Raw genomic sequence first — 72,089 nt, 5'->3', positions numbered from 1 at the left:
GTCTGGAGCCTGCTTCAGATTCTGTGTCTCCCTCTCTTTCTGACCCTCCCCTGTCCCCTCTGTCTCTCTGTCTCTCTGTCTCTCTGTCTCTCTCTCTCTCTCTCTCAAAAGTAATAAAACATTAAAAAATAAAAGACAGAGACCTATTACATGAAATGCCATAAACGAAATAAAGCTGCTTTTACCCTGATTGTTCACACGGATATCTTGGTCTGTACAATGACTTGTCTAAATGTGTCCTTCATAGCTTTCTTGTCACATATGTGATGATAAGAAAGCTTACTCTTAAAATTAGTTGCTGATATATGAAGAAGAGGCAGGCACACAGATACATACAGAACAAGAAAGCTGAAAACTATAAATAGATTGTCAACAACTCTGAAGCTAATTATGAAAATGGAAAGTTAATAGAAATGCTTTGAACACATGCTAAATTTCTATGGTAAGTCATTCAATCTCTTTAAATATTTGCTAATGCTATAGTGCTTCTGTACAAGTTATTTTTATAGATCAAGAAATCTGTGATTCTCTTTTATTCAGAAATGATTTTCTATTCTGTAGCATGTGTAAGGTATGATTATACATTTTGAGAGCAATTGAAGCTCTACCTCGTCATTACGGTGAATCCTTCCAGACAGAACCATAAACAAACAGCCTAGTCCTCTGTGGGAGACAAGGATGTACACGTTTGATTAATGGTTGGCACGGATGACACCTGGAATCCAAACAGTTGGAGTCATACCTCAGGAAATGCTTCAAGGACATAAGGAAGCACCATCTGAAGCAACACAGATGCTGATAACAGAGAAATAGTTATATCCAGGATGAAAACTGTGAATAAAGGAAGCAACTGAACTTAAATAGAAACCAGAGGGCAGAATGCAGAGCAGGAAAGGGACGATGAAAGAACAAAAGCAGTGGGCCTGACAAGTGGCACCTGCTCTCATGAATCATACACCTTTTCCCCTCCTTTCGAGTCGCTCTTGAGCTAGCTCCTCTTCAGTCTTCCCTCCTCCAGATAGGGTCGCCGAGCCATTCTCTCCTTTAACATTTGTTCTTCCCTTATTTTAACTCTATCTCCGTGTCTTGCTCATTTAAACTTGCTCATTATTCCTGCTTGCTTGCTTTCCCCCTCCACCCCGTTCTTTTTTCCTGAAGGATAAGGTCCATCTTTCTAAGATTGAAAAATTACGGCTTCATTAAAAAACTCTATATTTATTTCTGGACAATGGTATTTATACGGATAACATTTTAGTGAGTCAAGACTCACTTACGGAGAGGATCTATTACTGCAAGTCCCACGTGGCCACACTGGTCACAGTGGGATTTCCGAGGAAATAGAAGTCACAGTTGATCATCAAGTCTTATGTTCAGGTGTTTTTTTCTGAAGCTCAGTTGATTTATATCTAAAGTGGAGCTGATATTGCATTTTTGAGGGTGGAAATTTATCTCGCTGAGAGCTGAGATTCTGAAATGACTACTTATGAAGAAATTGCCTTATATCTATGTTCCTTAAAAAGTTTCTGTTCTTTTGATATGTTCTCAAAATTATGCTCTGATGTAGCCTGGACATGTATTTCCCAGTCCTGAAAGAAGATTTATATCAAAAGAAATAAAGGCACATGACCCTACTAATGATGGGTACTGAGAAAACAGACAATATAGTTATTTTATGTCTCTCAGCTAAGCTAGTGATTTAAAGGTAAAAGAAAAGCTTAAAGCAATTTTCTTTAGAACATAAAGACAGAGAAAAGTCCAGATGGACATAAACTATGCTCTTGGTGAAAGACACACAACTACAAATATTCATATTGCTGGTGAGTGGATGTACAGTATAGGTATTATCTCTTGTCGATCTCATGAGTAAAAAATGTAGCTTCTCTTTACAATAAAGTTAGGGAGAGACAGGACAATTCGTGTTAGTAAGGTGAAAAATCCTTTGCCAGTCAAAGGCTTTTTGGTAAGAGTTAAAGCTCATAGTAAATAAAGAATTCTGGAATCAACAGTGTGGACAGGCTTCAGGAAGACCCTACACTTAGCTTACTTTAGACTAGGGTCACTCTATTATTGCATTGATAATAGTGAAGCGTTTATGATTCTAACAACTACTTTTTCAAAAGTTATGTCATCTATACTTTAACATACAAATCATTGAGTTTAAGTCATGGTTCATTTTCTTAGTTAACCATCAGAGGTCATGCTCACTCATTGGATTATTATCCCTGGTGACAACATACTTTATAGTTACTGTACCAAGGGGAAACCAATTCACCTCCTAACTCCCCAAGCATTGGCTGTGCAAAACATAATTTATTTGTTCATCCTGATATTAACCTAACAAAAATTTTAGTTTATGCCCTCGGCGTTGGAGATGCAATAATAAACAAGAAAGACACAGTTTCTTCCCTTATAGAAAGGGAGACAGAAAATTAAATTATAATGGATTCAAAGAAAGATAATTCATAAAGAATACATAATTCTTCTTAGGATGGCCAGAGAAAGGGCTGGTGTTTTGGCAAAGGGTTGTGAAAAGATGCAATTAAAACTTTTTAAACAAGGGAGAAGAGTGGCCAGATTTGTGATTTAGAAAGACCTTATTGGCTACAATGTAAATAATTGAATAGAGGATGACAAGATGAAAGCCAAGAATATCTTTTGAAGTTTTTCAGGTCTTTGATGACAATAACCTGGCTGAGAGAGGTGACATTAGGTAAGGAGAGAAAAGAAGAGATTCAAGACCATTTGAGAATAAACTAAGAAGCTTTGATAATTTATTAGATGTGAGGAGTCAGGGAAAGGACAGGACTCAAGAATGACATTCAGATTTTGAGCATCTGAGTAGATGGCCAATCAAGGATATTCAGTAAGTATTTGGATCTATATAATCTGAATGCACAAATATAGACAGTGGAGTAGCCAGCATAGACACGGTGCTATGTAGTTCCGTCTGTGATGGGGATTAATAGTTTAGAAAGCAACACAAGTGCTTTTTTAATGGTTGCTAATGGGAAGAATGTGGCAAATTAATAAGAATTTCCCAGGCTTTAAAATTAGCTTTTCACTTTTGTTGGTTTCCAAGAAAATCCTTCATAGAAGAATTAATTAATTTCATGAATTTATTTAAAAAGTAATTACTTAAGAATAATTGTGGAATTATAAAAACTGTTAACCTGTTTGTATGTATATCCTAAACGGGAATATCAATCATACTTAAAAAGCACATTTTTCTTATATTTTTTCATTTTTAATTTATTTAAACACCACATTTTAAAACAATGCATATTTTCAATCTTAGATAATTTGACTGTAACATGAAGTCTAAATAGGAAATCACCAAGTATTCATACAAAAACCACTTATAGCCTCTACTAATTGAGGCTCAGGGTTGGGGGAAGTTCCGTAATAACAAACTATAAGCAGTTCACTTGATTCACTGAAGGCAACCATGAATAGTTATCGTAACTTGCCTGATTAAAAAGTTTCCTGGGCTATGGATGAACAAACTATAGTCAATGAACTTTCAGATAAGATGACTTAATTAATTTTAGCTTATGTTATTTATAATAAACCTTTTCTTAACATTTACTCTAACTCATCATTAGTTTGCTCATGATTTTCCAATGTTTACCTTCAACTCACATTTATCTTTTGAACTCTAAACAAATTGGGTAAAACAATATTTTGAAATATGATTTAAGGTTTCCTCCTCAACATTTTCTTATAATTTTTGCTCTGCCACCAATTCAGTCATAGTAATTCATTACCTCAGGGGAGGGATGATGCAATAGAAGGCAGAAGTAAATTTGGGGGCTTTTCAATTTAAACAGCCTATCCCTCAAGAGAATATGGGGAAGAATTCAGAACATAAAAACGGATTTGGAAGGATATATGATAGTCAAAGGGCACAGGTTTTCCATTCTGGAGACGATTCAGTATCTCTTGGCTGGGAAAGAAAATGAATCAGAGAAGCAAAGAAAGCTGAGATATTGATGCATCCCTGAGAAGGTTTTTTGTGTCTGCCTCTCTCTCATTCACCTCACCACATCCAAGCCAGGACCAGGTCCCAAGGCAGTGGCTGGAATCCTAGTGTAGACAGAAGTTGTTTTTCCCCAGACCCCCTCCAGACTTACAGTACTGCACATCAAGACTTACTAAAAAGCAACATTAATTAAAACAATGAAATATTAGGGTGCCTGGGTAGCTCAGTGTATTGAACATCTGACTCTTGGTGTCAGCTCAGGTCATGATCTCGTGGATCATGGGTTCAAGCCCAAGGTTGGCTCCACACCGACAGCATGGAGGATGCTTGGGATTCTCTCTCTCCCTCCTCTCTGCCCTTCACCTGCTCAAGCTTGCTCTCTCTCTCTCTCTCTCTCTCTCTCTCTCTCTGTCTCTGTCTCTGCAATTAAACTACTGGCTCAATTAAAATATCAATATTGGGAAACTTGGGATTTTGCCCCTACCTCAAACCAAAATATCAAGTCCAGGTGGATTATTTATCTAGATGTGAAAGTTAAAACAATAAAGTTTTAAAATGTTTATTTATTTTTGAGAGAGATAGAGACAGAGAGACAGAGACAGAAGGAGGGAGAGAGAGAGGGAGACAGAGAATCCCGAGCAGGCCCCGCACCATCAGCGCAAAGCCGGACATGGGGCTTTAACTCATGAATGGTGAGAACATCCCCTGAGCTGAAATCAAGAGGTGCTTAATCGACTGAGCCACCCAGGTGCCCCAAAACAATAAAGCTTTTAGAAGATAATATAGGAGAATATCTACACAACCTTAAACTTAGAACAAAGAAAGACTTCTTAAACAACGTATAAAAAGCACAAAACCTAAAGTAAAATGGTACGGTCCTGATCCTCAAATGGCTTTGGCACAGTCTCCAAAGATGCTTTAGCTTCCTTTCAGGTTTTTCCAATTCACGTGGCACACAAATAGCAATCACGGTGGCTAACACATCTTCCAGAAACAACACTACAGCAGTTATTGATATAGATTCTTCAAAGATCTCCTTATCTCATCATTTGCTGTAGCGAAGGCTGATTTTGTAGGTTCAAGGACAAAGGTAATTATTTCAAATCTTTAAGGGAAAAATTTTAAAGCTGTATCAAAGGAGAATTGGGGAAAGGGAAGGCTAATTTTCTGAGATCCAGGAATCCTGTGTTCCATGCTGCCTCTGCTGCTAGCTTGGAAAATATCAGTGTTTCTGGGCTTCATATTCATCCCCAAATGGAGAATGATAATGTCAATTTGTGATCGACTATTCAAAGGATGTGATAAACATAAATGCAGTATTAAAGCTTTGTGAATTCTTCACAGAAAATAAACGCAATGTAAACCCAGCAATGCCATGATTAAAACATGCTTTATCTTCTCTATATTTCTAGACATAACGGTTATTTACATAATCCTTCCAGTACCTAGAAGAGCTTATGCCCACATCATTTCACTTACATCGATTGCTCTATAGAACCCACAGATACCTGTACTTGGATTTCTTGAGTAATAACCACTGCAGCTAATTATAACTTTTTAAGAAAGAAATTTTAAAAACAGTGTCTTCCTCAAATGGGCTATATTTAAAATTCAGTGAATGAAATTTGACAAAAATCCATTAAATTAAGTCAGGGTTATCCAATATTGTATTAGAAAACCTCATCAGTATAATAAAGTAAGAAAAAGAAATAAAGATGTTTGGAATTTCAGATGGTAGGGTTGTATCTATAGAAAATCCAAACAAATGTATAACTAAATTATTAAAGCTGATAAGTGAGTTTTACAAGGTTAGTGGATATAAAGTCAATATTGGCAAAAATTAATTGTAATGTTAATACCAGCAGGAAAACATTTAGTTAAATTTGAAATGCAATGCTTTCACAAGAGCATAAAAGCATGAATATGTAGGAATAAATCTCACAAATGATGTTTAAGACCTCTATCCGAAAACCATAATTATCACTGAAATGAATTAACAAAGGCCAAAGTAAATAAGGTAATATATATCTGAGGAAAATAAATCACTGTCTCAAGAAGATATCTGCACTCCCATGTTCACTGCAGCATTATTAACAATAACCAAGACATGGATACAACCTGAGTCCACTGAGAAATAAGAGGATAAAGAAGTTCTGACACACACTCAAACTCTAAGATGAATCAGTTCTGGGCATACAGCATGGTGACTATAGTTGAAAATACTGTGTTGTATATTTGAAAGTTGCTAACAAAGCAGGTCTTAAAAGTTCTTACCACACGCACACGCGTACACACACATATGTAACTGTAGGGTGATGGGTGTGTTAGCTAACCTTAGTTTGGTAACGATTTTGCAATGTATATGTGTATCAAAATGTCACCATGTACACTTTAAATGTAATGTTATAAGTTAAATTATATCTGAATAAACCCGGGTGGGCGGAATTCTGTCCCTTAAAGATTTGAAATAGTTACTTCTGTCCCTGAAACTTCAAAGTCAACTTTCACTACAGGGACTAATTAGATCCAGAGGTTTTCAAAGAATCTGTGTCACAGCAGCTACAGTGTTGCTTACTATAAGATGTCTTTACCCACAGTGATTGCTACATGCGTGCCCAGTGCAATGGAAAAGTCTGAGCTAAAAGCCAAGGCCATTTGAGGATTTGTGGTTGTATCATTAGTTGCTAGACATGTTTGAATCTCTATCACACTCACAGTTAGCTTTAAGCATTTCCTTCAGAAAGTTCTTCTCCATCGCTCACCGATTCCAAGCACATTTGGCTGCTGCCTGTGTAATGAATGCTATTGTTTCTTAATTTTTTCTGCTTGTTTGGTGAAACTGCTTCAAGGTTGCTGTAAAACGTTTTCTGACACTCCATTTCTGCTCTTGGTACATGACACACAGAGCCCTGTTGTAAAATTGTAAAATATTTGGTATCTGTAAGTTTTGAGGAAGCTCATGGCAGGAATTATATTGACAGCTTCAAATGTGAATTTCGAGCCCAATTCTAATTATAAATTTGACATTTTGCTGTTTTTTAAAAACTTCCTTTCTTTTGGTTTTATATTTTCATTTGACCTCTTTTTTTTTTTTAACTCAAAGCAAATTAGTGCTGTGGTGATGTCTTCCCAGGAAGGAGACTCCCCACAGAATGCATACTGCAGCTACATCAAGCACGGCATATGAAACCACAGAAACTAGGGATACCGTTAATCTGGGTGGGAGGTCTGGTTCTAAAAGCCAAAGAAGTCTTCTACTCTCACTTATGGTTTTATGTATCAGCATGAACCAAGAGCCAAGGTGATTTGGGTTTCTATTTTCAGTGTATAATTTGGTTCCTTGAGATGATATTGAACTACTTATATAACAAACATACAGACATTGAATCAACACAACTTTGCTATAGCTGTTGTTGCTGTGTTATTATGTTGGAAAAAAAAAGTTGTGTGTTGGAATCTTCTTTTTTTAAAGTTTATTTATTTATTTTGAGAGAGACAGAGAGAGACAGAGAGAGAATGGGCAGCAGAGGGACAAAGAGAGGGAGAGAGAGAAATCCAAGCAGGCTCCGTGCTGTCAGTGCAGAGCCCGAGGTGGGGCTCAATCACAGGAACCAAAACATGAGAACATGACCTGAGCCAAAATCAAGAGTTAGACACTTAACTGACTGAGCCACCCAGGCGCCCCAGATTGGAATTTTCAAAAATGTAATTCTAAGGCAACAACCAGGTGACAACATCAGGCAATATTTATCAACCCCTTATTTTTATCATTGTGTTATATTGTGATACAGCATGTTATCAGTACAAAATGCTTTCCCTCCGGGGTTCACACCTGACAGTGATTTCTAGGGAACCCAACAGGATTAGGTTCCACTGGCCAACTCGCAGGAGAGACCAGAAGACATCTGAAGGAAAGAATTTGAAGTATTAATTTCTAGACTAGGGAGTCTGGCAATTTGGAATACAGTGGAGTGTCTGTCTTGCTAGGGAGGAGCAGGACAGAGGGGGGAAAGGGCAGCCAGTGAAAAGGACTGCCAACCATATAAGAAAAGGTAACTTTTAAGAAATTTACCTCCTTTCCCCACTGAAATCAATTATCTGGGTGTTGATGTGAGAGACACAAAGAAGGGTCCTTTACTCACTTATGGTCCCTGAGAAGAGAGGACAGCATGGAGCAAAGCGGAACAGCAGAACATGGACGAGCCTTAGAGGTCAGGGGTGGGGGGTGCAAGACCAACTGAGTCTTGGGCAGAGCATTGCAGCTCCCGGGCACTACCTCAGCAGTTAGGGCAGAAAAGGGAAGAGATCGGCTCCCTTATGCATGTGAAGTGTCTGGTGCATGGTAAAGAAAGTCGACCCAGAAAATTACTGTTTGTTGCTGTTCTTCTGTTCCTATTTTCAGTCCCAGGCCAATACGACCTGCGAAATGCAGATTACATAAAAATTGAAATACTCTCTTGAGAAAAAGAAAGGCACACCCTTCAACTTTCCCTTGGCCCATATTCCTTCCTAATTTTCCATCTTCTTAGATAATGTTTCTTATACCTGAAACATCTCTCTACTTCTCTGCTGCCCCCCACCCCATTTAATCGTATCAGTCATGGTGTAGAAGCCATGTTAAACTGAATTCTAACTCACATCCTATATCATAGTGTGGATGGTTTGAATTTATTCTTTCATCTGCTTCCCTTATTTGTGATTCTTTTCCTGGTCAATTTTATCCGCCTGTCAAGTCACCTAATGTAAGGCCTTTGGAGCCACCCCAACTCCTCTTTCAGCCTCACTCTCATTCTGCACATTGCACATTTCCTCTGCTCTCTCACTGGGCTGTACTCCACTCTCAGGCCCTCACAGCCAGCCACACACAGCTCTGCCCTAAACTGCTAACACAGCTTCCTACCTGCAGCCACTATCCCCTCTTCTGTCCTCTGGGAGCTACCAGAATTATGTCTGCAGAATGCAAATCAGATTATGTCATTTCTTTATTTTTTTTAAAGTTTATTTATTTACTTTGAGAGAGAGAGAGAGAGAGAGAGAAAGAGAGAGAGAGAGAGAGAGAAAACATGAGCAGGGGAGGGGCAGAAAGAGAGGAAGAGACAGAGACTCCCAAGCATGCTCCGTGCTGTCAGTGCAAAGCCCCACACAGGGCTTGAATCCACAAACCATGAAATAATGACCTGATCCAAAATCAAGAGTCAGACGCTTAACTGACCAAGCCACCCAGGCGCCCCAAATTATGTCATTTCTTTAACTTAAAATTGCCCATGCTTCTACAAAGAACACACTAGATGTTTTTTAAACTGGGAGTGGGGGGATAAAGAGATGCATGATGGCTTTCAAGGAGGTCTAAGAACCCTCTGACACTGCACTCAAGGACTTGTTTTATGAGCATGACATATGCTTGTCACTAAGTGTCAGCAGATTTCAACAGACCCTCAAAAGTGTCTGTGCTGTGACACAGCCTGTGCTCGCCACCAGGTCAACCAAAGCAGGTGCAGTGCAATGCAAGGGGAAGGAGCACACAGTGCTGAAGGTACCATTGAGTTCCAGAGTCAGACAGTCCTGGGTTCAGTCACCTTGCTGGCTGATCTGGCACATGGGGTAATATCCCTCTTCTCATAGGACTGTTTTAGATATTAACTTTAATAACAATGTAAGGTAACTGGGAAATAATAGACACTCGGCAAATTGTTGCTTCTTCACCGTAGATCTTCGGATGTCCAAAGACAAAATATTTGTAAGAACACTACACTCAACCTCCCTAGCAATAAATCCCTCCTTTATCAGTTGGTGATTTTTGCTTCAAGTCATAAAAGTCCATATCAAATTGGCTACATCATTTAAGGGAATATATTACCTCACGTGGCTCAAAAAGGCTCAGAGAGAGAGTATGCTTCAGGTGCACTTTGTACGAGACTCCACCTCCAGTGTTCTCTTCTACTTGGCTCTGCTCTTCCCTGTGCATCAGATTCTTCTTCGGGCCAGTTTTCCTCGTGGTGACAAAGTGACTACAGCAACTCCAGCCCTCACAACTGCACTTCACACCATCTAGAACAATTAACAGTATTTGCATCCGGGAATCCCCAGCCAAAGTCGAGATTCCTTCTACTAGGACTGAGATGCCCTCACTGGCCCACCCCTGAGTGCACCTCTACCCCTGAGGTTACATCTTTTGCCATAAGCATCTCTCGAGCCAGCTGAATCCACAAAGGGAATTCAGGGCCATTGTGAAGAACAATATTTACAAAATTTAACAATCCATATGACGCAAACAACTAATCTGAACACATACCAGCCCATTCAGAACAGATGTCAGTTGGAAAACAACCGGTATTTCTGGACTGGTGCTGAGAACTGAGTCTCAACTCTGCCTTGGGGGAGGAAAAAGATGTTGGCACCTCTCAGGGATCCACTGTGCATACCTACTCAAGAATGAGCTAATCTTCATCATTCTTCACACCGTGCTTTGCAGCTAGAAAATCAGGATTCAGCTTGTGCTACCTGCTAATGGGCTTTGCCTAGAAAACAAGGTAGGAGGAGAGAAAAAAGGCAGTTATGACATCTCCTATTCTCTATAAAGAAATAAATCCACTGGAGAGGAAAAAAAACCCTCTTAACTCTAAAAATGTTTCTAAAAAGTTCTACTTTAACACTTCGGGTTGGTAATTTATACCACTCTCATACACAGAAACACTTAGAAATGCATTACTTCCTTTTAATCATTTCAAGTCATTTTCAAAAGTTTAGCAATCCCGAAGCAATTTTTAGTCTACGACAGGAAGACCAATTAACACTGTTTGCTATTGTTTAGTTTCATTTCATATGAAATTATTCACAAATCATTTCTCGAATCCAACCCAGGAATTCAAACTGTGAGCACAAAACAGAGCCTCACATTATGGAGAAACATAACTGGGCAACTTTGCTTCTCCTTTGCCTCTAAGTTCTGCTTTTCTCAGTTATGGGTCTGGAAACTTTCCAGATGCCAACAGGGCGGGGGAGTTGTAACACCGGCTTGGCATGTGAACCACACCACAGATTCTTCAGCAAAACGTCAGAGTAATAACGTGAATGTGCTGGAATGTGGGGGGGAGAGTGGCAGCTGGTCTTTAATCTTAGGTAGTATTTTCTTTTGAAAAATCAAATTAAAAAGAGAATGTGTGCCCAGATTAGCTGGTTTGAAAACCCTTGGTTTATCTGAAAGTAGGAAGTAGCTTTAACATGTCTCAGAGGCAAGGATAAATCTGTTACTATTCTGTTTGTTGTAGTCAAAGGATGCAGTTACCGTGGAGGACTTCCACAAGAATAACTTATTTTAGAACTTCACATGAAATATATGAGGAACACATGTCATGGTCCCGTTTCACTCATTCATTTATTTGCTCATTCATTCCATTCAAGAAATGGCTGCTGAACCAAGAACACTTGGTTGTCAGGCAATGTTCTAACTCCTTCAAGGACAGAATACAACCAAATAGGCTAAGTCCTTGCTCTCTTGGAGCCTGTATCCCAGCGCAAGGCGGACGAAAGAACAAATAAATTTTAAAATAGCAAACAAATAAGCACAAAATATATAGAATGGTGATAAATGATATGAAAAAGATCAATAGAGTTACTGAATGGAGAGAGGGGTCGGTGGTGAGGTGATACGTGTAGGAGGTCAGGGAAGACCTTGCCTTTGGGTAGAGAATCCTGAATGAGTAAGAGAACAAGCCTGCAATATCTGGGCTAGAGTGTTCCAGGCCACAAGAACAGACAGCATGCACAAACCACACAGAGAAGCCTCCCAACACCCCTGTGACATGGGTAGGGCAGGTAATTGAGCCTTGGAGACCCAAGGAAACTGGGATTCAGAGCACTACATAGCAGACCCAGGAATGGAGCTCATCAGTTCAAACTCCCAATCTTTTGTTCTAGAAAGATCAAGCGCTACTTAAGTGCTTTCCGAGCTTTTCAGAGTCGCTTTTTAATTGAGACAGTTTCCTCGAATAAAAATTTAAGTGGAATCTCAATTTGTGAAATGGATAAAAATGTAACCCCTAGGGAAGAAGTGAACAGGAAGTGTTTGCTCATGCCTCATGCCCAGCCCTGGCCCCAGCCCGGGAGGCCTTTCCTCTGAGGATCCTGGGCATCTCCTGCAGGCTCCTTGCACCTCCCTCGGTGCTCCTGACACAACCCTCCATGCCTGGGGGAAAGAATGCGTGAGAGTGGCTAGTGAAGGATACAGAAGGAAAAACAAATAAACAAGGCATATTACGCCAAGACCAATCGTCTCCATCTGCTTGCAGACCTGCAGAAAATGGCCTTTTATTTTTTTCAAGATCCAATACAAAGTTTCCTCAGTTTTGCAGGGAGGCAGCATTTGATATCTATTTCTCCACCACAAATTACTCCCAAACTTAGTGATTTAATACATCAAATAGTTATTATGTCTCAGTTTCTGTGGGTCAGGAATCTGGGCACAGTTTATCTGGATCCTCTGACTAACGCCTTCCATGAAGCTAGGATTAATGTGTTGTCATGTCATTTGGGCAGCAGGGATCTCAGGGCTCTGCTGGAGAAGGATTCGCTTCCAGACTCATTCGTGTGCTTGTGCTAAGGTTGAATTTTGTGCAGGTTGTTGGATTGAGGGCCTTAGTGTCTTGCTAGCTGTTGGCTGGGAGCCCTTAGTATCTCTTCACCTGGGTCACTGCACAGGATAGCTCACTCCATACGGCAAGCAGCTGGTTTCGCTCAGAGCGAGAGAGCAGACAGAGAGAGAGTAGATAAAAGAAGTCAGAGTGTTTGTGTAGCCTCACTTCCAAGGGGACATCCCACCACTTCTGCTTATTTCACTCATTAAAAGGGGATCACTGGGCCCAGGCCTCACTCAAGAAGAAAGATTACACAAAGGCGTGAATTCCAGGAGGCAGGGATCTTTGGGGGACATGTTTGAGGCTCCCTACTACAAGAAGGAAAACATAAATTCACATAATCATTAAATGGTTAATATAGGCAATAAACTTTTATTCTTTTTATACATTATTTTACCTAGCTTTACAACAACCTAAAATATGTATGTTGGTGTTTCTTTCCTCAGTCGTTTTTAGTATGGTGTCCTTGTTCTGTATGCTTTTTTTTTTTTTACTCTATGCTAGGAAATAAAACTTCTTTTTGAAAAGACCCTATTCAGAAATTTCTTGCTTACATGATTAGTTATAATTCCACTTCAGTACAGATAGAAACCTTCATTATAGATATTATTAAAATTCTTGACATCTTTTCTAGAAGTACAAGGAAAACCTCAGTAAGTGCCCTCAAAAGTACTCACAAGCAAGTTTTGTGGACGAGCTAAAAAATATCCTGGACTATTTCTGTGTTTAATTATCTATGTCATCAATTAGTCTTTCTAAAGTTACCTATAGAATGATGAAGTTGAGTGTATTGAAGAAGTTTGTCCACCTGTCTGCATTCTTCAACAAACTTTGAAGCATCTTTTTTTAAAATTTTTCTTAATGTTTACTTATTTTGAGGGAGAGACAGAGTGCGAGCACGGGTGGGTGGAGAAAGATAGGGGACACAGAATCTGAAGCAGGCTATAAGCTCTGAGCTGTCAGCACAGAGCCTGATGCAGGGCTCAAACTCACGAACCACAAGATCGTGACCTGAGCCGAAGTCGGACGCTTAACCAACTGAGCCACCCAGGCACCCCACCAAACTGTAAGCTTCTGGAGGGACCACTCTTTATATACACAGTGCCTGGCACACACAAGTGCTCTGCAAACATATGCTGAATAGTGACCAGCAGTGACTTCACAGGGAACCACAAGAAAACTCTGCCAAAATAGCCATATCTAACTAATTAAAATAATTAACAGTCTTTATGTGATAACATCCTTCAGGGAAGAATTCAAGAATTTATATAGCAGATAACAGTTCTAAAGGATCCTAGACATCAGATATCAGCTCCTCCAGTTGGTCCAAAAATATAGGTGAAGAGCTCAGTCAATATAGTCCAGAAGTTACTCTAATGAGTGACATGTATTCTGTGACTCGGCACTTAAAATAGATTGTGAAGACATCAAGAAGGCAGAGTAGAGAGCCTTCCGTCCAACTGCAGCAGAAGCATTTTTAAACAATTTTACGTACTTTATTTACTATTCGTGTTATGGGGATTGAGTGGGATTGGGTGGAGATCCAAGATTAGGTTCCATCTAGATGGCAGTGCTCTTAAAATGTGAGAGGTGGTCAAGGAAGAGGAAATCAAGGGTGGGGAGGTTTAAGGAACTAAAAGAGATGCTGGAGCCAGTGTATCAGTCCAATCAGCAGCAAATTTTCTGTTCTTTCCTCCTCTCTTTCCTGGTTCATTAGAGAGGGCTGGGCAAGGGAACCATACCTGGTTTTTAGCCTCCCAAGTCTCAGATCCTATTTATTATCCTGAGACACTAGCTTCTCTCAGGTTCTTGCTATGTATTCCCTCTACCTTTACTTTACATTAAAAAAAATTGTGAGGAGGTGGATTTTTGAACTAGCAGAGATGACCATCAATGGCTAAGCTTGGCTTTGCCCTCCAACCACCACTGGCCTCCTTGCTCCTGCTGTGACCCACCTGCCACACACAGGATTTACCCTGAGGCACACCTGTAGTTAAGTTAGGGCTACAAGATTTTTTCTTTTGTTTTGTTTTGCTTTGTTTTTGCTTTTGTTTTTTAGCAACGATTTTTTACAAAAATAATTTTGAAGCAATCAAATGCAATACACTGCAATGACCTCTGTTTCACAAAGCCCCCAGCTGATTTAAATGACCCTCTTCTTTATGCCTTTCCTGCCCTGCGTATCTCTATCCCAGTACTCACCATATTGTACTGCCATCCCTGATTTACTTGTTCCTCTCCCGACTAGGCTGGGACCTTTAGAATCATGGCATATTAGACATGCTGGATGCCACAAGCTCTTAATATTATTTGACTAAAATAGTAAAATAAGAGAGTGAAAGAAATGAGGATTTAATTAGAAGCATCTTTCTTTTTCATTCTAAATCTGTCTATCAACTAAGCTGACTGGGAAAGAGGTAGATGAGAACTTCTGGATGGTCTCTTACTTTAACAAAGTGTTAAGAAGCAACTTCTTCCAACCCCAGCACCACTACCACCAGGCAGGTTTTGTAGGAAGGTTCAAACCCATCACTTTGGAAGCTGTGTGCATTTTGATGAACTGTTATTTGGGCTGAGATTGAATGCAAACTGACCTCCCTGAGCCAACGTAACTGTCACTGTTTATTATCTTATAGAGGGGATTGCATAGTATTTACATTATATAGTATTTACAGTATTACATTCATAGCACTTAAGAAAACTTTGGTGCAAGGCATGGTTTCTCCACTTGGAGTCATGTAATCTTGGTCAGACTATTTAACTGCCTGAGTTTCTCCATTTGTGCAATGGAGTTAACAATAACAATAAGAAGAAATAATATCAACAAACACAGCAACACTTGCTTCTCCCTTGTGATGCAGTTGTGAGGACCATGGTGATGATGATTGTGCAACTATTTCCTAAACTATAAAGTACAATTTCTGCAAAGAACCTCTCTGAGAAGCAAACGTAGAAAGCAAGAATTGACTGATCAGAGTGAGTCTGAGATGTTAACACTCTGTTTGAGGAGAAGGATTTTCCAAAATCATAATGCCTTTATGAGTCAGCACAGGGCTCAACTTCAAACTCTCCTTTCACATATGAATATGCTTTAACTTTATTTCATATTTCATGATGTTGGTGAGGAACAAATTCTGAATAAACACACCAAGCGCACTCTTATCTCTGGGGCCATTAATGAGTTTTAGCTTCTGGGTGTCTCATAAGATCTTACAAAGACTGAAAGCTCTTGAGTAGAGAAGAATGATTTTAAACAAATAACTCAAAATTACTGCCAACATTCCTAGGTAGAACACTGCATATTTCTACATCAGTAGATGTTATCTGCTTTAGCATGCTATCTGCTAGACTTTCACGGCAAAACTTCACAGCTCAGTGTAGGCACATTCTACTGGACCACGAAGACCCACTCTAGCTGGGGTACACCCCATCCCCAAGAGGCCAGATGTTTCTCAGAAAGGAACCAGAAATCCTGCACCTTCTTAAGATCTTTTTTTTTTTTCTATTGTTTTTCCATAGACTCATTGCAAACAGCTCTTCTGGAAAGAAAAAGTAGAGTGAGATTTCCAGAAGGGAAACTTGTAGCTTAAGAGAGGGGATTTGTGCTGTAAGAAGTATGTCTTGAACATACATAGGCAGTTTAAGCACCACCTTTCTTTGACTTCGTCTCTCTGAAATGGGCAAAACAATAAGAAATGAGTTTTACTTATGAACACCCCATTGTTAAAAATCAGAACTTAGGAGAATGGGGAAGGTGGGAAAAATGGGTGAAGGGGGTCAAAAGTTACAAACTTCCAGTTATAACATGAGTAAGTCATGAGGATGTAATATATAGCATTGTGACTATAGTTAATAATACTGTATTGCATTTTTGAAAGTTGCTAAGAGAGTAGATGTTATAAGTGCTCCTCCCAAGAAAAGAATTTGTAACTATGTATGGTGATGGATGGTAACTAGACTTACTGTGATGATCATTTTGCAAAATACACAAATATATAATCATTATGTTGTACACCTGAAACTAATATAAGGTAATATGTCAATCATTCCTTGGTTATAAAAAAATGAGAAACTGGTTAACTTTAGCTCATTCTCAAGATATCACCAGCCACTGACCAGGTTTCCCATTTTTCCAAATCAATCGTTATATGTTCTTGTAGCACTATACCTCTCTCCTTCATAATGATTAGCATAGTGGTGATTTTATAGCTCTGTGTGTGACTCCTTTGTTTAAAAGTGCAGGCTCTGGACCCAAATTACATGGGTTAAAATTCTGACTCCACCACTTACAAGGCTGGGTGAATAAGCACCTTCCTTTCAGCTCTATACTGCTACTTCTTCATCTGTAGATTGGGGACAATAATGGTCCCTATGTCATAGAGTTGTGAGAATTAAACATACAGAGATAACATATAGAGCCCTTATAACAATGCCCTCCACAGAGTAAGTGCTTCATAGATGTTAACAATTTGTTTTGTTGAAGCTCTGACAGCTTCAAATTTTATGAGAGCAGGCATATCATTGCCTAATATCCATCATAATGTCATATGAAAGAGCCCTTTTAAGTAAACATTTGTTGAATAAATGAATAAACAACCTATTCTGTAAGATTTCATCCACTTTTACAAGTATTCTGTTTTTGTAGTAACTTCAGAAAATAAAGTAGAAAGCAAAATCAATTGTGGTGGAAAGTGATTCATGAACACTTGACATTTGACCTCAATTATTTCTTAGATTAATACAAGCTAAAATTAATAAAACATTAAACACTGTAGACTAAGGATAGTATTTCTAAAAAACTCATACATACTTGTTAAATTTCCCGTTATAGCTAAACAAACCATTTGCTTTTGGGGGAGGGATGAAAACCACTAGAATACATTTAAAATATTGATACATGATAGCTCCAGAATCTAGTGCTAAAAATTTATGAAAACTTTTAAGATCTATGCTCTCAGTAACTTTCAAATATATAACACAGTATTATTAACTACAGTTAAAGTGTTAAAAATATATCAGCACATGGTTCAGATTGGCCTTGCCTAAAACTGGCTTTGATGACTTCCCTACAAAGAGTTTGCTAGGATAACTACTGAAAAGACCATATTTATTATCATTGAATAAAAAAATATGAGGTGATTTTTTAAAATCCTTGGTTATAACATCATCTTGAAGAGCAATAACTCAGATGTAAAAGCTGAGAGAAAATACATCAATATACTAAGGCCATTGTATACAATCCAAAATAAGTGATTAAAAAGAAGTGTGCCTTCAAAAAACCTCCCAAAGGATAATATAATTTTTAAAGCTTTTCCTGAAAGCATCTCCTTTACATTTTGCCATTTCTGTCAGCAAAGATTAACTGTATAAGCACCATCTTGCTATACTGGAGGAAAGTAGTAGGCAGTTGGGAGATCTGTCTTTCGTGTGACATAATATTAGGGGCTCTGGGAGCACTTCCTTGAAAATAGTTCCTTTCCTTTCTGATTGACAGTCCTAACATTTCTTTAAGGAGTTAAAGTCTATTTACTCAATGATTAGAATGAAGACTTAAAACGCAAATACAAGTTAAAATGAAGTGTTGATGACTGATCTGGGCACTTTCTAAATGGGTTTTGATAGGAGACAAAAGAATGGGGAAGAATTTTAGTGCAATAAATAAATTAAATAAGAAAGGGGAGGTTGTTGACCTCAAAGACAAATGTCAACATAATAATTTTGGCCAACCAAACCTCTGATTAAATCTGAAGTTAAAGCCATAAATGCTCCCTGGAAATAAACTTTTTGTTGGAAAAGATCCTTTTTCCTTGGATTTTCTTAGGGTTTCCTTCTACTCTATTATTTTTAATCTACATTATGGAAAATAAAACACAATATTGTTATGGCTTGTCAAAGAAAGTTCACCTCTTTTGCTTCTACTGTTTTTGGCAGAGATGACAGAGCCTCAATAACATAAATATTTTCATTGCATTATTGAAAGCAACAGACAGAAATGACAAGCCATAAATGTTTATTTACTCAATTAATGAATAAATGAATGGATGGATGAATAAAAGAATGATGAGGGAGGAAGCAGAGATACAGTTTTTGGAATGGGTGCAGCTTTCTACATGGGCAGTCACAGAAAGAAAGGCACTAATTTGCAGAAAGGAATTGGCACACAAAGACTATATGTAAGCATTTCTTATTTCATAGTTTTTTTTGGACCGGTGGTAGTTTATACTGGCAAAAAGGGTTTCACTTGTGCTGAAACTTTTCCAGTTTACGGTTTAAATCTAGAAATAATTTTCTATTTAAGCCATTGGACTAAACAGTGGATAATTAAGAGGATGTCAAAGCTTAGGCATACTGCTAAAGCCACATTCTCAAAGGTCACTGATTATTTCCTGATTTACAAGTTCATTCATCTTTTCTTTATTCCTATCCTCCCTGATCTTTCACAAGAATTGACATTCTTGACTACCCCATCATTGAAGACATCTGTAGTTTCTGCATCACTTCCCTCTCTTGCTCCTACTGATGGCTTCTCTTTCTAGGCTGCCCCCTAATGGTATGTATTGCTTTAGTTTCAGTCTTCTATCCTGCTCTTTTCTATCTTTTCTATTGGAGCTCCCATTTGGCTTCAACTCCATCAATAAATTCCTCTAGATTAAAGCCTGTATTTTGCAGTTTTGATCTGCCTCTTGAACTCTTATCCCACATTTTCAATATTGGGATGAATAGTTGCTCCTGGAGATTGCATTGGTGATTCACAATTAACAATGAAATTCATTATTCTCTGTGAATTGGCTGCTCCATTTCACTTCCTTTGTTTTTTTTGAACCCTGCTTCCAGAAGATACACTTTTGAGCAATAGAACAAGCTACACTGGGAGTGACCAGAAAGTGGAAGCTAAACATTGTGCTTGGGATAGGAGGGAAAAGCCAAAAACAAGTAGAGACAAGAAGTTTGGCCAAACCATATCCTATATCATAATGATACTGAAAGTTCTAGAAGATGGTCTCAGCTTTATAGTTTTGTTTTGTTTAAGTTTTTTAGCTTTGATTTTAAAAGTTTTGAGGTATTTTGGTTCTGAGAAGATGATCACATCCAGGGGATAGGCAGTAAGATAAGGATTTTGTCATAAGAACTAAAGTAAAAGATCAGGGTCTAGGGGCGCCTGGGTGGCGCAGTCGGTTAAGCGTCCGACTTCAGCCAGGTCACGATCTCGCGGTCCGTGAGTTCGAGCCCCGCGTCAGGCTCTGGGCTGATGGCTCAGAGCCTGGAGCCTGTTTCCGATTTTGTGTCTCCCTCTCTCTGCCCCTCCCCCGTTCATGCGCTGTCTCTCTCTGTCCCAAAAATAAATAAACGTTGAAAAAAATTAAAAAAAAAAAAGATCAGGGTCTAAGTTAAGGCAAGTTACTTAGTTTCCCTGAATGCCATCTTCTTATCATTAAAAAAAATGGGGCAACAGTTAACTTGAAGTTTTTTTTTGTAGAGATTAGAAATGATACACATCAAAATGTGATTCTTAGTGTGTTCAATATATACTAGTCATTATTACCTCTATCACTTGATTTTCCCAATTTGAACCTGAGTTGTTTTTAGTTGTTTTCTTTAACCAGTAGCCCTGTGTCGAATTGAACACTAACACTAAGACTGTTCCACAGTCTTCCTTATACATTTTTACTAACTCCACCTTACGGCAAGTCCTGAAATGCACCAGCAGGAGCCTTCCAGTGGTATCGACATTGAAATATAGTAGTGGGGCTCAGAAATAAGATTGAAGAGAAGGACCCTAAAACCAAATCATGAAGAAACTATATGCTAAGAGGTCAGGTCATTATCTAGAAGGTAAAACAAACAAACAAACGGAATAGTGAAAGTTTTTTTTAAGACCCTTCAGAGGGAAATGATTAATTTGTGTTTTAGGAAGATCACTTAGAAAAGGATGGTGTGAGACAGCCTGGTGACAAGAGGCCTGATAGAAATCAATTTCAATAGTCCAACAAGAGACTATGACATTGGTAGTACACAGAAGCCATCAGATTCAAGGGATGTTTTAGTGGTAGATAAAATTTGGGAATATTGGGGCATGGGTGAGATCATGGAATTGATAAAATTCCAAGTGATCCAAGTTTTCTAAACTGCAGGTAAACGATGATGCCATTAGCCAAGAAAAGGAAGAGAGCATTATAGTCCAGAGTTCATTTTATAATATATTTCTCTACCACTTCTTTTAAAAGGCTCGATGTAAACAGAGAAGCCAAAACCATCCAGTTGAAAAAGATAATACTTTATGTTTTATTCACATTAATTCTTTGGAACAACAGAAAGCAATTATTAGTTGGAAAGAATGTATTAAGCATAAAAATTTTATGAGAGTGGCTTAGTATATACAGTAATTTATGATGACATTACATTCTGGCAGTTTAGCATTTAGGTCTCCATTTTTAATTGAGACGAAATAATTTTATGGAATAGAAAGTAAACTCAAAAACTTCATGAATTGCTTTAATATCATTATATCACATGATTACATATTCTTACACCACTATTTTGAGGTTCATCCAGCTATTCTTAGGAAAAGGCCATTTAAGCAATAATCAATGATTAAAGAAGAATCTATGCATGAGTAATTCTTCATGATAAATAAGGAAAATATGTCAGCCTTAATATTTCAGATGAGATGGAGTTGGGAGAGTCTTAATTTGCTTAGTATTAGAACTATATAACCAAATATTTTAAAACCTGGAAAGGGACTAAATTGTTTGGTTCTACCTTTTTATTTAATGGGTGAAGAAACTGAGAATTATTAATTTAAGTGACATAAACAGGGCCAAAATTGGGTTTAAAACTACTGTCTAAACCAGTGAAAGTTTCTTAAATGTCAATGTGGTACAATTGAAAGGGAAAACTATTTCAAATCAAAAGAAACATATTTCAGTTCCAACTCTGACACTAGCTATGTGATCAACCGCAAACCATTTAATCATTGTGACACCCAGTTTCCTTATCTGTAAGACAGGAATCATACTTTTTGTTTCACGGGATCATCATGAGGAACAAATACAATGATATATACATATAAACTCTTTGTGTGAACTATAAAACACTCAAAATGTAATAGATTATATTTGTAGAGTGAATATTTAGCTATGATTTAATGAAACAACCTGGCATTTGTTGAGTAGCTGCTCTATGCCAGAATCTTTTTTTTTGTATGCTATTTTATTTTATCCTTATATCAACCATTGAAGTAAATGCTATTCTCCAATTTTATAGATGAAAAAGATAAAGGAAGCTCAGCGAGAGTAAATAACCTTCTCTAGATCACACAGCAGATACATAGAGGAACCAGGATTCAAAGCTTCATCTGCTTGGTAACAAATTTACCAATAGACTTTCCACTACTATATAATTCTGGCAGTCATGAAAAAGAAAACCACTTCCTGAATTTGGGCTAGCATGGATAAAAAAAGAATGAGGATTGGGGGACAGAAAGAGAGCCTGATGGACTGGAATATAAGCATGAATTCTACTCCAGGCAATGAGAAATAATCCAGGTTTTGTAATTCGTGGTCAGAAGCATGGCTAGATGAAGATGTAAAAGCACCCAAGAAGGATGATAAATTGGGCTCTTGGGTGGATTCATAATTGGTCCCTTCAAACTATTATTCTTTAAGTAAGTGTTCAACAATTTAAAGTCCTCCAGCTGAGAGCTGTGTGCAGAAGGGAGAAGGAACACCCTAGAGTGGATCAATCTCAACTCTTTTCTCAAGAAAAATTGAGAATTTGCCCCAAATTAACACATTTCCTTTAGCAAAAGAAAAACACTGAAATTAGCCGGAGCTATTTGGATTGATAGTGTGTGTGGGTGTGTGGTGTGGTATGATGTGGTGCGATGTGGTGCGATGTGGTGTGGGAGTATGTGCACAAGCATGTGTGCACATGTGGTGGGAGGGAACATCGGGATGAAATTCTTTCCTTTGCCTTATTCTAAAGATATTTTAATGTACCTCATTTTAACTTCCAGGAGAGGAGTTTGGATAAACACATTTTATTTTAGTATGCAATTGATAATTCACCATCCCTCATAGATGAGTGCTCCAACAATTTTTTCTTTTACCCTTAATCTGGCTCTTGACAAAAATGTGATCCAAACTAGGTTTAGGAAATATTGTGAGGGTCAGCAAACAGAATGGAGTGGAAGTTTATTCTATTTTATTTATTTATTTATTTATTTATTTATTTATTTATTTATTTGAAAAAAAATTTTTTGAGTAAACTCCATGCCAGTTGTGGGAACTTCATGCCAGATGTGGGACCTCCAAGATTAAGAGTTGCATGCTCTGCCAACTGAGCCAGCCAGGCACATACAGATGGTGATTTTTAAAAATGTTTTCTTTACTTTTGTGACAGAGAGAGACAGTGTGCAAGTGGGTCAGGGGCAGAGAGAGAGAGGGAGACACAGAATCTATAGCAGGCTCCAGACTCTGAGCTGTCAACATAGAGAGTTCACCTGGGCTTAAACTCATGAACTATGAGATCATAACCTGAGCCAAGGTCAGATGCTTAACTGATTGAGACACCCAGGCACCCCTGGAAGATGATTTTAAAGTGAAACACTGGGCAGGTTAGGACAGAGGAATCGAAGCTAAGAGCCATCCATAGACAATTGATCAGGGCCAATAACTAGCAAAATTTAAGTTGAAAAAATAAACAATGTTCCCAAAGTGTAGATCTAGTTCCTTTCTTACAATGTGATTTTAGGCAAAACTCTTAAATCAGTTTCATCATCTGAAACCTGGGGTATTTACTTAGCACTTTTTCATATATATATATATATATATATATATATATATATATATACATATATATATACACATATATATATGCATATAATATCTATATTAAAAAGATATACATAGATATAGATGTGTATATATATATCTTTTTTTCATGTATATGCTTACATATAAACATATGCCTAGTCCTTGTCATATATATTTGGCACACACACACACACACACACACACACACACACGTATGTATATTTAAGTTTTTCAGGGGAGAGCTTTGAGAACAAAAGCTAACAAACAAGATGGGTTCCCTCATGTCAAGGGAGAGAAACCAAAATTTTAATCAGGTCGAATGATCATGAGACTGAATGGCCGTCAGCACAACTGAGGTGACAAGCTTGCACAAATTTCAACAAAATTCGCAGAAAGATTCTTGCAACACATCTTACCATGCTTTTCAGAGATTGCCACATCCTAAAGTTGCTATCAGAAATAATGAAGTGTATCGCTACTTGTCACTCTGCTCCTAAAGTTGCTTTTTGGGACATGGGTCTCACCAACCTCCATAAGTGTACAAAACTTGCAGCTTTTGCCTATTTAACCTCAGGCTTAAACCTTCCCCTTTGAAGCATACTTTCAGTTTGTAGCCAAAGGTTATGTCTCTCTGGTTTGCAAACTATATGGCAATAAAGCTTTCCCTTGCCTCTGACAAATCTTTGCATCCCAGGAATTTTTGTTGACATTCCTTAATGTCAGAAGTGGGATGTACAATGACTCCCAGACCCCTCTCCACATCCTCTCAGATGACTCCATCAGGCTCATTTGCTCTTCAGTGTTGTCGGGAGACATTCAGGAACACCCTGTCACATCCAAGTCCTCCCACTTTTTCTGGTTAAGGTCTCAGAAGTTTTCTGCCTTGGTAAGAATCCTACTCTCCAGGAGGGTCTTCTCTCATTAAGGTTGTGAGATCTCACACTCCAGAAGGGTTGCTCCCTCATTCACGTTTGACCACTGCAACATGAAAGGATGTTGTTGTTTGGGACCTGAGCCTGACCAACCTCAATAAGGACACAGAACTTGCAGTTTTTCCTATTTAATCCAAAGCCTAAACCTTTCCCTTTGGAGCATACTTTCAGTTTGTAGCCAAAGCCTATGTCTCCCTGGTTTGCAAACTGTACGGCAATAAAGTTTTCCCTTGCCTCTGACCAAATCTTTGCATCCCAGGGATTTTTGTTGACAGCTTTTAACAAATATATTTATCATTTAGTAAGGACTAAACATTTTATAAATACTCATTCATTCCTCAGAGCCACCCTATGATGTAGGTGCTGTTACACTGCATTTTGCAGAAGTATAGAAGGTTAGGATATAAAGCTAATGAGTGACAGAGATGGGATTGGAACGCTGGCTGTCTGTTTTCAGAACTTGTATTAACCTTTCCACTATGATACTTAGCCAATTTACAGAATTACTGGGACGATTAAGTGGAAAAGTTACCTTTCCATAAGATAATTATCTTAATAGACTTACCTATCACTTTCAATGATTTTAGTTTCATGGACTGCTTTGAGAATCTGGTGAAATCACTGATATCACACCAGCAGAATACATAGATACACTAAGCATAAAAACTATTGTGCCATTTCCAAGATTTTATAGACTTCAAAAGTCTATTAATGGACATGAGGCTAACAAAAAGACTGATAGACCTGGTTGGATTCCCTAAACTTCAGTCTCTTCCCACAAGAAATAAGACTGAAAATATAGCGATCCACTTCCCAGCTACAGGTTCAGGGCTGAGAGATATACATGTAATTTAGGGATAAATTCCATACTACTTTAAATTGCTTAACTGTGTATTATTCAGGAGTCTTGGTTTAAATTTACTTTGCTAGTTTATATTCAGGGTTAAACATGGAGCGGGGAGAAAGAGTTTGGCCAAAGTGTTTGGTCTTTGTGGAATCCAAAATACAGTATTTGAAAACTAGTGTGGAGGAGATGGTGGCATTTAGCCATCCTGAGTTGCAAGAATCACATCTTGTCAGCTTTCGCAGATTTGCTTTTTTTTTTAAATATGAAATTTAGGGGCGCCTGGGTGGCGCAGTCGGTTAAGCGTCCGACTTCAGCCAGGTCACGATCTCGCGGTCCGTGAGTTCGAGCCCCGCGTCGGGCTCTGGGCTGATGGCTCAGAGCCTGGAGCCTGTTTCCGATTCTGTGTCTCCCTCTCTCTCTCTGCCCCTTCCCCGTTCATGCTCTGTCTCGCTCTGTCCCAAAAATAAATAAAAACGTTGAAAAAAAATTAAAAAAAAAAAAATAAATATGAAATTTATTGTCAAGTTGGTTTCCATACAACACCCAGTGCTCATCCCAACAGGTGTCCTCCTCAATGCCCATCACCCACTTTCCCCTCCCTCCCACCCCCCATCAACCCTCAGTTTATTCTCAGTTTTTAAGAGTCTCTTACGGTTTGCCTCCCTCCCTCACTTTTTTTCCCCCTTCCCCTCCCCCATGGTCTTCTGTTAAGTTTCTCAGGATCCACATAAGAGTGAAAACATGTGGTATCTGTCTTTCTCTGTAGAACTTATTTCACTCAGCATAACATTCTCCAGTTCCATCCACATTGCTACAAAAGGCCAGATTTCATTCTTTCTCATTGCCAAGTAGTATTCCATTGTATATATAAACCACAACTTCCTCATCCATTCATCAGTTGATGGACATTTAGGCTCTTTGCAGATTTGCTTTTGACCTCAATTATCTCTACATCCCTTCTTCATTAGAGCACATTGGGAGAGTCAACAAAATGGTGCCATTCAGGGCCACATTAAGGAAAACCTTTCTTGCAAGTTGTACATTCCTCCACTTTTTCTGACACTTAAAAATTCTGAATAAGGTTATTACATTGTTTGAAACCCCATTGTGATTCAAATCAATAAGTTCAGTAGAGAAAATCCACTGAACAATTTACTGTGGCTTCTAATGGCAGTTCGTATTCTTGCCAGCAGACATAACAGCAAACCCATACTGTTTACCACTGATTACTAAGACCAGAAATCAAGAAAAAAAAAGGCATTGTTAGTTTTGTTTTGGTTTCCAGTTGGTTGTCTCTCCAAAAAATACACAATTGTCTTTTAAATCAAATTCTTACCCCCCTTTTTTTCTATTCCATGTTGATAGGTCCAATTACAATTAATGAAGAAGTAAAGAACAGTTGTGTAACTTAGCATTATTTTAAATTTTCTCCAGTTGATTCAAGAGCAGCTGAACAGATACTGACAAGATTATTTTATGATTTTAAAAACTTAAGGTAAAAAGTTATGGTGTGTATAAGAAATGCCAAAAATCTCTGCTTTGATGTGAGCCACTGAAATCAGCAAGAGAGAATCTCTGTGTGTGTGTGTGTGTGTGTGTGTGTGTGTGTGTGTGTGTGTTTAAGCTGATCAATGAATTAACAAAGCCCAGTTCTTTACTGCTTCAGACAATTTTACCTATTAAGCTTTCACTCCCCTAGTCAAACCCATTCTACCAATTTCAATTCTATTTCTAAATCAGTGTTTTGCTCAACTTGAAAGGAGATTCATAAATTATTGGTAAGCATCGGTATCTATGTTCTAGGGAAAGTGCAGAGAGATAAGTTAGCTCAACTATTAGTGGAATTTTGCAGGTTTTGTTCCAACTAAGAATTCTCAAGGAAACGATGTGAATTTAGTAGTTTCATATCATACTTTCTAGTTAGCAAAAACTATTGGTCAATGATATTCAATGAGATGGTTTATAGAAATACTTTTGTCCTTTGAGGGAAAAGCCACTATGCAATACTAAGCTGGTGGTATGATTAGAATACTTATTGAAAAATAGGTATTTTTCACACTCACCAGTATGATAGAAAAAATTATAAAAGAAAATTTTCTTGGCTCAAAGAATGTCTCAGATTCTCTAATTATTAGCTCTTTTTCTGCCACACAGTATTGGGAATAACTCAGCTTATTCATTCATTCAACCATTCACTTATTTAATCAACACATATTTTTTTAATTAACATGCTTTAAAGTAGGAGTCCACAAACTTTTTCTTTAAAGGGACAGATAGTAAATACTTTAGGCTTTATGGGATATAAGATCTCTTTCATAAATATCTAATTCTGCAGTTGTAGTGTAAAAGCAGCCACAGGCAATACTTAAATGATTGGGTGTGGCTGTGTTTCAATAAAACTTAATTTATGAAAACAGACAGCACCTGGGTGGCTCAGCTGGTTAAGCATCCGAATCTTGGTTTTGGCTCAGGTCATGATCTCATGACTCGTGGGTTCAAGCACCACATCAGGCTCTGCACTGGCAATGTGGAGCCTGCTTGGGATTCTCTCTCTCTCCCTTTCTACCCCTCCCCACTTGCGCTGTTTCTGTCTCTCTCAAAATAAATAAACTTAAAAACAAAGAGACAGCCAGTTTCCTGCAAGCCACAGTTTGCAACCTTTTTTTTAAAAAGTAGATGCTTTGTGGAAATGCAAGCTGGTGCAGTCACTCTGGAAAACAGTATGGACATTCCTCAAAAAACTAAAAATAGAGCCACCCAATGACCCAACAATTGCACTACTAGGCATTTATCCAAGGGATACAGGTGTGTTGTTTCGAAGAGACAAATGCACCCCCATGTTTATAGCAGCACTATCAACAACAGCCAAAGTATGGAAAGAGCCCAAATGTCCATCGATGGATGAATGGACAAAGAAGATGTGGTATATATATATATATATACACACATATACAATGAAGTACTCCTCGGCAATCAAAAAGAATGAAATCTTGCCATTTGCAACTACCTGGATGGAACTGGAGGGTATTATGCTAAGTGAAATTAGTCAGTCAGAGAAAGACAAAAATCATATGACTTCACTCATATGAGGACTTTAAGAGACAAAACAGATGAACATAAGGGAAGGGAAACAAAAATTATATAAAAACAGGGAGGGGGACAAAACAGAAGAGACTCATAAATATGGAGAACAAACTGAGGGTTGTGGGAGGGGTTGTGGGAGGGGGGATGGGCTAAATGGGTAAGAGGCACTAAAGAATCTAGTCCTGAAATCATTGTTGCACTATATGCTAACTACTTTGGATGTAAATTTTTAAAAATGAAAAATAAAACAAGTTAAAATAAAAAAATAAAAATAAAAAGTAGATGCTTTGTTCTGCATAAAATGCAAAATTGTTTAAAACATATAACTTGCGGTCAATAAGTCACAGTGTTCTTAGAAGAAAGAAAGGACTCAGTCCAGTTTCTTCAAATTCTATACAATGGCTGTCTTAACTTAAATGCTTTTATTTTCATTTTACACTCACTGAAGTTTAGGCATTTCAAAATAAACACAGAAATGTTATTTTCTCCATCAAATAAATAGGCAATTTAACTAAAATCTTGATCTGTATTCTGAAACTTTGCTTAGTATATTGTACAAGCTGAGCAATGACAGAATTCTGTTTTAAAGAAGATGAAAAAGGGGAACCTGGATGGCTCAGTTCACTAAGCATCCGACTTCGGCTCAGGTCATGGTCTTATGTTCCTCAGGTTCCAGCCCACATCAGGCTCTGTGCTGACAGCTCAAAGCTTGGAGCCTGCTTCAGATTCTGTGTCTCCCTCTGTCTCTGCACCTCCTCTGCCCTCTCTCTCTCCTCTCTCTCTCTCTCTCTCTCTCTCTCTCTCTCATTCTTTCTCTCAAAAATAAACATTTTAAAGAAATTTTAAAAAAAAGTTAAATGAAAGAAATTTAAAGAACAATTAAAAAACTATGAACTTCAATACTACTATGTGAAGTTAAATAATACTCCATGAAAATGTTTATTCTATTATCAAATTTAGAACATCAAAGATCCTCTTGGGAACAGAGGTAACAGTACTCTGGGGAAAACTTCAATTCATAAAGTAAAGAAATTACTTGGTAGGTACAATTTATGGGTAGAAAATTGGACTATTTTGGAAAAGTTTGGGCTCTTTTAAACATGAATAACAAAGAGGTCTTCTCTTGTTTTTCTATATTCCTACCATGATTTTATGTAAAACCAGCTCCCTCTAGTGATGACAATCATGTTTTTCACCAAGAAAGCAAGAGGCTTTCTTGATTATGTATATAAAACCCTTTGGAACTGAATCTCAAAATATACACCTGAGGAGATCAAGTTTTACTGCAGAGAAGATAAAAATTCTAATAAACTCCTGAGTTATTCTTTAACTCTTTCTTATTTTAATGTCATTTCAAAAACATAGTAGTATGGGGATGACCTTGATGTCCTCTGATTCAATTTGTTCTATTTGCTCCTGGGAAAGGCGGGCCCAGACAACTGAATCAACTCTTTTATATCAAATAGAAATCAATTCAGTTTTTAAAAAATCCAATTAAGAAGTTAATGATTCAATGTAAAGATACAAATTTTTAATGCTGATTTCTATACATAAATATAGTAATTTAAACCTACATTTCTAACATACAATTGCTTTGGTATTCTTTGATATTATTGAGGATGAACACTTAAATTGTAACTTTAATAATGTAAAACATCAGCTAACTATTGAAAAATGGACTCCTCGCCAGAAGCTCTGAAGTTTGGCTATAGTTGGTATGATGTAGACTAGCAGTTAGTAATTTTTCTGCGAAAAAGAAAGGGGGGGGTGCAAATAGTAAATATTTTCAGCTTTACAGGCCATATGTTCTGTGTTGCAACTACTCACATCTGGGACACAAAGGCAAGTGTAGGCAACACAGAGATGAATGAGTGTGACTGTGTTCTGCTAAAAGATAATTTTCAGAAAAAGGTAAACTCATGTCTCTTACATAGATATAAAAATAAACTTATGTAAGGATTTTATTCTACTTGCACGAGGGAACAGATAGATGCTACAAAGAGTTCCAAGGAAAAGTCAAAAGGCACCCATTTATATGGAGTAAATGAGTTGAATTGCAAGTGGATGCAAAACTATTTTCCAGAAAGGAATGAGAAGTTGAATTTGAGCTGTGGATGGTTTGCTGACCCCTGGACTTCTGATGTACAGTCTGCATTTTCTCAAGCAGGTAAAGATAAAGTATGTCATAAAGCAAGTAAAAGGATTAGAGACAAGCCTCACAAGCAGCATTTTGAATATGCTATTTCTCTGATCCCTTTAGGGCTAATTTATAGGCAATAGTAAGATGTTTGAAAAGTAGGCTGGTAATATTTATTGCTAATTCTCAAAACATTTTGTGTGTAGGCAGGTATGGTATGTTTGCACATATAGGTATGCATATAAGGAAAATGATGCAAGAAAATGAGTTTTAAAAACTAAAACATAAAAGAGAAAATATGTAAGTGGAAAATAAAAGAGTAGGATGGTTGAAAGTGAAGAGGGAGAGAAGCTAGCACTTTGAAAATTTCAGACTAAAAAGGAGTTACCAGTTCCCTGAGTTTTAAGAAAGAAGAGATAAAACATATTCACAAGAACAAAACTAACTATAAAAATACTTAATAGAATTCTACATGCAATTTTATGAGAAAGATTAGAAATTCCAGAGGAAATGGCTTATTCCTAAAAATATTCGTTATAAAAATTGAAAAGAGTAAGTAGAACTTAAGTAGCCCAATTAGCACAGAAGATTGAAAGAGTAGAGAGGTTTACCACTAGAAAGGCACTAGGATTAGATAATTCTACAGGTGATTCTAACCAACTTTAAAAAAAAGATTATTTCAAATTGATTTAAATTATCCCAGATTCTAGAAAAAGATAAAAGCTAACATAATACTAATAACAATGGCACAAAAACAGACACATAGACCAATGGAATAGAATAGAAACCCCAGAACTAGACCCACAAACGTATGGCCAACTCATCTTTGACAAAGCAGGAAAGAACATCCAATAGAAAAAAGACAGCCTCTTTAACAAATGGTGCTGGGAGAACTGGACAGCAACATGCAGAAGGTTGAAACTAGACCACTTTCTCACACCATTCACAAAAATAAACTCAAAATGGATAAAGGACCTAAATGTGAGACAGGAAACCATCAAAACCTTAGAGGAGAAAGCAGGAAAAGACCTCTCTGACCTCAGCCGTAGCAATCTCTTACTCGACACATCCCCAAAGGCAAGGGAATTAAAAGCAAAAGTGAATTACTGGGACCTTATGAAGATAAAAAGCTTCTGCACAGCAAAGGAAACAACCAACAAAACTAAAAGGCAACCAACGGAATGGGAAAAGATATTCGCAAATGACATATCGGACAAAGGGCTAGTATCCAAAATCTATAAAGAGCTCACCAAACTCCACACCCGAAAAACAAATAACCCAGTGAAGAAATGGGCAGAAAACATGAATAGATGCTTCTCTAAAGAAGACATCCGGATGGCCAACAGGCACATGAAAAGATGTTCAGCGTCGCTCCTTATCAGGGAAATACAAATCAAAACCACACTCAGGTATCACCTCACGCCAGTCAGAGTGGCCAAAATGAACAAATCAGGAGACTATAGATGCTGGAGAGGATGTGGAGAAACGGGAACCCTCTTGCACTGTTGGTGGGAATGCAAATTGGTGCAGCCGCTCTGGAAAGCAGTGTGGAGGTTCCTCAGAAAATTAAAAATAGACCTACCCTATGACCCAGCAATAGCACTGCTAGGAATTTATCCAAGGGATACAGGAGTACTGATGCATAGGGCCACTTGTACCCCAATGTTCATAGCAGCACTCTCAACAATAGCCAAATTATGGAAAGAGCCTAAATGTCCATCAACTGATGAATGGATAAAGAAATTGTGGTTTATATACACAATGGAATATTACGTGGCAATGAGAAAAAATGAAATATGGCCTTTTGTAGCAACGTGGATGGAACTGGAGAGTGTGATGCTAAGTGAAATAAGCCATACAGAGAAAGACAGATACCATATGGTTTCACTCTTATGTGGATCCTGAGAAACTTAACAGGAACCCATGGGGGAGGGGAAGGAAAAAAAAAAAAAAGAGGTTAGAATGGGAGAGAGCCAAAGCATAAGAGACTGTTAAAAACTGAGAACAAACTGAGGTTGATGGGGGGTGGGAGGGAGGAGAGGGTGGGTGATGGGTATTGAGGAGGGCACCTTTTGGGATGAGCACTGGGTGTTGTATGGAAACCAATTTGTCAATAAATTTCATAAAAAAAAAAATAAAATAAAATAAAATAAAATAAAATAAAAAATATTTTAAAATACAAAAAAAAATACTAATAACAAAATGTAACAAACATAGAATGGAAAAAAAAACTATAGTCCAATTTCACTTGTAAGGTATAAGTTCAATTCAGCAAAATGTTGAATGAATAAGATAATGTTGAACTTGTGAGTTTAATATAAGGACAGTTGAATATCAGAAAATCTATTAACAAATTAAAGCAAAAACATATATTTAATATATTCTGAAAAATATATTTTCTACATTAAGTGAAATAAAAGAAACTTCCTAAATATGATAAAAGACATAAACCCAAGCCCAAAAGCAAACTACATCATTCTAAATTTGGCACACTAAAACTTGTCTTTAATATAAAAAATAGGGGCGCCTGGGTGGCTCAGTCAGTTGAGTGTCTGACTTCAGCTCAGGTCATGGTCTCATGGCTCGTGTGTTTGAGCCCTGCATGGGGCTCTGTGCTGACAGCTCAGACCCTGAAGCCTGCTTCGGATTCTGTGTCTCCCTCTCTCTCTGCCCCTCTCCCATTCGCTCTGTCTATCTCTCAAAAATAAATTTAAAAAAAAAATTTTTTAAATAAATACAGGTCATTTCCTTTCAAATAATTAGTTGCTCAACAGCGTTTTGGAGATTTTTGCAAATGGATATGACAAGAAGATGAGAAATGGACATAAGTATTAGAAAAGATAATATAAAATTCACCCGTTTGCTGAGGTACTATGATGGATTTACCTAGAAAATTCATGAGAATATAAATAAAAATAAAACAGAATAAAAGAATCAAATAAAGTGGCTAGAAACCAGAAACATTACAGAAAGCAACTGCTTTTCCTCACATGAGTAATCAACAGATGGAGGGAAATCACACATTCCTTCTACCCCAGAGGGGGAAAATCCTGTAAAATATGTAAGAGTAAATTTAGGAGGTAATGGTACATATGGGAGTGTAGAGACTCTAAAATCTTATTTAATGACATAAAACTGAAAGGAAAAAGGAGAAATAGACATTCAATACTCTTTTTTAACTTATAAGTCAAGTAGATAGAAAATCAGTAAGGATAGAGAAAAGATGAATAATTGTATCAAAAAAGTTGACCTAATTGAAACATATAAAATAGTGTACTCAAACAGAGCAGAACACAGATTTCCTTCAAATACACATCAAACTAATACTCACCTAGATTGAGTATACATTGATCCATAACATAAGTCATAAATACTTTTGAAGAATTTGAATTATAGGGTATGTTCTCTGATCATAATGAATTTAATTTAGAAATCAAGAAAAATATATCTTAAAAATCTTCAAATATGACCACATGCTTCCAAATAGCACAAGGAAGTCACAAGGGAAATTAGAGAAGGTTCGGTGATATAAATTTCATGTGATGGTACTTATATAAGTTATATACATGTTACATACATATGTTAAACACTGGATATACATACTTTATTATATCTAAGTTATAACTCAATAAAGGTGATTTTTTAAAAACACTGGTAGAAGAAGACAAATTTTGTATAGCTGCCAATTACATAAAACTTATTATTTCAAGTTAGTGTGTAAGATAGAAATGTGGTGTGCTTAAAATATAAATGTATTTTCTAATATATACTTTTTGTACATTTTTGTACCTTTTATAGAAAGACTAAGAAAAATAGAAACATGAATCAAAAATTTGCAAAAACAATAATATAGCCCTTAAAAATATGAAAAAATGATCAACCTCACTTAGCATCAGAAAAATGCAAAATAAAGCTCCACTGTTTTTCAATTACCATTTTTGGCTATCACACTGGCAAAAATTAAAATGTAGGATAATGCTTCTGTTTGTGAGGCTGTAGGTACTCTCATTCACCGCTGGCAGAATTAAATAGGTACAAACTTTTTGGAAGGGAACTTGACAATATCTAACAAAACTACGTATACACTCATGTTTTGATCCAGAAATTTCTTCTAGGAATTTACCCTAAGGATACACACTTTGGCAATAAGAACAAATATATGCATAAAGTTACCCACTGTGGCACTATTTTGTAATCGTGAAAGAAAGAATCTGACTGCCATACATAGAACTGTTGTTGAAAGAACCATGGTGTAATCATACAATGGCATACTACACAACTATAAAAAAAGAATGAGGAAGATATCTACTGAACTGACTTAGAATGATTTCCAGAAATACTAACTAAAATAAGCAAAGTATGAGTACCTATAGTTGCTACGTTTTTAAAGACTGAGAAATAAGAATATACACACATCTACTCATTTGCTCAAAAAGAAACACAGGGAGAATAATCAAGAAAACTAGTGAGGTTGATTATCTACAGGATATAAGTGAGAAAGAGTATAAAGAATGGAGGAAAGGGGCACCTGGGTGGCTCAGTGGGTTAAGTGTGTGACTTTGGCTCAGGGCATGATTTCACGGTTGGTGGGTTTGAGACTCGTGTCAGGCTCTGTGCTGACAGGTCAGAGCCTGGGGCCTGCTTCGGATTCTCTGTCTTCTCTCTGCCCTTCCCCCACTTGCACTCTGTCTCTTAAAAAATGAATAAACATTTAAAAATTAGGAAAAAAAAAGAATGGAGGAAAGAATGGGGTAGAAGTGATGGGGTAGTGACACTTTGATGAATGTAACTTTTAGAACACTGTTTTGCAAACTAAAAAAAAGGAAAAAAATGAGAAAACCTCAAATACAGAATACAAGTAGAACAAGTAAATCTAATTCTATTTCACATGAATAAACATAACCACACTGAAGTGAGGCAAGTGGGAAAAGAGTCAACTTAAGTCACATTTGGAAACAGTAATTTGATTAACTTCAAACTAAAGATAAAAAGAACTATAACCTAATATTGAATTCTAATTACTAGGTTTGTTTTTCACAGTGTTACAAGTTAACAGTTCTGAAATTACTTAATGTGGGACGCCTGGGTGGCTCAGTAGATTGAGTGTCTGACTTTGACTCAGGTCATGATCTTGTGGTCCGGTCTGTGAGTTCAAGCTCCACATCAGGCTCTGTGCTGACCGCTCAGAGCCTGGAGCCTGCTTCAGATTCTGTGTCTCCTTTCTGCCCCTTCCCTGCTCATGCTCTGTCTGTCTCTCTCTCTCTGTCTCAAAAATAAATAAACATTTAAAAAAGTAAATTAAATTACTTAACATGTATTGTAAGTCAGATCAAGGAAATAAACATATTGTATACAATGGGATTAAGGTTTCTTATTGCCAGGGGAAAGGGGAAAGGTTGGAATAAACTTTTTTGGGTTGAATCAGAATTTGAGCTATATGTATGGGTATTTTATAATATTATAGATATATAGATATGGACAGATAAACATAGATGTGTGTGTGTGTGTGTGTGTGTGTGTGTGTGTGTGTGTTTTCTACTCTGCTGAAAGGACCTAGGTGCAATGCCATTCCAGTAGTAATGAGATAACTTAATGCCCACATCTAGTTTCTGAATACCATTCTCCACTAAAAGGAACCACTCCTTGAAGAAATGGTTGAGTCCAGCATGGATATGATAAAATATAAGATAAGCCTGGAAACATGTTTTGTGCCAGAAAGTAAGGTAATACTACTAATAATAATGACAACATGTCAAAAAGACAGAGGAGCCAGTTTAAAGGGGATCCCACTGTCTAGTATGGGACAAGTTGAACAAAAAATGATTATTATAAAAATTACACTCATAATTATGATTATTTAATAACATAGGAATCTATGAGTCCATACATATATAAACAAACACATAAATATATATATCAGGGAAAAGGAAAAGCTCTTACACACAGCTGAATGTCAACTAATAAATGTAAAAATAATGATAGAATTAGAAAGTTATTTGTCAAACATCATGGTAATAATTGATTTAAGCAAGAATCATCATCACATGTTAAACTAGTGCGGACAAAGTTGAAGACAAACAATATATTTACATGATCACAAAATATCCCTTCATAAATTACAAGTAGAAAAATAGCAAGTACAGCAGAGAAACTTGGGAGACACCACCTTAATCAATTGAGCAACGTTTACATTACCAGAAATAAAACATTTCTCCTGAAATGTATATAGTATATAGTATAGAATATACATTTCTATAATACTATGTATAGAGGGAAAAAATAGCATTTTTCTGGTATTCTTTCAAAGATGTATAACCTGACTACAATCATAAGTCAACATTAGACAAACTCAAATTAAAGAATAGTCTACAAAATACTTGCCCTTTATTCTCCAAAGGTGCCAATGTCATGAAAGACAAAAACTGAGAGAGACACAATGTCCAGACTGAAGGAGACTAAAGAGACATGGAAATCTGTGAACCTGGATGGGATACAGGCCACAGAATTTTTTTCTTTTGCTAATAAATGCATTCATGAAACAATCATGAAACCTGAATAATGTCTGTGGATTATATAATAGTATTCTGTCAATAATAATTTCCTGACTTTGGAGAATTGTATTGAGGTTATTTAAGATATATTCTTATTTATGGGAAAAGAGGCATTGTGTGTACAATATACTCTCAAAAGGGACAGAAATGTGTTATATATATATATGTATATAAATACACACACACACAAATATACAGAGAGATGAAAGAGACTAGGAAAGCAAGTATGGTAACATGGTAATATTTGAACCTGAGTGAAGCTATACAGCATGTTTTTGACAATTTATTCTATGTTTTCTGTAAGTATGAGTACATTTATTTGAAAAAGTCTTTTTTTAAAGTTCAATCAGCTGGAATGTTTTCAGCCGTAAATTGGTAGATATTCTGACTAAAGTAGTGCAAATATAGGGCTTTTTATCTCAAAAACCAAAACTCCCCACTTTTACTCATACTTCAGCTCTCAATTTAGATGTCATCTCCTTAGCAATGGCCAATTGTTTCAAGAATTTCATAGCTTAATATTTTACAATTTATTTATTAGAGTCAAGATCCAAACAAAGTCCACATAATTGTCATTGGTTGATTTGTCTCAGGACTCTTTTAAACAAACTTTTCCTAAAAAATAAAAAATAAAAATAAATAAATAAACAAACAAACTCCTCCCCCCCCCCCCCCCCGAACTGGGTGAAGACACAAGCAGAAAAGCCCCTTTCTGTCTGGTTTTCTCCACCAGCACGTGCAGGGAGCAGCTCTGCCGTCTCTCGTGCTACTGGGTACTGATGCCTGCAGTGTCAGAGAGAAGTAACCAGTCACAGCTCAGTGAGAAGATGCTTGAGACAAAAACCTGCCACACACAGGGTTTTTATTTGCTTTGTGGTGCTCCCCGCCTAGGGGTTAGTATCTCTGATCTATCTCTTGGCTTTTACCTACCTTATGACTCAAATTAGGAAAACTCACACATTTTCAGTGAAGATCCCCTCTCTAGTTCCCCAGGACATATACTGTTTTCTGAACTTCAATTATCTGGCTCCCCCTACATCAAATACAGCAGATATCCTTGAAAGTTGGTAGCAGGTAGATGATACACAGCTCTAAGCTTCTACTGATGACATGGACTTTCCTCTATTTGTATTTTTCCTCATCATTGCACTCAAATCTTAGAAAGGGGCTGGTGTTTTATTTTTTTCCAGAAATTTTATCCATGGTTTTTGCTACCCCTATACCAATAAGCATGTGGTAAAGAGCCCCAAATATTATAGTTAGAAAGAATTTAAGATCATTTCATGCATTCTATTATTTTATAATGGAGAAACCAAGTTCCATAGCAAGGGAAGTACCTTGACTAAGATGAACCCAAATCTTGCCACCTAATTAAGTGTTCTTGTTCAACACAGTTCAATATCCAAGTCCTGCTGCAATTGAGGGCTTTTTGTAGTTAATATTCTTCTCTCTCCAACATCTATGAGAAACTGTCACATTTTTAAGTTTTCTTACATATAGTCCTCAACTTGAATTAGTTTGCCAGATTTCAGGCCTAAATACAACTTTATCATTCCAGGGTTTAATTCTTTGGAAATAGATGGTTATATCATAAACATGTCCATACAACTTCAATCATACGAAAAGCATTAATGATATTATTTTGGATATCTCATGTAATTAGTTTCTTTTTTTATTATTATTTGAGACAGAGAGAGACAGAATGGGTGCAGCAGGGGCAGAGAGAGACGGGGGGGTGGGGAGAGAGAGAATCTCAAGCGGGCTCCACGTTCATTGTGGAACCGGACGCAGGGCTTGATCCCACCACCCTGGGATCATGACCTGAGCCGTAATCGAGTCAGACTCTCAACCACCTGAGCCACCCATGCTCCCCATAATTAGTTTCTTTTTATAAATTACACATGCTCATATAAAATTGATGAAATGTGTGGTTTTTGAAAAGGTGTGAGAAAATCCAAATCCTTTTGTCAGAGTGACCTCATTTTCTCATTAATCTTTTCTGAGAAAAGCTATTACCTTTTATCACCCTTTTCTTCACTTGATAATGTTGAACTAGCTAATACCATACGGTCTTTATCACTTATGCCAGATAGTTTTATGTAATTTGAATTGATTAACTTTAGAAAAGTTTTGTTGTAAATAATGTACAATAGGCACATAATAACATATAAAACATATTGTAGTAAACTAAAATATAAATATTCAGGAAAATTATACTTAAGAGAGGTTCAAATGCATCTTGGTAACAAGCTGATAAAAGAAAAAAATCGTTTTGGTTGCAGTGAATTATAAAATTATATCATATCATACATTAAAACTTATAGTTTATAATCTATTAAAATATGTAATATATTGCTATAAAAACTCTAAGCTTCAATACATTTACATTCAATGAAACCCACCAAAATATGACAGGTCTAGGTTAGTTACAATTGGAAATTGCCCCCAACAGCATAATTTACTCACATTGCTCATAATATCAAGTAGTATTTTACTGTATTCTTAAAATGCAATAAACTTTATCCACTGGAAGTAAAGGAAACATTCATTAACTAATTAATTTACTAAAGCACAATAATCTCCTTTACACCTTTTTTTAAAGAAATAAAGCAATTGGACAGGAAGGAGGAAAAGAATTGAAGAGAAAGAGGTGGAATAGAGAGAATAAACAAATAGTAACTGAATAATTTACTAGATTTTTAAATAGTTACATTATTTGGTCAGTGTATAATTTTCATAATGAATTTGTATTTATGTGTTAAGTTAAAAGAATAGTTAAAGGACAATAACTTCTACTGAATAGAAAGTCCCATATTAAAACCACACTTTTTCATCTCATACTGAATTTAAAGCTAACTCTCAATTATTTATGCTGTTGGTATATGTTGGCAAAATATAATTAAAGTTCGTGTTTAAGACACAAGTAGGAGCATGCCTGAGCAGCTCAGTCAGTTAAGCATCTGATTCTTGATTTCAGCTCAGATCATGATGTCACAGTTATGAGATTAAGCCCCACAGCCAGGCTCCATGCTGGGTGAGGAGCTTTCTTAAGATTCTCTCTCTCCTCACTCTCTCTTCCTCTGTCTCCCTCTGCCTCTCTCCCCTGCTTGCTCTCTCTCAAAAAAAAAAAAAAAATATCCTGAGGGCTTTGTTTTATTTGATGTTGCAGTTTCACCTAATTATTTAATTTACATTTTTATTAAGTTTTAATTTTAATTCCAGTGATTCAACAATTCCATACTGTTTTATTTATTTTTTAAATGATTATGAGGATTTTCAAAAATGTTTATTAATTTATTTTAGGGAGAGAGAGAAAGAGAGCACAAACAGGGGAGGAGCAGAGAGAGAGGGAGACACAGAATCCAAAGCAGGTTCCAGGCCCTGAACTGTCAGCACAGAGCCCCATGCAGGGCTTGAACCCACAAACCGCGAGATCATGACCTGAGCTGAAGTAGGACGCTCAACCGACTGAGCCACCCAGGCACCCCTATTTTTTTAACTTTAGTCACTAATTGAGTTAACCCTAACCCAACTGAAATCAATATTTTTCCAGGACTGTTAAAATTGCAGACTAGAATGATTAATGTTTGCCATTATATTCCTCTCCTTTTTCATCAAGTGATAGTGATGTTCATGAGGAGTTAGATGGAGGAGAGAACAAAGAACAGGAGTAATATAATTTGCCAATCAGGACTTAAGTAATGGAAGTTTGACTGCATTTGAAAACTGATGTAATGATGGAGAAATTTTAAAAAACTGAATTTTTAAGAATGTTGAATTGTAAAATACAAAAAGACATTATCTGTGGAAGTTCTTAAATAGATACTTATTTTTAGCTTTAATTTTTTCCTAAAAACACAACTATTTCTGATTTAAAAGTTTAGTATATGTAATACACACTGGAGTATATAAATACATTGCCCTTTAAGGCATTTAGTCAGCCTATTATGGATTGAATTATCTGTGATTTGCTTTCTTTCTTCTGGTTATATTAAAGAAGGGAACTGTTTCATGGCATCTTAGGTCTTCTTGCAATTAATTCCAAATTAACAGAATATAGTTTATTCAGGGCAATCAACTCAAATCAACTTGAATACTGACAAAATACATTCAGAGAGGAAATGTTAAATCAGAACTTTTATTCCAGACAATAAATAAGAAATTTGAAGAAACTCAGAAAAAAATAGCTTTATATTAGAATACAAGCCTACCATTCAATTTTCATATCTGGTTTAGATAGGTTTTCTTTATTTCTCTTTCTCCTTCCTTCCTTTTCTTCTTTTCTTTACAGATCCTTTGTACAGTTTTCTTTAATTGATTTTTTGGTAAAATATGAAAAACATAAAGAGCAGCCACATACCATGTCATTTTGAAAATGGTTAACCCATCCACAGTCTGGAAGAGCTTTTTTAAATAAATGTTAGAAAGTTCATGAGCAAATAGTGTGTAAATGCCTATTGTAGTATATCAACAAACATAAAACTACTTTTAAAAAAAACCAACAACAGTTAGTGGCAATATGAAAGGCCAGAGTGGTTTCCTATGAAGTTATTTGTAGATATCATCCTCCAAATTTTCCAGTAGTAATTCTAGACTGCTGAAGGGTCATCTGCTGTGAGGCTAAAATTAAGATAAAAGGAGAAAAGTGAACAAAAGAAAGTTTTATAGAGGGAGTACTGGTTAAGCCTTCCTGTACAAGAAAAGTCCAGAACTATAAAGTCCATTGGGATCATCTCCAGACTAGAGAAAAAGTGTGGGTTAATCTTTAGAAAACTCTGTTAAGGAAGAAAATTGAAATTTCCCAAGAGTTTTTTTCTTATCATCTAAAACTCAACACAGACAAATATTAATCCATTATCTTCTCCCAATAATAAGTTAATGAAATGAGCCAGTAACCTATCAACTTAACAAGAAATCTAGGAGGCATTATAGATTAACTCCAGATTAATCCCATTTCTAATGATTCCATAGACCTCTTGTCCATCTTACTTCCTTAATATTGTTAATATCTACCCCAGTCTCTTCATTCTCATAGTTTTGGTGCAGTCTCTCCTTATCTCCCTGGATTATTGAAATTTCCTTCTAAATGGTTTGCTTATATTTTAGTCTCTGTACCTTGCAATCTATTTGTCACATGATCGGCATAGTAATTTTCTGGAAAAAGAGAAATATGATCATATTGTTACCCTGATTAAAACATTCAACTAAACTATTTGCATAGTATACAGGGTCTTCCACTATTTGGCCATTTTTTCTCTCCCTAATTTCATGCTCTGTTGCTTCCTCTGCTATACAACACACCTCATGCTCATCATATTAGACTATTGACAGCACCATATTTACAGTAACCTCTCTGCAAAACGTACTTTCATGTTTCCATTCATTTGCACATACTGTTCCCTGTACTTAGAATCCTCTTTTTCCAACCCCTTCTCATAAATTCCCACCTCTTGCTCAAGACCTACACAAGAATTTCTTCCTCTTGGAACCCTTCCCTGGCCCTTCCTACCCTACATAATCCTTCGTACTACCACTGTACCATGAACACATGTGCCATATTCCTATCATACTAGTTGTAATGACTTATTTATACATTTCTCTCTCTTCCCAGACTGTGGATTTCTGGAAATGATCCCTTTTCATCTTTATATGTGGGCACCTTATGTTTACTCAAAAATGTTGCATGAATGAATAATTGAATTAATGAATCAGTATTCTTTTTAAAAAATTTTTAAACATGTATTTATTTTTGAGAGACAGAGTGAGACAGAGCATGAGCAGGGGAAGGGAAGAGAGAGGGAGACACAGAATCTGAAACAGGCTCCAGGCTCTGAGCTGTCAGCACAGAGCCCAACATGGTCTACATGAACTCATGGACTACAAGATCATGATCTAAGCCAAAGTTGGAGGTTAACCGACTGAGCCACACAGGCATCCCAATAAATCAATGTTCTAATGATGCTGAGACAGAGAGGTATTTAGAGATTTGTCCAAATATACCACATGAATGAGGGGTAGGTCCAGAAAAAGATTCTGGTGCCTCCCGTTCCTTTCTCTTCCTCAGATGCCCAGACCATGATTCACTGTTTCAGTAACAAAAGAAGATGGAAAATTTTTAATTTTTCTTACATAAAATTATCCACCCTAAGAAACTATCCACTGTGTGGCTTTTAGGAGTAAAAATGGGTCTTGATGCTCTAGTTGCATTTTTTGGGAACGTTCTTTCTTTCTAGGCACAATATGCCCAGAATAGATTCCTGCAGCACCCGTATTTGAATAAGGGAACTAAACTAAAAATGTCCTAAGTAACTCAAAAGAGAATTGATGTCAACAATCAACTGTTGCCTGTTTTTTTCTTTTTATTCTTCTTCTGAAATAGATTAAGCACTCCTCATTCTTTCTTGCCATGAATTAAAAATTTGTCTGGATATGTTAGCTACAATGTCCCTAGAGGTTTCAAGTTCAGGAAAAAAACCCACTTATTTAAAAGCGGTAGGTTGACATCTCCTTGAGTCATTAAATATGTTTTAAAGTTTTGTACAATGTAACTCTGTTTCTAAAGTAACTATGACTTGAGAAATCTTTTATTGAAAAAATTTTTTCTGGACTCTCCACAGAAGCATTTAAGAAGCATTTATCATGTGATTAATCCTGTTCTTCAGACTACTTATTATAAGTAGATAATATTAAGATTATAAGTAAGATACATTTCCTTTTTTCATGAGCATAAAGAAGACATCATAATCCCATACAAAGAGTTAAATATTTGAGTAAGTAAAAAAAGGTGCAATTTTTTTACACAGTGTAGGTTTTTCTTTTTCAAGTTTTTATTTAAATGTCAGTTAGTTAACTTATAGTGTAATGTGTAGAATTTAGTGATTCATCACTTACATACAATGTCCAGTGCCCATCACAAAAAGTGCAAAATTATTAGCAACCTTTTTTTAAATGTTTATAAAAACATTAAAGGTGGGGGGAGGGAGAGAGAGAGCATGAGCAGGAGTGGAGGTGGAGCACAGAGAGAGGACAGAGAGAGAGAAGGGTGCAGAGGATCCAAAGCAGGGTCTATGTGAGCAGCAGAGAGCCTGATGTGAGGCTTGAACTCTTGAAATGTGAGATCATGACCTGAGCCGAAGTCAGATGCTCAACAAACTGAGCCACCCAGGTGCCCCAGCAACTTTTATAAGCCTTATAAAACCTTCGTCTCCTTATGCCTTATTTCAGTGCATTCAAAGAAACACACATCTCATTCTGATAGCCTTGAAAAATAATGCTATTCTTTCAATGGGTTTTCTTGTGGAAATAGCACAGGAAATTAGATAACATAGTACACTACAAAATTTGCTAAAGATCGTCTTCTGATATTTCAGATTCTCTCTAGGATTTCACTTTTTGTGGCAGCTCTTCTCTTGCTGTCCACAAAGTCCTCTCACTGCCACACTTCCCTCCAACTACTCCTTGTTCTCTCTCCCCCACCATCTGTAACTCATACTTACAGCACATGACCCTCCCCATTGAGCAGAGCCCCCAGGAATATGCTTTCAGTTCCATGCTCTGATTGCTTATCATAAAAAGAACAGCTCTTCTGAAATTCAGGTGAATAAAATTCCCCATTCTGTTAAATATCATAATGCAGAATATGATTGATTATGTAAAAAAGGAAAATAGAAAAAAATAGTGGTATGATATTCAGTATTGAAAAATCACTCTGGATTGAAATGTTGATCTAAGACTTTGTGAAAGAGGAGGGAATCTGCTCAGCCAGAGAGAGAGATAAGACAGCGCTAAGAGGAGATAAGCAGAGAAAAGCCAATCTAGGTGAGATGAGCTGATGAGTAACATTGCATGGATCAAGAATGAATGTGCAGTTGGGCAGGCAATATGTTCTGATGGGCTGGAGGATTTGAGAAAGACGGTCAAGGTAGACACTACTGAAAAGTTATTTGTAAACCCAGAATGCCCAAGACATGTACAGATCTTGGGCATTCTCTGATCAAATGATCCTTTAGATCACAGGCAATCATTACAGGTGTTCTGTTGCTAAGTGACACAGTGATAAAAGAGGAGTTGAAGAGGGGACACATGAGAGAGGGATATCTTAAAAGGAGGGGAGTTGACACAGACATAAACTAATGAAAGACAGCTGGCAGAAATGGATAGAAATGGGAAAGAAACAACTGGCCTATTTTTTCTACATCCACCGATAGTTTTGACAAGAAAGCATTCAGCAGCCTCATTTAAATTAGTCATTTTTATAAGGACCCCAATAAATAATAAAAGAACAAACTTGTTCATTTATTTTTTCTTTCTGGCACTCCCATTGCTACCTAAGGACAAAATAAGAGGCATAGAATAATTTTTTTTAATGTTTATTTATTTTTGAGACAGAGAAAGAGCACAAGCAGGGGAGGGGCAGAGAGAGACAGAGGGAGGGAGAGAATCCCAACCAGGATCATTGCTGTCAGCACAAAGCCCGATGCAAGACTCTATCTCACCAACCGTAATATGATGACCTAACCCAAAATTGAGAGTCAGATGCTTAACTGACTGAGCCAACCCCGAGGCATAGAATAATTTGATAATTAAATATGTATACAATTTTTACATTTTCAAGTTTTTTTGATTTGGAAAGCTGATGAAATTTTGAGGCAGACATTAATCTAAGTCATTTTCTAATGTAAAATCATTTGAATGAATGTCATTTGTAATGTTCTAAAAATGTTTGTTTCTTTGAGTATTTGTATAATGTCTGAGAATATTCAATTCTTTTAAAATGTAAAGCTTCATATTTCCACACCTGGGGAATTTTGAGAATAATTATAAATAATAAATATTAATTTCCTCATCTTTCAATTCTGCTATGCCATTCTAAAACAGGCCACAATTATAGTGGCTATCCTTAAAATATACAAGCAATTCAATAACACTTTTGTTATGACAAGTGCTAATGCACATTTAAAATATTTTTATTAAAAGCCTTAGAAGGTTTTCATTCACTTATCCCTGTATTTCCCTATAGACTTACTGGTTTAATGACCAACAGTGCAGTAATTAAGCATCACTTCAGTGTCATATGAAAGGGAAATGTTTTGCTTTCAACTAGCAAGCACTTTACAACTCAGTCAGATGTGGGTGTATGTGCATATGAAAGCATGAGTAAAGAGGAGAGAGACAGATTAGAGAGCCTTTTAGATTCCTTTTCAAATTAATGCCATTAAGTCCACTTATAAGAATAAAATATGGAGTACCTGAAGGTGTTATGCTCAGATGGTCACAGGAGAGTGCTACAGCACCATTAAATTACCTGCTCTAAAATAACTGAAAGAAATCATGCACTGGAGAATGACTTAATGTGCTTGAGTGAGCGTTGCCTTGCATGGTTGATTGAAAGAAATAATAGCACATGCTGGTAGAAATTATAGTAGAATACCAAATCTACTTCATAATATCTCCAGATGTTAAGAACGGAATGATAAAGTGTGACAGAACTATCTTGTGCTATAATTATTTTAATCTTTGCAGTGCTATCATAAAAGATTTCAATTTTGTCAAATTACCCCGTGCATTTTAAAATTCCCTTTCAGCCAGCTTTTAACATTTCCACTAAATTGTTCTACATTCATTGCAGGCAGCATCCTCTTGAGCCAGTGGGAATGCAATATGTGGACAAGATCACATTTAACAACCTGTTCTTCCTTGAAATAAAAGCTAAATAACAGAGATGTGATTCTAGTCCTTGATAATGGGAATACTTTGCAGTCAAATATTTCTTTCCACAGAATTTCAATAACTTCATGCATCACAATTCATTTTTATGACTTAAAGAGAGGAACAATGTATGATTCCTACTTTCTAGACAAAAACACTATATCACCTCAGAATCCAAAAGAATCCATGTCAGTAACTGCAAGACCTGCAAGCCGGATTTCTGACATCTAGATTCTGCTCGTGAAAATAAAGCTCCTTTGTCCAATTTAATCATCAGTTTCACAAGGATCACTTTATGATACTGAATTCACACTTGAGAGGGCTGAGTAACATAATCAAGCATGATAATTCACTAAGCACAAAGAACCCTTGAAGGGAGGCTGCAATTATGTTGGGTTCCCATGGAAATTTTGAGATATTAAGGAAAGTCATAGACACATTCCCCAGGGCAATGCAAAAAACCCACAGTGCTCTACATATAATTTTAGGGAGGGGGTGGTTACAGGCTCCAGAGCAACTGTTTACAAGGGTATTGTCCTTATGGCACATGGATTGGGGTGGTTGGGTGTAGTTTCTACAGAGTTCTGGGTTTACTATCAGTCTAAGCCACATCTTCTACCTTTCTCCAGTGCCTATGTCAGGTTATCTCAACTTAATATCATGCTCATTAGACTGTAGATTTGAGGAGAGAGAAATGTTAAACATTTTCTAGCATTTAGGAGGCTTAAAATCAAATGTAAGAGTAACTAATTTGTGGCCATGTTCATCCAGAAAGATTGCCAGTAAAGTCAGTGAGAAACTAAAAACCCTATTAAATTAATTTTTTTCTAATTAGCTCTATTGGAATTTATAGAAAGAGCCTAGGATAGTATTTTGAATGCTACATAGTATTTAATATTTACCTAACAGTAAATATTAAGACCTAAACTATAAAAGCCAAAAATATGGAATAATTATTTATTGAACCATTAATTTTTATGCTCCAAGCATAGCTTAGAAGCATTGAAATAATGGGACTTCATTGAAGGGACCGGGAAGGCTGGCATAAAAGGTATCCTGGTGATAAAATGTGTGGAAAGTACATCAGTGGCTGGTAAGGCCTCCCCAGTATTTTGGTCTCGCATGAGATCTAAACACTAAATAGCCCAAACTTGAACAATATACCACTCAGGGAGAGAGAGACTCAAAATTAAATTTGTAGATTTGAAGACAATGAAAAAATGTTTTGCTTTCTTTTTCCTAGCACACCTGAACTGATGTCAAGTAGGTTTAACTTTTCTTATCACTGTGTTTACTTCCATGGTTGACTAAACTGAGCAGGCTTGTACAAGCAACAAGCAGCTCATAGGGCTCTAGAAAATGAACAGTCCTATATGGTCCCTTTCAGCACCCACAAGTCATTTCCTACAAAATAGCCTCCTGGTTCTGTTCGTTTCATAAGGGGGTTATGTCAGCATGGCAGCAAACTCCAGTAAGAGATATTATAAATCAAGAAATACACCTGGATAAAGAAATTGTGGTTTATATACACAATGGAGTACTACGGGGCAATGAGAAAGAATGAAATATGGCCCTTTGTAGCAACGTGGATGGAACTGGAGAGTGTTAATGCTAAGTGAAATAAGCCATACAGAGAAAGACAGATACCATATGTTTTCACTCTTATGTGGATCCTGAGAAACTTAACAGGAACCCATGGGGGAGTGGAAGGAAAAAAAAAAGAGGTTAGAGTGGGAGAGAGAAAAAGCATAAGAGACTCTTAAAAACTGAGAACAAACTGAGGGTTGATGAGGGGTGGGGGGGAGGGGAGGGTAGGTGATGGGTATTGAAGAGGGCATCTTTTGGACGAGCACTGGGTGTTGTATGGAAACCAATTTGACAATAAATTTCATATATATATATATAAAAAAAGAAATACACCTGGAGAACAAGGGCATAAGGATGGCTCCTCTAGTTGCAGGCTCCAGTTCTGTTGTGAAGGAAGAGACAGGAAATACCCCTTCTTGGACTGGCCAGACTTTCATTTGCCTCTTCTCAAATGGTGATAGCATGGAATTGTCACGTGAGGGGATGCAGAACACAGAGCACTACACGATGCTTAAATTGGGTCTCACTTGAATCTAGTACCTCATGTGGCCCACTTGCACCCCTCCAGCCTTTGCTACAAAGGACGCAGATCTACCTTGACTACTCCTGAAATAGCCAATGCTCTAAAAACTATTTTTTCTCATCCTTAATCTTTCCTCATCTCCACATTCAAATATCACAAAAACTGTAATTTCTGCAGTGCATCTTAACTAGGTTAAGAAAGAAAGATGTACAAACTAGTCTATAGTTCAGAAATGGCTTTCAAGGGTATTTGGTAAACAAAAGATATTTTCATTGCTGATATTTCAGGGACTAGGGATACTCTCTGAAAAGTAAAGGGAGTGTATTAGTGGGTAGTCATGGGCTAAATACCCAAGATTTTGCCTTTGGACATCAGAATAGCCTTCTATTCTACAGAATCTCCCACCACCCATCTTGTCCACTTAGAGAAGAAGATATCTGAGAGCCATGATTTTTGTCCCTCTTTCCCTGTCCAAGAAGGCCTTCCTTAAGTGGAACCCTTGGAGAGAGAGCTCAAAGACATGAATTTTGGAAGATGAAAGGGTATCCAGAAATCTTCAGAGATACTTCAGAATAGCTTTCTTTTGTTTAATTTTCTTCTTTTCTGCAAGATTATGTGGCCAAGTTGTTTTGGCAAGGTAAAAGCCTTTTAGTCATTTAAGTTAGCTGTTTGCAATTTATCTTCAGTTACTATAGAACAAAACACAATTAAAATAATTAATGATAGATCAATTTCAAGTTTACTTGTTATAATACTAAGCTTTCTTTACCTAAGCATGTCTCATTTGTACATATTGAATGGCTTTCCAAAGCTCAAAAACTTAAAACATAACCATGGACTGTGATTCTAAATCCATTGGTATATTGGTTGTTTAGAACTCAGCATACACCTTCCCACAGAAATGGGAAGAAATGTTTAAGTAGAGTGAACTCCCTAATTGTTGTGACTCAATACAGAGGGAGTATTCAGGGTCTAAGGAGGAGATTAAGGGGATGGATTTGTAATCTAGATGGAAACACAAGAGGTATAAGAGAGCAATGGGATTAAAAACTTATGGAACATGGAACACAATTCCAGATTTAGACAGTAAGGATGATTTCACTTAATAAAAGCTCAGAGTTTGTATGATAGGACAGGCCTGGGTTCATAGAAAGTAGGGTAAGTTTGGTAAGAACCTAGAATTCTGGATTTAGACATGTGATATGCCAAGGTGTGAAAATCCCATGTGTTCAAGAAAAGAACTTATTTTCAGTCTGCTTCTTGAAAACTAGAGGCCAGTATAGTATCAGTGTGTGGATTCAGGGTGATCAAACTCCTTGGATAGGGAATATGAACAAAGCATTGTTGAAAAGTGTGAGATTGATGGGGTCCACCGTAAATGCTTGTGTATCAGTTAGGATTGCTTCATAACAAACTCAATATACAAATGTAATATGGAAGCTAGCCATTATACCTGGGCGCTGTGCCATACTGCTAGTTGATATAAAATGGACTTACTGACAATGCACAGAATCAATCATTCATATCTGTGGCTCTTCTGAAAAGGCTTATATGAATGTATCCATCTTGTTGTCCAGTTGTGTTGAAACACAAATTTGTCAGAAACCAGTTTACAGATTAAGTTCCATATTTTATAATTTCTTCCAAGCTGCTAAAATAAAATAGCATCATTTAACTTGATCTAGTTTTTCAGGAAACTAAACTAGCATTTGTTATAGCAAGGGTATGTTTGAACTTTTAACAAGTTACTTGTACCTGAGTAATGGAATAATATCTCTTCATAATGATTTTGCAGTGTAATGAGTTCTAAAAGAGGTATTAGTTTAACGGTTTTCCATTTTCTGTAATGTGTTGAATCTTCTCAGGTGTCAATTTTTTAAATGCTGAATATAGTTTTCAAGAAATCAGAATTCCATTAAAGTCTTAATCAACTTTATGCAGGCTTTAAACATGATTGTTTTTCTTCCTTTGGGAAATAAACCTTTGTTATTAATTTAAAACCCACTTGCCTTCAGTTCCTCTTATAAGAATATTCTCTGATAATCTAATGAACTATTTTTGTTTTACTAGTTACTATGGGTTGAATTACATACTCTCAAAAAGATATGTTGAAGTCCTAACACCAAGTATCTCAGAAAGTGAGCTTATTCCAGAATAGTGTCTTTGCAGAGGTAGACAAGATGAGGTTGTTAAGGTGAGCCCTAAATCTACATGACTAGCACCCTTGTGAAAAGAGGAAAGTTGGGCACAAACACAGACGTGCACTGGGAAGATAATGTGAAGTGACACAAGAAAAATGTCATGTGAAGACAGAGGATTGAAGTAATAAATCTACAAACCAAGGAATGCCAAAGATTACCAACAAACTACCAGAAGCTAGGAATAGACAAGAAAAGATTCCCTACAGGTTTCAGACAAAGAACAGCTCTGCCGATCCCCTGATTGTGGACTTGCAGAATCCAGAACTGTTGAGACAATAAGCTTCTGTTGTTTTAAGCCACTTAACAGTACCTTGGTAAGACAGCCCTAGGAGACTAATACAGTAGTCAAGTTAAGACTTTTGTCAACTAAAGAATGTCTTTGCACACCTTTCTTAGCAAAGATACTATCTCCAGGGGCACCTAGGTGGCTCAGTCAGTTAAGTGTCTGACTTCGGCTCAGGTCATGATCTCACAGTTCGTGGGTTCGAGCCCTGTATTGGGCTCTGTGCTGACAGCTCAGAGTCTGGAGCCTGCTTCGATTCTGTGTCTCCCTCTCTCTCTGCCCTTGCCTGCTCACACTTGGTCTCTCTCTCTCTCAACAATAAATAAACATAAAAAAAATTTAAAAAAAGATACCATCTCCATGAATTCTTTTACTTCTGGAGAGGATCCCAAACACAATATCCAGCTGTGAGCTGTCATCTCATCTCCCTCTGCCTTTCTGACATTTCCCCCCACAGAGTTGCAATGCAAGCAAATTACCAGACAGGATCACAGAACAGTCAAAATCAGGTTACCTAAGGCAAACCTAAAATAATCTTAAAAAGGCAAACATTTAATTCTCCAAATGTCCTTGAGAACCACTTTGTGTAATGTACTAAATGGATAATAAAATAATTGTGAAGAGACAACGCAAAGAAATAACTCAAAGAAATTTTATAGTTTCAAAAGTAAATAGGACAGAGATAATTAAATGGTATTTTAACCTTATCTATGTTTTAGTTTTTCACATAGATAACATATTCATGCTTTTATGTATAATTAAAAAGTAATTTAAAAAGAGTGAATAGAACTTTCAGCTTTGTTGATAATTATAATTTTTCACATTTAAAGATTAATCCAAGAGAACATTCTATTAGTAGACCAGTCATAGACAGTTATCTGTTAATTGAATAAGAAAGAAAAATGCAAAATGTACTCCAATGGTCCCTAGTCATCTTTACTTGTCTCAGAAAATATCAAAACTATGTGAATTATTTTCTTGATAACTAGGTATGTCAATATTGAGCTATCAAGTCCTCATCTCCTTATCTGATAGGTGGGCTTCATCTGTTCTCACCACCAACCTCATGTTGATCTTTTTCCATGCTTGGCCTGAAACAAGATTCAAGAACGTATAATTAGATTAAAGTAGAAAGGACTGTTCCGTCATGAAAGAGAACCAGAAGTGTACTTAGAAGATGGCTTCCTGGTGTGTTTCCATGGAGCTCTTTCTGCCCACACTCCCCACCATGTCATCAGGGTAGAACCAGAGTTCCTATCCATCTGATAAGAGTGGAGGCCGGGCTCACAAATGCTCCCTATTCAGCCTCCATAGTTCCCTCTGGGTCTGGAATAATGCCAAAACATTCATGATGGTGGGGGTGGGGACGGCTCTGGCATCCATCACTGCAGACCTAGGGCTGCAGAATGGGGGTAAGAAGGGTGATCATATGCTTACAATTTATTACCAGTGGCATGTCTACTTTTCTCTCTCTCTGTCTCTCTCCTCTTTAGTCTTTGCCTCTTTCATCTTTTTGACTGTAGAATAAGGCCTGAAGACTCTTTATCACAAACCAGGGAAGGCAAAGAGAAAGAGAGAACTGGGGCCGGGACTGGATCTGATTGCTGATCAGCTGGATCAGGTCAGGCAGAGGGTAAAGATGCACTGGTGAAAAGTTTAGCAATGGTCAAACAGCTGGAGAGGCAAGGCATGGTGAAGAGAGAGCACAAATATACTGAGCACAATTCAAGAAAGCAGGTGGCACCTAGTAGGGGGTTAAGGGTCCTAACAGATGGGCAGAGCCCAGGGTGGGGTAATCTTGGGGCAGAAGCTGCCAGTTATTGTCCAAGTATTTATCCACAGAAAATTAGATTTCTAGGCACCAAAATTGGTTCAGGGACACAGCCCCAGGCTGTGAAGAAGAAGAATTGCATTCCAGGGAAGAGAAGATGACAAAAACTTGGGGACAGGTAAGAAGTTCATGTCTGGAAAATAAGAGGTAAGGAAAGTCCAGGAAGAGTGGCAGTGCAGGGAGCAACAGAAGTTATCATTGCTGAGGCACTTGGTTCTGATTCTGAATCTAATCAGCAGCAGAGACATGGGGGGAGCGGTCACTAATGAGACTTTCCTACCACTGGGTTAAGAAATGCTGACCCTCACCAGACTGGAGATGGAAAGACTGAGGTGGTTAAGAATGCCTCACCAATGACTGGCTCAACACAGAAACTGGGATGAAATGGAGCTGGTAGGAAGATGGCACTAACTGAAAACTTAGAGAAGTAGAAACATAGGCAATGGCATTAGTTTGGGGAGTGATACTACATTTAGAAGACATCTCCTGAAACTGGATTTTTTTTTTGATATTGAAACAGAATTTTTGCAGTTAAAGTTTTTCATATTACAATATTCACAAAACCTCTGTCTAGAATTAATTTCAGTGCATTATAAAGTGTAATGGTGGGATTTTGCCACATCTATCCTTTCTAGCTTATAGTTTTTGATATATAGCTAAGTTTTCTCATTTCATTCTCTTATGGAACTCCTTCTGGTAAGACCCTGATGCTTGGCTGTATATTTCACAATTTATTTGGGCATCCTATAGGAGTCTCCAAATGACTGTCCCCAGAATCAACATCATCACCATTTTACTCAGCCTCTAAATTACTCTGAAACTTGGAACTATTCAAACAAGGATAGACTTTCATGTTGCCATTTTTTAAAAAAAGTATTTTGGTCTAACAAAATCTTGGTTAAAGTTAAAATCTATATAACATCTGCTTTACATGAGCTATTTCCATACCCAACAAAATTTCATTAGTCAATGATTGTTTTTCCCGATTATCCATTTAACACTCTATGACAAAAATTACAGACTGTACCATGAACACTTTGTACCTACCTATATGGTGTTAGAAACCATGTTCATTTATGACTGCCTCTCTCCTTATCACATTCAGTTAGTCACCAGGAAGGCTCTATGATTTCTTTTCTGCTTCCTATGAACCTATAGTGCCTAGCTCCAGCTCTCACCATCCCTCACCTGAACTTGTCACTCCTGATTAGTTTCCCTGCTTTCAGTGTCTTACACTTTTATTTTTTTAAGTTTATTTTTTTATTTATTCTGAGAGAGAGAGAGAGAGCACAAGTAGGGGAAGAGCAGAGAGAGAGGGAGAGAGCTAATCCCAAACAATTCTTTCCACTTTGTCACTGTGGAGCCCGACTCGGGGCTCAGTCTCATAATTGTGAGATCATGACCTGAGCCAAATTCAAGTCAGATGCTTAACCAACTGCACCCAGTTGCCCGACAGTATCTTACACTTTTAATCCACACATATTCTGTTTACCTTTCTAAAACATAACTGTATCAATGTTTCTCTTTTAAATATTCACTACCTTCTGCTTATGGACAAGACCAAACACATACTCCTTAGTGTGGTACAAAAAACACCTGACAGTCTAACCATAACCAATTTATTTTTTCTGATGCTTCTTTGATGTTACCTACTCTGGTCAAATAGCACATCCTCTGGGAAGCCTACCATGTTCTACCCACTCCTTCCTCCCTCCCTTGCCCAAATCAAGTCATTGTATGTGTTCCACAGCTCTTTGTGCAGATCTCTCATACCATTCATTATCTCACATCAGTTATATCTCATATATCCTTTTCCTCCACTAGACCAGCTTCTGAAGATTATGCAACATGCCTTACTTATATTTGAAGATTTAATGTTTAAAAGGCGCTTACCACCCACTAGGTACTAGTGTGTATTAGCTAACTGAATAAAAAGACATTAATTCATGTAAAAGTTACCACCATGATTGTGATAGTATTACCTCTTTATCTTATTATTATTTATATTTAAACAAATTGATGAGGAATTTTACAAACAAGAGGTTAGGAGTTTTGATGATCTTTTGTTGAGATAGCAATTTAACAAACACTGTAAAAGGTTCCCCCATACATACATACATATGTACAAAGAGGTCAAAACAAAGTCAGAGATTACAATAGGTCTTCACTAAAGGATGCCAGACTTACAAAGTATTTCTAGAACCATTTATATTCTTCATTGCTTTGTGTTGATTTTTCATGTTGTTTATTTTTAAATAACCTTGAATTGGTATGTCCATGGTAACCAGAACTGTGCACAAAATGTTATTCACTCTCTCCTTGAATTTCAGGAAATACTTCTCTGTGATGCTAAATGCCTAAATTACTAGATTTCCCCCCTTTGAAAGTCTCTTTTAAAGGGAACTTTCTACTATGGAAACTATTTCTTTTAAAACAGCAAAAATTACACAGCACAGATTTCACATTTACAGTGGATAATTTATTAGCTGCATTTACAAGCTTTAGTGTCTTATTTGTTAAATAATACATCTTTTGATTTTTTAAGAGTCTTAGCCAAATTATCTCACTTAATAGTGCTATCTTTTTTTTTAATTGAAGCATAATAGAGACACACTATTACATCAGGTGTACAACATAGTATAATTGCACTATCTTCTAGAAACAAAAGATGAAGGGGCCTTGATTTAAAAAGGTGAAATAGGGATTCTTTTCAGTCTATTATATGGGTTTTCAAGCTCAAATATCCAGCCAGAATAACAAAGCCTCCAAGAAAAAAAAATATATATGTAAATATATGTATACATATGTAAATGTATATGTGTTTGGTGTGTGTGTGTGTGTGTGTGTGTGTGTGTGTGTGTGTATACACACAAAACTATCACAGGGGACTCATATTTATTTTTTTTTTAATTTTTTTTTAAGCCCTGAATTTTAGAACCGTTTTTTATTGCAGAAAAGCAGACAAAGGTCAGTGGCTTTTTCCTACTTAAATAAGCAAATTAAATACTATATGACCTAGGGATACTTCTGAAATTACTTCCCTGAGTATGCCACAGACGTCTTATCATCACAGGGGACTCATATTTATTACAACAGTACATGATGTCAAGTACACTAGCCACTACGTAAGAAGTAAATTATGAATCTGTTTGCTGTAAAGAAAACATGGAAATTAAACATTCTCAAAAATCTGAGGCCTAGCTGAAAACAAAACCAGCCTAATGATAATCAAGAAATAAGCCCACTAAAAATGATGCATTGCTGGTCACGTTAGTTAAATGTACTCCATTTCTGCCTTTAATTAATTTTCAAAGAACTTATTCCTGGATATGGGAGAGGCTGCACTTATGGTATTTGCTTCAGATCACTTGGGATGACAAGATGCTAGGTACATTTTTAAAGATTTCCAGAGTTTAAAAAAGACTGAAGGGAATTTTCACCAGCCTATATTTTTTCCAGCTGTAGTGAGGTAAGATTGTCAAATAAAATTGTATATATAGTGCATATGATGATTTGATGTACATATACACTGTGAAATGGTTACCAGAATCAAGTTTATTAATACTGCCAGCATTCTACATAGTATCTTTATGTGTGTGTGCGTGTGTGTGTGTGTGTGTGTGTGTCTGTGTGTCTGTGTGTGTGTGATGAGGATGCTTAAGATATGCTCTCTTAGCAACTTTGAAAAATATAATACAGTATTATCAACTCTAGTCATCATGCTATACATGACATGACATCCTCAGAACTTTCTCTTCTCATAATTGGGAGTGTGTACCCTTTGACCAATATTGTCCCATTTCCTCCCAACCCTAGCTCCTGGCAAACATCATTCAAGTCTCTGTTTATGAGTTTGACTCTTATTTTAATAATCCATGTGCAAGTGAATTCATAAGTTCATTTGTCTTTCTCTGGCTTATTTCACTTATCCTGATGTCCTCTAGGTTCATCTGTGTTGTTGCAAATGGCAGGATTTTCTTTTTATGGCTGAATAATATTCCATTATTTATATATGTGATATATATTTCATGTCTTTTTTAACGTACTCATCTGCCAGTGGACACTTATATTATTTCCATTATCTTGGCTATTGTGAATAATGTTATTAGCCTCATAACTGAAAGCTATTAAAATGTGTCCCTGTTATTAGAACACATGAAACTCATGTTTTGCCTTACAAACGTAATTTACAAAGCCACTGACTTAAAGGTTCCTTCATGAAAGGTGAGTTTGGTTGGTTACAAGAAAACTTGCTACAACATCTATATTCCTGGGATAATTTTTAGTCGAAAAATATGTCATCAGCCTTTGTTTCTCTCAAGGAAGAATACTATGTAAAATGTCAGTCATTGTGAATATCAAAAAAAAACCCTTCAAATTGTGTTAAATAAAATTGTACTATTCTGCTAATGGAGAGACTTGTCTCAGGGTAGGAAATTCAATTTCTTTAATCAAGTTTACAGTGGAATGTTGGTTGTGATCTGGTTGTCCATTTTCTTTTTCTTTCTCTCTTTTTCTTTTTTCTTTTCCTCCCTCCCTTCTTTTCTTCCTTCCTTCTTCCTTCCTTCCTTCTTTCCTTCCTTCCCCTCTTCCTCTCTTTCTCTCCCTTTTCCTTTCTTTCTTAACTATTCCCATAGTGCAAAACAGGATGCAGTAGACATATAATTAAACTCTCTTAATAGTCAGGCTAAGGCTTGCTTTTGGAGACATTCATGTGAAGGAGGGGAGGATTTCAGCCCATTCTGACTTATTCTAGACCTGTTTATTCTATCCCTTGTCAGCCTGCACAGTGGGGCTGGAACCTTCACTGGCCACCTCAGTGGTGGGAAACATGGGGGGATCCGCTTCCTTGGGACAGTGAGAGCAGCACTGCTTGTAGAAAGGAGTGGCAACAAGGGAGGGAACGCTGACATATTGCCTAAGCACACCAAATTACCACATAATATGCTGCGTCTTGACTCCTTTGGGCAAAGGAAAGTGTCTGAAGAATTCATTAATTTGATGTGCAAAGATAATTCCTCTTAATAACAAAAGCACACTTCGGTGCTTAAAAAAGGAGGGGATAGGGTAGGAGGAGAGAAAGTGATTGTCCTTGACATCATGAGCCATGATATTGTCAAATTTTCTGTAGTGTTATTCATATAAAATATCAGTTCTTCATGATCTATTTTAATATAGCCAGATGCCATGTACTGTTAGAAAAATGTAATTTTTCTTCATTTGACTTTCATATGGAGTACAGGAGACACTGCAGATTCCTAGCAGGGAGGAATCTGCAGGAAAGTAGTCACCCCACCATCTAAAACTGTACCCTTCCAAGTTTTGTCATGAATAGAATATAAAGTCCCATAGTTACACAAAGCAACACAGAGGACTGAACTAGAAATGACACCAAATAGTCCCCGGGGCCAGGAGGTCATCATTGAACTTTCTGATGTGGATACACAGTGCTCACAGTGTGCCAGGGTGGCCTGGCATCAATATTATGTCCATTACAAATTCTAGAACATGTTTCTCCGAAAGGTCCATGTAGAACACACATTACAAACTCACTGGGTCCACTGTCAATTCCTTGTGATCCTACTTTTCTAATATCAGGGTGTCTGTCCTCTTTGCAACCCCACCTCCCCTGCTCTACTTTCTCACCTCTTACCCACTAGACCTTCACCAGAGTGGTAAAATGAAAAGAGATCTTGGTTTATAGCAAAATACGTAGGTCTGACTTCTGGCTCCACTGCATTCCAATTGTGTGACCTTGGACAAGTTATTTGTTGAGCCTCTACAACATATTGGTGGCTTTGATTCATCTTTTCTCATTTAATTCTCACAACAATTCCATAAGACAGGTTTTCCAGATTAGTGAGGCGGGGTGGGGGACAGGGGAAAAGGAGGTCACTGACGCACTGAGAAATCCCACAATTTCACCAACCTAAGTAAACTGGACTAAGCCACATTGTGAACTCGGCTTCCTCAGATTTCACAATCTGCTGTTTCTAACATTACACAAAGCCTCACACTTTGTCAAACTACTTTTCAGGTTCGAGCTTTTATTTCTTCATGTACAAAATTGTGCTGATGTTGCTATGTCCCATGTAGCAGATACATTGTGTAAAACAGTAAACAAGATGATGTGAAAGTAGCGAGCATAAATAATAACAGCTACCTTTCCTTTCTTTAGTCATCCTAAATGCTCTTTTCCTCCTGCCCCTTGCTTATTCAATCCATTCCAAATACCACGGCTGAACTAATCACCCATCTTCTCACATCAAGCTTCTTATCAAAGGTCTCCAAACGCTTCCCACTGATTAGAGGATCATGCTCAAGCTCCTCCCTTTGGTATTCAGGACCCTCAACACATGATGACAGTTATTGCCTACCACTCTTCTCAAAAATAACTACAGGTTCTCCTTGACTTTGGGTATGCTACTCCACTGTGTTCAGTGCCATTTGCCTGCTTCTACAAATCCACATCATGGCTCTCTCCCCCCTCATGGAGTCTTCCATTATTTCTTTATCAAAAAAGCTGCCCATAATCTCTCCCCAATTTGAATTTCCCTACCATTTAGGTAACTGTCTCTTCTGATACTTACATCTCCTGTCTTATATCTTATTTCCATAGGTGTTCTATGTCCTCCAGAAGAGTTTACATTCTTTGAGGGCTGGTTGTACTTTTTTAAAAGATTTTTTAATGTTTATTTATTTTTGAGAGAGAGAAAGGTGGGGGGGGGGAGAGAGAGAGAGAGAGAGAGAGAGAGAGAGAGAGAGAGAGAGAGAGAGAGAGAATGAATGAGCAGGGGAGGTGCAGAGAGAGAAGAAGACACAGAATCCAAAGCAGGCTCCAGGCTCTGAGCTATCGGCACAGAGCATGACACGGAGCTCAAACTCAGGAACTGTGAGATCATTAACAGAGCCAAAGTCAGCTGTTTAACTGACTGAGCCACCCAGGTGCCCCTGGTTGTAATTTTTTATGCCATTTTACAGTTTTCTAATAAAAAGAATGAATGAGCTTTTAAAAACCTCAATTTTCTTGAATTTCTGCATTCTACTACTTACCCTCTAACATGATTAAGAAATAAAATGTTGTGGAATATTTTTCCATGCTTTCTAAAGCACATTACCTCAATATAAGCAACATAAACATATTACAAAATAAACAGCCAATAGATATTTAGTCCATAATGTGACACAACTATTGAAAAGTTCAATTACGACATATTATATTGTATATAGCATCTATAAGGACATGTTTTCTTGTCCACTGACTGGATACTGATGCTGTATTCTTTGGTTTGTTGCTGATCTACATGGCACAAGTATCTTTTGCATAGGCAAAAAAAAGCTTTTTTTTAACCTGTACTTTAAAAAGAAAAAAAAATCCCCAAACTTTAATTTGTGGATTTGAGAAAACCCTAGAAATAAAGTCAATCTCAAACGTAGGATATTTCCAGAAGATTTTTAAGAATGTTCTCTCTGGATGGCTCTAAGTTCAGTAGACACTAGAGACTTAACTGAAAAATAACACCTTAGCTGTACATTAAAGAAAAGAGAGGAAAGAAACTCAGTTATTATGCTTTTCATTGTTCTGATATTCCCAGACATTAGTTGTGTGTTCCTGAAAGATATCTGCACATTCTATAAGAAAAAGCAATAATACTAAATTCCATTCCCTTGAGATTAGAATTGGATCTTAATTATTTTATTTTTCAAAACTTAAAATCAATTCCCCCAGGCATGGGGCATTAATATATGGAATCATATGCTATTTTCTGAAAGTGAATTTCACAGTTAATGGAATCAAACAGACATGTCATACTCTGGAAAACAGTGTGGAGGTTCCTCAAAAAATTAAAAATAGACCATATGACCCATCAATAACATACTGGGAATTTATCCAAAGGATACAGGAGTGCTGACTCATAGGGGCATATGTACTCCAGTGTTTATAGCAGCTCTATCAACAATAGCCAAATTATGGAAAGAGCCCAAATATCCATCAACTGATGAATGGATAAAGAGGATGTGATATATATACAGTGGGATACTACTCAGCAATGAAAAAAGAATGAAATCCTGCCATTTGTAACAATGTGGATGGAACTGGAGGGTATTATGCTAAGTGAAATAAGCCAGTCAGAGAAAGACAGATATTACATGTTTTCACTCATATGTTGAAGTTGAGAAACTTAACAGAAGACCATGGGAGAAGAGAAAGAAAAAAAAATAGTTACAAAGAGAGAGGGAGGCAAATCATAAGTGATCTTAAATACAGAGAAGAAACTGAGGGTTGATGGGGGTAGGGGGATGGGTAAAATGGATGATGGGCATTGAGGAGGGCACTTGTTGGGATGAGCACTGAGTGTTGTATGTAAGTGATGAATCATGGAAATCTACTCCCGAAGCCAAGAGCACACTATACACACTGTATATTAGCTAACTTGACAATAAATTATATATATATTTATATATATAATAAACATAAATATATATATACAGAGAGAGAGAGAGAGACATTAAAATATAAACAGACATGGCATGAAGAAGGGTAAATCCACAAAATCCATAAGTAAGCAGTATGGAATTTCCCATTTGAGGACATGGAAAGAAATGACTAGGACATTAGACCATCAGATAGATACTTAACAAATGGTAGACTAAGTACTTACTACTAAGAAAAAGGGGAGAACCTTGATTTTGGAAGGCAGTACAAATAAACAGTTGAGCATAGTGAAACTAAGGCATGTACTCTTTTTATCAGTGGTACAAAGGGAAAATGGATAGTGTTTCAAAAAGGTTTACATGCATTCATAGATGAAAGTATTGAAATCAGTTGCCAAAAGAAAACATGGTTAGAATAAAACTGGACTGTTGGCTGTGAGATCTACACTGAATGTTAACAAATGCTTAATAAATGCCTAGTGCTACTGTTTACCTATATTAGTTAAAATCATCCTGTCAGTAAATATTGGAGATAAAATTTATTATTATCTCTATTTTGTAGAGAAGGAAGTGGAAGCACAGAGAAGTTAGAGATTCTCCCAAGGCAAGGTCTCTAGTATTTAGGAGAGCCAGGATTAAAACCTCCATCTAGAATAGTTGCAGAGCCATTGTAAGAAAAGATGGATGGAAGAAACTTGATAATTCAACATTTTCCTGAAGTTCAGTGGTCTTTTTTTCCCCCAAAGAATCTCTTCAGTCTTATGGCCCCTTAATATGAACTGACTAATGTACATATGTACTGTTTCTTTCCATCAAGGTGCAGTTGAGCTCTTAGTGCATGGGTACCAGGAGAGGTGATCCCACCGCTCTGAACTTGACCCACTTCAATAGATGGGGATCCACCAGGGTTATACAGATCATGTAAAAATGTCAAAAATTCCAGCTCTATCTAAACATACCTCTGCCACAGAGGACCTGCAGAGAGCACAAGATATGAGAGATGGTGCTGTCTGTGACATATGAATTGTTCATGTGAACAGAAAAGAAGATAAATGCAAACTCAAACACTAAGGTCAGTTTTATATATTCTCTGTGATAACCACTGATAAAGGATGCAAGATATTATAGACCAGGAATAGCATTCTTCAGGGGAACAAAGAGGAGAAAAATGCAATCCAACTTAGGTTCAAAATATCCACTCTGACTCTGATTCTGTTGAGTTCACCTCCTCATTCCCTCAGTCACTTGCCCCCTTTGAAGTTTCTCCAACATGGTACTTTTTTGAGAAGATGACATTAAGGTTATCTGTGAACCACTGAACAGAACCTAATGTGGTTGTATTTTATGTTTCATTGCATAAAGCCAATTTATAAAATTATGGTTATATTATACACTTTCATCTGATGAGCCATTATTGGCTGATCTAGTCTGATTATAACTAATCACACTTGCTGCTTCTATTCCAAATGACTAGTGCTGGCTTTGTAACACAATACAGTGCTGTGATCGTCCTGAAACCACATTCATTATTAATCAAGGATGGTCATATGCCTGAATGACTCTATTCCAAAAACATAAATAATCTATCAAGATTTGCCAAGGAGTGATTTTGCTTCCTTCACCGTTGGAATTATTTATTTTAAGATTTTTTAGAAGCATGCAATTTCCTTCATTTTAATAAAGATCATTTATTCTTCCTCATGAGCCACCATTTTATAAATAACCTTCCTTAATGGTTAAAAAATGGACCTAACACAGCTCATCTTCTTCCTCTGTACTGAGTGTTATGTACAATTTATGTCTCTAAATGATTGAAAAATGGGAAAGAACCTCATCTGTGGGCAGACTAATCAAGAGTTAGTGTAGTGTATGTGCTTACATATACTACTGAAATGATCAAGGGGCAGACGAGATGCTGTCCATTATTATAATTGTCTTTCTGACTTAGAATGAGGCTTTAATGTGAGTTAAAGTAAAAAAAGTATTTCCCTAGTAAAGTAAATATGGTCCCAAAGGACTGTAATTTTGGAATGTCAGACTGAAATCTACACTGTAGGTACAGATGTGGTTTCTGGCAACTACAAGTTGCATTGCAGGCAAACTTTCCTCTTCCAGAAAAAGGGCTGTGAAGTCTTTTCAGCTAACAGTTTATAAACAAACAATAATGAAGGATCTGAGCCTCTTTAGGGCATTTTAGAATCACATATTCTTTGAAGGAAAAAATCCTAAGAAGATGTTTAGTGAAGAAATGAGTTAAAAGAACATAACAAAATTTTTGCATAATTTTATTTATGAAAAGAAATAGAAACTGAATAAAACCAACTACTTTTAAGTCATCTGTGGAAACAGCACCTAAAGGGAAATGCCTGCTCTACACATCACTTGGGAAAATGCTGGTTATTGTTTTTAGTTACTGTTTTATTTTGTTAAATTCACCATATTTTTTTCATAAAAAGTTCTTTTCAAAGAAAGAATCTGAACTCTCTAATCACCTCATACTCTCTTGAAATAGAAAGTCAGGAGAATACTAACAATTATGATAGTATAAATAATAATATATGATTTATAAAACAAAAAAGTAACTTTCTTCTCTAAAAACATCAAGTTAACTAATACATGTATCATAATTAATGCTAGCATTTTAATTTATTTTTTTATTTTTTATTTATTTTTTTTAGTTTCCAATGATATTCTCCTTTTTTTATATTAAATATAGTTTATTGTCAAATTGGTTTCCATACAACACCCAGTGCTCAATGCAACCGGTGTCCTCCTCAATGCCCATCACCCACTTTCCCCTCTCCCCCACCCCCTCCATCAACCCTCAGTTTGTTCTCAGTATCTAAGAGTCTCTTATGGTTTGCCTCCTCCCTCTCTGTAACTTTTTTTTTCTCCCCTTCCCCTCCCCCATGGACTTCTGTTAAGTTTCTCAGGATCCACATGTGAGTGAAAACATATGATATCTGTCTTTCTCTGCCTGACTTATTTCACTTAGCATAATACTCTCTGGTTCCATCCACGTTGCTACAAATGGCCAGATTTCATTCTTTCTCATTGGCAAGTAGTATTCCATTGTATATAGAAACCACATCTTCTTTTTCCATTCATCAGTTGATGGACATTTAGGCTCTTTCCATAATTTGGCTATGGTTGAAAGTGCTGCTGTAAACATTGGGGTACATGGGCCCCTATGCATCAGCACTCCTGTATCCCTTAAGTAAATTCCTAGTAGTGCTACTGCTGGGTCATAGGGGAGATCTATTTTTAATTTTTTGAGGAACCTCCACACTGTCTTCCAGAGCGGCTACACCAGTTTGCAATCCCACCAACAGTGCAAGAGGGTTCCCATTTCTCCACATCCTCTCCAGCATCTATAGTCTCCTGATTTGTTCATTTTGGCCACTCTGATTGGCGTGAGGTGATATCTCAGTGTGGTTTTGATTTGTATTTCCCTGATGAGGAGTGATGTTGAGCATCTTTTCATGTGCCTGTTGGCCATCTGGATGTCTTCTTTAGAGAAGCGTCTATTCATGTTTTCTGCCCATTTCTTCACTGGATTATTTGTTTTTCGGGTGTGGAGTTTGGTCAGTTCTTTATAGATTTTGGATACTAGCCCTTTGTCTGATATGTCACTTGCAAATATCTTTTCCCATTCCGTCGGTTGCCTTTTAGTTTTGTTGACTGTTTCCTTTGCAGTGCAGAAGCTTTTTATCTTGATGAGGTGCCAATAGTTCATTTTTGCTTTTAATTTTCTTGCCTTTGGAGATGTGTTGAGTAAGAAATTGCTGCGGCTGAGGTCAGAGAGGTTTTTTCCTGCTTTCTCCTCTAGGGTTTTGATGGCTTCCTGTCTCACATTCAGGTCCTTCATCCATTTTGAGTTTATTTTTGTGAATGGTGTAAGAAAGTGGTCTAGTTTCATTCTTCTGCATGTTGCTGTCCAGCTCTCCCAGCACAAATTATTAAACAGACTGTCTTTTTTCCATTGGATATCATTTCCTACGTTGGCAAAGATTAGTTGGCCATATTTTGTGGGTCCAATTCTGGAGTCTCTGTTCTATTCCATTGGTCTATGTGTCTGCTTTTGTGCCAACACCACACTGTCTTGATGATTACAGCTTTGTAGTATAGGCTAAAGTCTGGGATTGTGATACCTCCCACTTTGGTCTTCTTCTTCAGTATTACTTTGGCTATTCGAGGTCTTTTGTGATTCCATACAAATTTTAGGATTGCTTGTTCTAGCTTCAAGAAGAATGCTGGTGCAATTTTGATTGGGATTAATGCTAGTATTTTTATAAACTCCTTTTGGAGAAATTGAAGAATTAATGGTAAACAAATTATGAAGCAAAAATCTCTCCCAAATAATACATGTGCTTTAAAATATGTGAAGTATTACAAAGGGCTAGTTACAAAACCTAGTTTCAAATAGTCATATTACTTCATTACAAATGCATGTTATTCTAGTATTTGGGGGAAAGTCCATTCAAAAGATTTAAAAATCACTACTCTTACAATCCTATTATCACTAAAGTAACTTTTACATTAGTTGAAAATAAGAAAACTAACTTCTGCCATTTCTCTCTAAAACAAGAGATGTCCACATGAAGGACTGGAACAGGATACAACTGTCATAAGCACACCATATATTGACTGATGTATGTATCAGGTGTGCAGAGATTTAATTTTGCTTCTCTCTATACGGACTAGTTTCTATTTTGAGTCCCCATCTCTACCTGAAGGTAGAAAGACTAATGTCGTTGCTTATAATAAACTATTCAAATTTACTGTTCTCTTAGTCATTTAAATCTGAAACTCAGTCATGGAGGATTTTTCCTGAGGCTGATTCTCTGCTGAAAGTGTATTCACTGGTTTGAAATTAACGGGTGAGAGGTACACATACGAAATGTGTCTTAAATTTCCCCACAATGGGATCCACGAAGAGGCAACACCTACCACCTGGCCTGCAGCTCACAGTCCACGTGCCAGGTGGCAGTCCATCTACCACCTCCCAGAATCCTTTTTACCTTCCAGTGCTAACTGCCAAATGTAGGCCACCTTTGGTCTCCCCAGAAAATATTTGATATTCAACTACTTCTTTAGGGGATGTGGAACTCTCTGAGGCTGTACTCAGACCTCCATCTATGCTTTCATACAGCCAGTTCTACTCTATTACCCACGGAGTAAAAGGAAAACAAGGAGGAACCAGAACACTTATCCCTTTAATGCCCAGATCCATGCATTGTTTTATTACTCTTTATTTTAGTCCCAAGGAGGGGGATGGGGCAGCCCACATCTTCCCAGCTCAGAGGACATTCATATATTTGAAATACAAGGGAAAAAAACAGTTTTGCCAGATCCCATCTTCATTCAAATCTTTCCTGGACTATTCATTTTGATATTCTAAGCCAACAATGTGGCTTCTTTTAGTTTCTAATTTTGTACTCTTTCCAGGACATTGAGGCTCCCATCTATGAGCTCACATGAAGAGGACCACCAGGTGAAGGCAAAGGGAAAAAACAGAATGCTGCACAATTACATTTCACTGCATTATCATACACCAGCAACCTACAAGATATGCCACCTGTTTGTCAACTGTACCAGCTTCCTTCTTTTCTACCTGCTCATGAGTCAGTTTCCCTAAGGCTGTCAGATAAAGAATCAGATACCAAGTCACTGGTAGTTAAAGAACACACTGAAGTGAATTCCGTAAATACATAGAGCCCTCTGATCAACTTCTTGGTCTTTTTAAAAAAATATTTTTAATTTTTAAAAATTGTTACTTATTTATTTACTTATTTATTTATTCATTCATTCATTCATTCATTCATTCACTCATTCATTCATTTAAGAGAGAAACAGAGTATGAGCAGGGAAGGAGCAGAGAGAGATGGAGACACAGAATCCAAAGCAGGCTTCAGGCTCTGAACTGTCAGCACAGAGCCCTATGCAGGACTGGAACCCACAAATTGTGAGATCATGACCTGAGCAGAAGTCAGAGCACTGTCTGAGCCACCCACGCATCCCAATCAACTTCTTTTTAATAGGTCTCCTGTAATCTACAAACCTGAGAGCTTTCACTGGGATGGGTCCCAGCCCTAACCTTCCATGGACTGGCTCAGGCTTATGCTGCCATTGTAGTTCTATGTGTTGGCAAGTGAGCAAGCAGAGAAATGAGCTACTGGCTGAACTCTAGGTTCTGGAGAAGACTTAAATGGACTGCAATGTGTCTATGGAGAGATCATGAGCAGGTAGGGTTTCAATGAGCTAGGTAGGCAGGAAACAAGATCAAATGCCAGAACTTTATCTCTTTCCATTTCACTGATCAGAAAGAATTCTCTCAGGATAAACAAACAAACAAACAAAAATAAGAAAAGAGAGGGCCCAAAATGAGTGCCAGTTGCTTGGTAGCCATGCAATGTTCACATATACTCATCAGCCATATTGAAACTTACAAACTGAAACAGAAACATGTTTCCACTTTCCTAATACAACTATCTCTTGTATCAGATTCACCATCTCATAAAAAGGGAAGACCCCAACTCCCACAAGTCACTCTTTCTATCTCGAAGTAATGCTCATTCCTCCTCCAGTAAAACCACAATTCCCCTTTGATATCCTTCAACTTAAAGATTATTACATTCACAACCCCCAATACACTTTAAATTAAATAGTAGGGAAAGAAGAGATGAGAAAGATTAGTTAATATACACAAATGTCAGCTTAATAAAGCAAGGAAAATATATGCATAGTTACTCTAGTCCTCATTTTTGCATTTGATTATGAGGTTGTAGTTGGCAATTATAGCCTTGTTTTTTAGTACCTATTCCATGTTGTCTTTTCTCTCTGCCACCCCACAAAAGGACATCTCTCTTTATGATTCAGATCTTTACTGATAAAGGAACTTATTTCTTAGTTGTTTTCTCTATAGTATGGATGAGCTCAAAGCACTCCAAGAATGCTAGTTTCTAGAACTAGCTCTCCTTACTCCCATTGTGAAACAAACACTATTTCTCTTTGATCATCATAATAAATATCCCCACCTAATACAATAAACACCTTTTTTGCCTGTAGGTAAAGAGGGACTAGAAATTCCAAACGGCCAGATGGCAGTCTTAACACCTAGTTCAGTGGAAATATTATGTTTCCTCATGAAAGCCTATATTATCTGTTAACCCCTCTAAATCAATATAATTTAAAGTTATAGGACTAGAAGCAGAAATTCTGTAAGCAATTGATAATGATAATAGTGCGAAGGCCATAATGACTTCTACCCGCCCTTGGTTCTAGATACATGATTTCTGGCTAAGAAAGAAACAGCACCATATACTGGTAACTAGTTATATTACTAACTACATCTTGTAGGACAGGGACCCATCCTCAAAGGTTTTGTTACCCAACTCACTGCATAGTTGAGTCTTTAATCAACCATTCCCCCATGCTATCATGTCATCCACTGCTGTATGATAAAGTAAATGGCAAGACAGTAAATCCTTTGTTAAAGTGTGAGATACCATGGTGTTGAATAAAATATTTAAAGATCTGTGGGTTAATCTAAAATTTATATTAGAAGGCAGAGGCAGAGAATAACTAAACCTAAAAAAATATTGAAAAAAATAAAGTAGAAGGTATCACTCTACCCATTATTAAACCCTACTATATAGTTACGGTAATTAAAATATTATGATATTGGTGGAGGGAAAGACATATAGATAAATATGACAAGAGTGCAAGAGTGCAAAATTCAGCAGAAGAAAAATGCCTTTTCAACAAATGGTACTGGGACAATTGGACATCCATAGGCCAAGAAAAAAAAAAAAAACGACACCTCATTAGACCATACAAAAATTAACTCAAAATAGATCAAAGACTTAAATGTACAATAAAAACTATAAAATAGGAAAATAACATAGGAAAAAACCCTTTGGGATCTAAATCTAGGCAAAAGATTTTTTAGACTTGACCCCTAAAGCATGAACCACAGAAGGAAAAATTGAACAACTGGACCTCATCAAAATTAAAACCTTTTTTGTTCTTTGAAACACCCTATTAAAGGGATAAAAATAAAAGTTCTATTCTGGGAGAAATTATTTGTAAACCATATATATGACAAGAGTAGTATCTCCAACTCTCAAAACATAAAGAACTCTCACAACCCAACAGTCAAAAAAAAAGAAGAAAACAATTAGAAAATAGCCAAAAGCCATTAAGGGACATTTTATGCAAGAAGATATACATATAGTAAATAGACAAATGAAAATATACTCAATATCACTAACTATTAGGGAAATGCAAATTAAAACCACAATGAGATATCACTATACATTTGTCAGAATGGCTAAAATTAAAAAGTAGTGATAACCCCAAATGCTGTGGAGAATGCAGGAAAACACTACATCCCTTATATATTTCTGGTGAAATGGAAAATGATACAGCCACTTTGGAAAATGGTCTGGTGGTTTCCTATAAAATTTAACACGCAATTCCCATATGACCCTTAGGCACTTATCCCAGAGAAATAAAAACTTACATTCATACAACCTATACAGGACTGCTCATAGTCCCAATCAGGTAGCAATATAGATGTCTCTCAACAGGTGGACAGTTAAAGAAATTGTGATGAATCCATACCACAGAATATTACTCAGCAATAAAAAGGAATGGATTATTGATATATACAATAATGTGGATTAATTGCCTGGGAATTGTGCTCAGTGAAAAGACCTATTCCCAAAAGGTCATATGATATTCATTTATATTACATTTTTGAAAATACAGAAATGCAGAAGAGATTAGTGGTTATTTCAGGAAACAGGAATAGAGGTATGGAAGAGAGGTGGGTATGGCTATAAATGAACGTTGACTATATCAATGTTGGTATCCTAGCTGTGATGGTACTCAAGGCAAGAACATGACAAACAGAAAAAACAAATCCGTATAGCAACTATCTACTTCAAGAAAGCCAAATTCCTGTTCTCTCCATGAAAGAGGGGTACAATGCAATCAACCTGTATCAGACAATAGATTGGTACTCCTGGGGGAATGGTACCATAATGAAGTCTCAATACTAGACTCTGCTGTTTTCAGGTTAGGCACTCTACAAAGATGTTGTCCAGATTAGCCTTGGTGAAGGGAAATTTCCATTGTCAAGGCAATAAAAAAATCTTCATGTAAATCTTTTACTTAGAGTCCACTGAGAAAGCATTACAGTTTATAAGTACTGATTCCCATCCATGTAATGGGTCCTCATGTCCACCTGATTATTGAGAATCTCCTCTGCAGTACAGGTCCTTTGCTATCCTGTTTTGTTTTTTTTTGGTTTTTTTTTGTTTTTTTGGTTTTGTTTTTGTTTTTTTCTGTTAGCATCTAACTTCCTTTTTTTTTTTCCTGTATGTCATTTGTTTTCTTTAAGTCACTTTCATGGTTCATCCAAATGGGAATTCTATTTTCATGTTGTTTTCACCCAATCTGACATTCTTAACTTTCAGTAAGGAACCTTACTCATTCACATTACAGTGAGGGAAATAAAGTAAATACATGCAGTAGCAAGAAACATGCTAGCATGATTTGTGCACCAACTATGTACAAAAACAGTATCTTTGTAGGAGTCTGTGAATTGTGCCTAAAAGCTTAATGACTATAACACATCTAAATATAAAGCTATTGAAAAAATGCTAGTTAGTGGGTTAGTTGTCTAGTTTTGAATCAAAAAATATGGTTATTACAGTGTTTAAATAATATATTGCATATATTAAAAATGCTACAGGATAATTATGACTTCGTATTTGAGTCATCTTTGGAGTTTTCCAATATCATTCACAAATTCATTTTCATCATCAAAAAATGAGTTAGAAATCAGAGAGAACAGTAATACCAAACTCATTTTATGAGTGAAAAAGCTGAGATAAGTAAGCAGTTGGATATTTGTGCAGGAGGCTCAGAAGTGAGGTTGGGGCGCTGAACCTTCAGATAGGATGTGATCAGCATTAAAATGGTACTTAAAGTTATGGAAATGAAAACGATCCCAATGGAAAGAGTGTAGGAAAAAGGCAAGTCAAAGCACTAAGCCTTGGAGCATTGCATAATTTGGGTATCAAGTCACTGAGAAGCAACAAGCAAAGGAAGTTGAGAAGGAGCATCTAGATAAATAATCAGACCAGCCTCCTGGAAGATATGTGCAGAAACGTTTTAAGGAGGAGAGAAGTGAGAATGAGCCAGTGGGTTTAACAATGTGAAAGTCTTTGATGAATTAGAAGGAAGAAGCCTGGTTTCCTACCAACCAAACAACTTCTTGAAGGAGACACACACATAGCAGCTATTACCTATATATCCTTCCAGGAAAGCTAGTCACTTTATTTCAGATTATGACAAATAGAAATGCAATAATGATGATGTAAATAATAACCCTGGATTGAGTATTTACTCCGTGCCTAGCACTGTGTTAGGCATTTAGAAGACATTAACCTTGTTGACATAGAACTTATAACCATCAATTTGTAGTTGAAGAAATTACCTGCTGGTTTGCCTATGAAGAAACTGATGTTCAAAG

The sequence above is a fragment of the Prionailurus viverrinus genome, chromosome C2, assembly GCF_022837055.1.
Source record: "Prionailurus viverrinus isolate Anna chromosome C2, UM_Priviv_1.0, whole genome shotgun sequence".
Lineage (NCBI taxonomy): Eukaryota > Metazoa > Chordata > Mammalia > Carnivora > Felidae > Prionailurus > Prionailurus viverrinus.
The sequence above is the reverse complement of the archived record's forward strand: the minus strand, read 5'-3'. Positions refer to the sequence as shown.